Below are 70,789 nucleotides of genomic sequence, written 5' to 3' on the forward strand. Positions count from 1 at the left end.
AGTTCTGTGTAACTGTCATTGTGTCTGTCCCTTTCTCTGCACTGCTGCCTCTGACTCCTGATACAACTTCCCAATATCCATTCATTCCTCATTCTCACTGGGTTTATAGTTCTGTGTAACTGTCATTGTGTCTGTCCCTTTCTCTGCACTGCTGCTTCTGACTCCTGATACAACTTCCCAATATCCATTCATTCCTCATTCTCACTGGGTTTATAGTTCTGTGTAACTGTCATTGTGTCTGTCCCTTTCTCTTCTCTGCACTGCTGGTCCTGACTCCTGATACAATTTCCCAATATCCATTCATTCCTCATTCTCACTGGGTTTATAGTTCTGTGTAACTGTCATTGTGTCTGTCCCTTTCTCTTCTATTTCTCTTACTGACTTTGATACAATTTATCATTTACAGTAGGGGGTACATTATGCCTTATAATACATGAGTGATACTCAGAGTTCCCTGTATAACTCAGCCTGCAGCCTTGTGCCTTTATATGGTCACAGAACAACCCCTCAGTGACTTCTAATATCCTTATCATTTACAGTAGGGGGTACATTATCCCTTATAATACATGAGTGATACTCAGAGTTCCCTGTATAACTCAGCCTGCAGCCTTGTGCCTTTATATGGTCACAGAACAACCCCTCAGTGACTTCTAATATCCTTATCATTTACAGTAGGGGGTACATTATCCCTTATAATACATGAGTGATACTCAGAGTTCCCTGTATAACTCAGCCTGTAGCCTTGTGCCTTTATATGGTCACAGAACAACCCCTCAGTGACTTCTAATATCCTTATCATTTACAGTAGGGGGTACATTATCCCATGATAATACATGAGTGATACTCAGAGTTCCCTGTATAACTCAGCCTGCAGCCTTGTGCCTTTATATGGTCACAGAACAAGCCCTCAGTGACTTCTAATATCCTTATCATTTACAGTAGGGGGTACATTATCCCTTATAATACATGAGTGATACTCAGAGTTGCCTTTATAACTCAGCCTGCAGCCTTGTGCCTTTATATGGTCACAGAACAACCCCTCAGTGACTTCTAATATCCTTATCATTTACAGTAGGGGGTACATTATCCCTTATAATACATGAGTGATACTCAGAGTTCCCTGTATAACTCAGCCTGCAGCCTTGTGCCTTTATATGGTCACAGAACAACCCCTCAGTGACTTCTAATATCCTTATCATTTACAGTAGGGGGTACATTATCCCTTATAATACATGAGTGATACTCAGAGTTCCCTGTATTACTCAGCCTGTTTTTTTTGGTGGTAGGGAGAACTCAATGTGTGACACAATTGTGCATAATGTGCACAGATGGGGGTATCAGGGGGTAATGGAATATGTATTTATTTAGGAAAGTCGCACGGTTGAACTGCAAGTTGATACTTTGTAGCAGATGAAATTATTTGTGGATATGAAACAGATTTTTGCTCTTATTGGCTCAGCAACACAAAGAGATTTCAGGTATTTCTCTACCTGACCTTCCCGTTTATTGCTAATTTAATATTCTCTTAGTTACAGCCCCTCAAGGTACAGTATAAAAGCCCCGGGACTGATACTGCCCCAACCCTTTAGTGTCCCAGTCACCCAATGACCCCCCGGTGTTTATGTCTTGGGAAGATACAAGTGGAAAGTCATTGAGCCTTTGTGGGACGGGGGGGGCACTCAGAAACCTCGAGAGCACAAACCTTATCTCCCCCTTCTTTATATTCGAGGGGAACGTGATCCCCTCATTCACAGACAGGTATGAAACAATCAATTGGATCTGGAAATGCAACATTGGAGCAGAGAGGTTCAGTTTCAGAGCAGCCCGGTCTATAGATGTCGGATCTGCATAATAAAAGCTGGAGAAGAGAAAAGCTCTTAGTCACACGGGCTCCGCACAAACGCAGGAATGGGGCCCTTTCATGGGACAATCAGACTCATTAGATAAGAAGATGATTATGTAACATGAGGGGGCGGGGCTGAGACTCCAGCCAACTGGTTTCTCCGATTCTGAACACAATTGAAATCTTTCTCCCCTCACTTACACTCAAAATGTACCCCAAAATATTCCTGGTCTTTTAACTGCACATTGCAGGGCCCTATAGAGCATGGGATCATGTGTTCTCCCCACTTACCTGCATCTCACTCCACTTACCTGCAGCATAGGTATTCCCCTGTACTAAGCACAATTCAGCAGGAACAGTCCCCTAAGTTTGCTCATAGTCTGTACAGAGAGATCCCATAAAACTATGGCACATAGGTATTCCCTGTACTAAGCACAATTCAGCAGGAACAGTCCCTAAGTTTGCTCATAGTCTGTACAGAGAGATCCCATAAAACTATGGCAGCATAGGTATTCCCTGTACTAAGCACAATTCAGCAGGAACAGCCCCTAAGTTTGCTCATAGTCTGTACAGAGAGATCCCATAAAACTATGGCAGCATAGGTATTCCCTGTACTAAGCACAATTCAGCAGGAGCAGTCCCTAAGTTTGCTCATAGTCTGTACAGAGATATAGCAATAGTTCTTTTGCTGTGGGTTTAGAGTAGATATTTGTACATGAATAAATATTAAGATTAGAATGAGATTAAGCAGTTTTCATTTTATTAAAGGCAGAAATAGAGAATAAGATGGGTCGATCTTTATGAGGAATGAATAAGAGATAAACAACTAACATTGAATGGGTCGGTACCTCAGTATATTTAACCTCCCTGTTCCCCCATCTGTTTTGCTCTGAGGTTCATTTCGCTTAAATCTCAGCCTTGTCAGTTGCTCCTTTTGTGATCCGACAGCAGCCGGTTATAGTCCAGTTTCCCAGCCAGATCCTTATCATAGTGAGACATAATGCGGAAAATCTCATCTTCATCCAGGACAATGTTGCACAGTCTGAGCACAGACCGGAAGTCTCGCAAGTGCAGGAGTCCAGTCCCGTTTCTGTCCAGCTTCTGACAGGCCTGATGAAGGTTCCTCCAATGAACGGACGAGAGCTGGAAAGGCAGCAGGGAGTTTTATTGGACAAAAATGACTGATGATCCACTACACCTTGAATGGGCCGAACAGAATGGGTTTGTTGAGTTGGGAAGAACCTGACCTTGACCCTAATGAACCCCTGTGAGATGAACTGGACCCCAACAGTGAGTCTGATCCCCAATATCACTGCCCAACCTCACTAATGCTCTTGTGGCTGAATGGAAGCAACTCCCAGTAACAACTCCCAGCAACAATTTTCAACACCAATGTTCAACATCTAGTGGAACCTTCTCAGAAGCACCGGGGCAGTTGTAGAAGCAAAGGGAGGAGCAACCAAACTGAACCCCTGTGAGATGAATTGGAACCCCGACTGTGAGTCTGATCCCCAACATCACTGCCCAACCTCACTAATGCTCTTGTGGCTGAATGGAAGCAACTCCCAGTAACAACTCCCAGCAACAATGTTCAACATCTAGTGGAACCTTCCCAGAAGCACCGGGGCAGTTATAGAAGCAAATAGAGGGGCAACCCAACTGAACCCCTGTGAGATGAATTGGAACCCCGACTGTGAGCCTGATCCCCAATATCACTGCCCAACCTCACTAATGCTCTTGTGACTGAATGGAAGCAACTCCCCGCAACAACTCCCAGCACCAATGTTCAGCATCTAGTGGGAACCTTCCCAGAAGCACCGGGGCAGTTATAGAAGCAAATAGAGGGGCAACCCAACTGAACCCCAGTGGGATGAATTACAACCCCCACTGTGAGTCTGATCCCCAACATCACTGCCCAACCTCACTAATGGTCTTGTGGCTGAATGGAAGCAACTCCCAGCAACAACATCTAGTTGGAACCTTCCCAGAAGAATAGGGGCAGTTATAGTGGCAAAGAGAGGGGCAACTACATATTTATAGTTTGATAAAAACAGTTGAGATATTTGGGCATGTTGTATAAATGCCACTGATATATAGCGGTGCCCCCAGCACAGGTGAGAAATTGTCCAAAAACACTTTTGCATTGAAGTAAATCTGAATCAGTTCTCACCACCCCTACAAGTATGTTTGCCTCAGAGAGGTGCAGAGGCCTTATCTGTGCCCCCCCCATTGCTGATTTACACTAGAGAACTAAGTTTAATTAAGTGGGATTTGCCCCCCGCCATAAGGCCAGTGCCAAGGAAAAGACCAACCTTTTGCCGTAACACGGATGTGAGTGACATGAGGCCTTGCTGAACTGTCTCATCCTTCGACTTGCCCTTTTCCTCCCGTTTGGGAACCTCGCTCTGATTTTGTTTAAAGCTCGACCTTCCAGATTGATACGGCTGGAGAAATTGTACATAGGAGACCCTGCAAGCATAGTATTGATTATCAGCTCTTTGGGTCAGGAATCTCTGTCTTTGTGTCCTTGGTCAGTACTGTATATACACTGGGGCGGCTCTAACATACACAAGATGCAGTTACAGTGGTGTTAGTGCACATTCACCCCTATGCCAAGCACTTGGCTCTAACACCCGCCAACAGCCGCATATTGGCCCAGAAATACCTGTTCTGCCCAGTCGAGAATTTATCAGCAAATGTATCACATTGGTACTGGGTCAGATCTGGGTTGAGATCTTGCAGAAAGTCCACAAATTCTTCTCTAGTGACACATCCGGTACTAAGGGGGTCCAGTTCCTTGAACTTAGCCCGAACGTCATCAAGAAGAAACTCCACCTGAAACCAATGAGACAATGTCAGTGATCCGGTCATATTTATTCTACCCAGTAGGAAACTTGCGTATCTAACCGAGCATTCTCATTGGACACAAGGAGGTGGGAACATGATATTATAGATTATTTACTGCTATTATATAGCCATATAACAGAAGCAGCTTTGCTACATTGTATCATGAGTCAGAACCAGTAATACAGAAAATATTAACAGCCAGACTGACAATGAAAGACAGACAGACACAATGACATAACTATAAACCCAGTGAGAATTAATGAATATTTATCGACACAGCTGCCCTCGAGTGCATTTACTGCATCTGCAGGGAGTTGTCCAACTGTCAGACCCCTGTCCCCTTCTCATATTTCCCTGTATAATGAGGGCTGCCCCGCAAGGGCATAGAATGGCATTTAATGATTAGGATCGAGGCTCGGCATTCAGAGTCAGCCGATTATTTCTCAATGCCCCTCTGTGAGTACAAAGCAGCCATTGTCCCTCCGATATCCCCTTTATTGGATCTGTCGCTCAGAACAGACTAATTGTGATGTGAATGAGACGTTTCTTCATAGCGAGTCTCCCAATCCTGCAGCAAATAGCAGAGAAAATATGGAAAGAGATTTCTCTAACTCTACTGTACATTGGTCTCGGCCTCTATAGGGAACGTACAGGGAGATTATATATATATATATATATATATATATATATATATATATTTACTTTTGGCTCCCTATATTCTGTATTCTAAATATTCTAATTTCATCCCATTCTAGGGACAGAAAAAACAATAGGTACATAAGCAATGTAACATTGGAATTAATTAATATTAACAGGTTGTTTCAGGAGTCACAGGCAGCAGTGCAGAGAAAGGGACAGACACAATGACAGTTACACAGAACTATAAACCCAGTGAGAATGAGGAATGAATGGATATTAGGAAGTTGTATCAGGAGTCAGAGGCAGCAGTGCAGAGAAGAGAAAGGGACAGACACAATGACAGTTACACAGAACTATAAACCCAGTGAGAATGAGGAATGAATGGATATTGGGAAGTTGTATCAGGAGTCAGAGGCAGCAGTGCAGAGAAAGGGACAGACACAATGACAGTTACACAGAACTATAAACCCAGTGAGAATGAGGAATGAATGGATATTGGGAAGTTGTATCAGGAGTCAGAAGCAGCAGTGCAGAGAAGAGAAAGGGACAGACACAATGACAGTTACACAGAACTATAAACCCAGTGAGAATGAGGAATGAATGGATATTGGGAAGTTGTTTCAGGAGTCAGAAGCAGCAGTGCAGAGAAAGGGACAGACACAATGACAGTTACACAGAACTATAAACCCAGTGAGAATGAGGAATGAATGGATATTGGGAAGTTGTATCAGGAGTCAGAAGCAGCAGTGCAGAGAAGAGAAAGGGACAGACACAATGACAGTTACACAGAACTATAAACCCAGTGAGAATGAGGAATGAATGGATATTGGGAAGTTGTATCAGGAGTCAGAACCAGCAGTGCAGAGAAGAGAAAGGGACAGACACAGTGACAGTTACACAGAACTATAAACCCAGTGAGAATGAGGAATGAATGGATATTGGGAAGTTGTATCAGGAGTCAGAAGCAGCAGTGCAGAGAAGAGAAAGGGACAGACACAATGACAGTTACACAGAACTATAAACCCAGTGAGAATGAGGAATGAATGGATATTGGGAAGTTGTATCAGGAGTCAGAAGCAGCAGTGCAGAGAAGAGAAAGGGACAGACACAATGACAGTTACACAGAACTATAAACCCAGTGAGAATGAGGAATGAATGGATATTGGGAAGTTGTATCAGGATTCAGAAGCAGCAGTGCAGAGAAGAGAAAGGGACAGACACAATGACAGTTACACAGAACTATAAACCCAGTGAGAATGAGGAATGAATGGATATTGGGAAGTTGTATCAGGAGTCAGAAGCAGCAGTGCAGAGAAAGGGACAGACACAATGACAGTTACACAGAACTATAAACCCAGTGAGAATGAGGAATGAATGGATATTGGGAAGTTGTATCAGGAGTCAGAAGCAGCAGTGCAGAGAAAGGGACAGACACAATGACAGTTACACAGAACTATAAACCCAGTGAGAATGAGGAATGAATGGATATTGGGAAGTTGTATCAGGAGTCAGAGGCAGCAGTGCAGAGAAGAGAAAGGGACAGACACAATGACAGTTACACAGAACTATAAACCCAGTGAGAATGAGGAATGAATGGATATTGGGAAGTTGTATCAGGAGTCAGAAGCAGCAGTGCAGAGAAAGGGACAGACACAATGACAGTTACACAGAACTATAAACCCAGTGAGAATGAGGAATGAATGGATATTGGGAAGTTGTATCAGGAGTCAGAAGCAGCAGTGCAGAGAAGAGAAAGGGACAGACACAATGACAGTTACACAGAACTATAAACCCAGTGAGAATGAGGAATGAATGGATATTGGGAAGTTGTATCAGGAGTCAGAAGCAGCAGTGCAGAGAAGAGAAAGGGACAGACACAATGACAGTTACACAGAACTATAAACCCAGTGAGAATGAGGAATGAATGGATATTGGGAAGTTGTATCAGGAGTCAGAAGCAGCAGTGCAGAGAAAGGGACAGACACAATGACAGTTACACAGAACTATAAACCCAGTGAGAATGAGGAATGAATGGATATTGGGAAGTTGTATCAGGAGTCAGAAGCAGCAGTGCAGAGAAGAGAAAGGGACAGACACAATGACAGTTACACAGAACTATAAACCCAGTGAGAATGAGGAATGAATATTTGGAAGTAGTATCGGGAGTCAGAACCAGCAGTGCGAGACCTTTGACTGGAGGATGTTGGCGATGATCTTGGTGTCGGAATTCAGTTTCCTGGAGCGAATCCAAAAGTCGCCATCTCCCGCCACCGGGGGGCAGATTTTGGCGTTGGGGAAGCAGGAGGATTTGATGGAGAATCCAAAGTGGCGGATAAATTGGTAGAAATCCAACGTTTGATCCTGATTGAGAATCAGAGTTTTCAAGAGTTTTCCGGCTTCTTCCCTGGAGATTTGGGGGCGGATGTCGCAACTGTGACACAAACTGGAAATGTCAGTGCTGCCCCCAATATACACAGTTTGGGGGGGAGAGGAGTAAATAGGGGGAATTAGTGCAAAATTATTTTTGTTATGGGGCAGAAAATCAATTGTCCCCCCTCCATAGGAACCAATGAAGCAAAGTAACAGCACAGTCTCCCCATGTGACATTTATACCTTTTCAGTAGTTGGTACATTCCCTCTGCGCTCAGCCGCCTGCTGTTCATTCCGTCCATCTGACTAAATGCCGCCTCTATGGATCCGTAATTGGTTCTGACCTGCTGCTTTATCAGCTCCGCTAACTGCAAAGGCAAAGACCCCGTGTATGTGAGGGAAGTGCAATCTCTGTGGGTCAGTTCGAATGTGTTAATATTGGGCAGAACCAGAATCAGTGGCACCAAACTCCCTGGCATTTTCCTGGGCTTTGTACGTGCAACTCATTCCTCTGTCCAGTAGAGGGAGCTGCTGTGCATGTACATACAGAATACACATATACTGTATATATATAATACACATATACTGAATATATATAATACACATATACTGTATATATATAATACACATTTACTGTATATATATAATACACATATACTGTATATATATAATACACATATACTGAATATACTGTATATATATATAATACACATATACTGTATATATATAATACACATATACTGAATATATACACATATACTGTATATATATAATACACATATACTGTATATATATAATACACATATACTGTATATATATAATACACATATACTGTATATATATAGTGATGGGCGAATTTATTCGCCAGGCGTGAATTCGCTGCAAATTTGCGCGATAAATTCGCGAAACACCCGTGAAAAAATTCGCTGTTTCGTGAATTTTTCACCATTTTGCGGGAAATTCGCAAATTTTTCGGCGAAGCGAAACGTCGCTAATTCGCCCATCACTAAATATATATATCTAATACACATATACTGATTATATATATATATGTAATACACATATACTGAATATATATATATATATATATATAATACACATATAATATATATAATATACAAGAGCCATGAATATCCTGTAAATTATATCCTTACAAACGGCGCTTAGTGATGTCATCGGTTACAATCGGAGCTTAGCGATGTCATTTCTGTCACATGACTCACTGAAACTTGTTTATTATAATAAATAAAGTACCCCCAGTTGCACAATATGAGGATATATGAGGATCTTTTATATGGTCCTGGAACTCCTCAGTAACTTATAATATCCTTATATTTTGAATAGGGGGCACTTTATTCACTAGACATTTGGAACATCCATGGCCAGTTACCCCTTCCAGTAACCCTTCTCACTTTTAACCCATCCTCTAAGCCTCTGCCTATGAATCATATCCCCCAATCAGGGGTTAACTAGTAGTTATTATATCTATATATGAATAGCATTTCTCAACCATGTGCTGTATTTATTTAACATAACTGCAACTCCCAGCATGTTCCAACAGCACATAGATAGGGGGACATCTTTATTAAATAACATTATTGAGGGCAGAGACACAATCACACATGAATGAACCTGGCACTAAAGGGATCTAAACTTTGCTTTATTTTACTACAGTTGCCAGCATATTAAGCTGTTACAGAGCATGCTGGGAGTTGTAGTGCAGCAACATCAAGGTGGTATATTTAAAGCAATATTGCTCAATGGTTCTTTTCTCAGCTTTCTTTGGCCAGTGGCTAATTAATATGCAAAATAATCCTCCAATGAGAATCCCATCTGATCTGTATCAATCTGACTCCATGTTCTTTGTTCCTGCAACTGGAGTTGGAAGCTTTAAGGCCAGTTTCCCAGCACTGAACAAGTCTGTCCTGTATCCCCCTCTCTGATTCCAGTGTCATATAATGAAATAAAAATATAACATCATTGACTCTGTATGTAAAATAACGGCTGGACAGCATTCTCATTGGTCAATTAATTTCAATGCACAAGTATTTCATGAACATCTACAGGGAACTTGGGGTGCAGTGAGACGGCTTTACAGTTGGGTTTAGTGACCCTTTAAACTGTATTGCTTTATAAAACCTTTCCCCAGGCTCTCCAGGGTCATTAAAATGCAAAGAAATCCTCCAATGAGAATCCCAGCTGCCGTGTGTCATTGTGGCTCCATGTTCTTTGTTCCTGGAGCTGAGAGAGTAAAATCCAGTTTCTCTTACAATGAACCACTAAACCGCAGTCTGTCCTCCCTCCTGATGTTTCATTCCAATTCTTATATCCTGGGGCCACAATAATCTCCCTATGTAAAATAACAGCAACGTCGGTCTGGGAAGCTGCTTTCTCATTGGTCGGCTTTCTTGCATCTGTAATTAATTCTTAGTTTAGAGAGTTTTAAGGAGGGTTTAGATCTCATTTAAATAATAAATCCTTAAAGCAATACTGAGCCCCACACTCTCCGGGGCCAGGGGGAACCATAAATGCAACTCTCCCTATGTAGAATAACATCACAATGTTGCACATTGGAGAACAGAATTGCATTGCTATAGTAAATATTCGAAGCCAACTCTCTTTGAAAAACTAGAAGGGACACTGTGAATATTCTATGGAGGGTTTATATCCCCTTTAGTAAGATTCCTCCCAAGCCATTTATTAATCACAGCCCATAGCTGCTCCCAGGGGATGTGGTTCAGCCCACAAGCAGGGAATATATAACTGTTTATTTCACAGCTTGCACAGTCTGTGGGTAACACTAAGGACAGACAGAAACTACAGGTGATTCACCTGCTCGACGCTCCGCTCCTTGTGATCCCCCGTCTGTTTCGTGGCTTTGGGTTTCCTGCTGGTTTCCGTCACCACTGTCTTGGCCTCGTCACAAAGGCTCAGGCTTCTGCTGCTAATTATAATGGTAATTACGGTAATGATCAGGAAATGGAAAGCGACATTCATTGATTGATTCAGGCAAATACACAAATAAATAAGGGAAAGTGCAAGTAATACCTTAAAATTTGTTTTCACTTTGTATCATGTGAATATGGGAGTGTAGAGATCATTGTTCACCACTAGAGGTCACTATAGCACAATAGGTCCTGCAGGTCTAGTCAGTCTATTAAACCCCCCCAGTATTAATTTGAGGGTGCATTTTGACCATGGCTGTTGCACCCCAGAAAAGATCACTCCATCCCCAGATCAGGTTTAGTTGAGAGGGTTTATAGGTCATTCAATGGCAGAATTAGGTGATTGGGAGAGGGGGAAGCAGGTAATAGATCTGTGTATGTAACAGCCAATAGCAATTCCTATTTCCTACAAAAAAATCATCATTTTTGATTCCATAAATCTGCACCCCGCACTTTTTTCTTTACCTGCAATCAAATGTATCCATAAAATCCAAGTATTTGATCCCTCCGTGCGGATCGACTGGTAATTTCTCCAACAAACATTTAAAGTCTTCATCTGTGATTTGTATGGAGAACCTTTAGGGTGCAGAGAAATATTTAATAATGCACGGCAACGCCTGCGTCACTGCCCCTAGCAACCAGGGGCTGATCTGAATGAAGGATGAATAGAAAGATAAAACAATAAAAGGGTAACTAGCTTGCATTCTGGTTGCTGGGGTCTCTGACTCTGGCAACAAGGAGGCTAGAAAAATTCAGAGAAACAAAAGGGCAAATTATTAAAAGAAAAAAGTAAAGCAGCTGGAGAAGAGTTGTGATTGTGAAGTTAATTCAATTCCTTTTGTAACATGTGTGCAGGACAACTTCCCCTTTAATATAAAACCCATTGTGACGTCACCTCTCCTGCAGGATGGCTCGAAAGTCCCGCTGACTGATGCTCTTTTGCTTTTTGGAATCGGCGCACCTGGAAGATACCATTGAATTATGGGGGGGGGGGGAGCTGGTGATAACATTGATACCAAATAAAGGGTTAACAGCAGGTTCAATAAATCTGAATATATAATTGGGAAATCCTGCCCCAGTGGGCTTCTTTCTAAAAGGACAATTGATGAACTACAGACTATGGACCGAAGTCTCCCTCAAGTCAACACGGGGGTCACTTACTGGAAGGAACTGAGCAGAACATTGAAATCCGAGTGGAAAATCTTCTCCAGTTTCTCTTCTAAAGCCACAAATGTCCCCTGTGATCTCAGTGAATTTGCCTTCCTGCCCCTGCGCATCACAAAGAGACCAACTGAATAGGAATATTCTATATGATAAATAGGCTGGAATATTCTATATCATCAATAGGAAGGAACATCATCGATAGGCTGGATTATTATATATCATCAATAGGCTGGAATATTCTATATCATCAATAGGCTGGAATATTATATATCATCAATAGGAAGGAATATTCTATATCATCAATAGGAAGGAATATTATATATCATCAATAGGAAGGAATATTCTATATCATCAATAGGCTGGAATATTCTATATCATCAATAGGCTGGAATATTATATATCATCAATAGGAAGGAATATTCTATATCATCAATAGGCTGGAATATTCTATATCATCAATAGAAAGGAATATTCCATATCGTCGATAGGCTGGAATATTCTATATCAATAAGATGGAATATTCTATATCATCAATAGAAAGGAATATTCTATATCATCAATAGGCTGGAATATTCTATATCATCAATAGAAAGGAATATTCCATATCGTCGATAGGCTGGAATATTCTATATCAATAAGATGGAATATTCTATATCATCAATAGGAAGGAATATTCTATATCATCAATAGGCTGGAATATTCTTCTAATGGGAATGATTTATTGACACCGCAGTATTGCATCAGATTAATACTGGTTTTATCTACAGTTAAATAATAACCAATGGGAATTCAGCCACTGGTATTGAAAAATTTTATTTGATAAATTTTGGGTGAAATAACATAAATAGACAAAATAAATGAAATAAGTGACTTTTCTTATTTCTCTCGCTGCCCCTGGGTTGGTGGTTTCTGTATATAAGTGATTCTTTACCATATTTATTCCATGTATTGTACCTGTGTAGCGCCGCCTGATTGGCTGTTCCATTCCTGTGTCGGGATTGGACAGTCTGGAGAAACTGCAGGTAATTCACGTCGGTCGGTGCCTCGTCCAGGCCACAGCGGGCAAGGAAATGGCCAAGTTGGTCACTTGAAAGTTGCAGCTGAAACTTCTCCAAAACAGCCAGAAATTCTTCTTTGTTCACCTAGAAACCCAATATATATATGTCCAGATGTCAGCTGACACTCTAATAGTCTAATACAGTCATACAGTCGCCCTGGAAATGGACTGAACCCAAATGATCTGCTCAACCCACTCGCTGCCAGTCCACTTACCTTGCCGGTCTTTTGTGGGTCATAGAGCAAGAACTGAGCCATCATTGCCCGAGCTCCTTCCCGGAACTTCTCCTTCAGCCACTTCTCTATATTCAGAGATAATTTCCTTTCCTTCCCGGCGTTGGACAGAGCCGCTCTGCTTGTTTCTATAGGAGGGAACAGAATATCTCAGGCAATATCCCCCCATACAGTTCTATCTGCAGCATTTTGCCCCAAATATCTTCATGTTTTATTCGCCCATAATGTGGCACTGGCTATTAAAGTCAAAGTAAAATTGTCATCTCAGCAGAATACGAATACACAGTGAGACGAGACGACGTGGCTCGTGTAAACCTTTAGGATTGTGCAAATAAAGGAATAAAAATGAAGTATTAAAGGAGTCTGGACATAGAGTTAAGATTTGTGAAACGTAAAAGTAAGAAGTAAGTGTCTCTGAGGTAGTCCATAAGTCCAGGCATGTAAAGTACAGAAGTGTAAAGGCCAACTAGATACTCATTCATTTAGACCTAAGCAATAAAAAGTAAAGAAAAGCATCATAGGCCCATCAGAGAACCTGAGTGAAAGACCCACTCTCAGTAGGTATCATATAGATCTATGGCACAAACAAGTAAAGACTGATGGGAGTTATCCTTAACAGGGGCTCACTAGGCTGGCGATCACTAGCCTAGTGAGCCCCAGCCAAGTGAGCCCCAGCCTAGTGAGCCCCAGCCAAGTGAGTCCCATCCTAGTGAGCCCCAGCCTAGTGAGCCTTAGCCAAGTGAGAGTGAGTCCCAGCCTAGTGAGCCTTAGCCAAGTGAGCCGTAGCCTAGTCAGCCCCAGCTAAGTGAGCCGTAGCCTAGTGAGCCCCAGACTAGTGAGCCTTAGCCAAGTGAGCCCCAGCCTAGTGAGCTTTAGCCAAGTGAGCCCCATCCAAGTGAGCCTTAGCCATGTGAGCCCCAGCCTAGTGAGCCTTAGCCAAGTCCCAGCCTCTCATGGCCTGAAAGCTTGATCAGCAGGCGCTCAGCAGAAAGATTCATTGAGGACTTTCCTTTCAGTGTTAAAGGAAAACTATACCCCCAAAATGAATACTTAAGCAACAGATAGTTTATATCAAATTGAATGACATATCAAAGAATCTTACCAAACTGGAATATATATTTACATAAATATTGCCCTTTTACATCTCTTGCCTTGAACCACCATTTCGTGACTCTATCTGTGCTGCCTCAGAGATCACCTGACCAGAAATACTACAACACTAACTGTAACAGGAAGAAGTGAGGAAGCAAAAGGCAGAACTCTGTCTGTTAATTGGCTCATGTGACCTAACATGTGGTTTGTATGTGTGCAAAGTGAATCGTATGATCCCAGGGGGCGGCCCTTATTTTTTAAAATGGCAATTTTCTATTTATGATTACCCAATGGCACATACTACTAGAAAAGTATATTATTAAGATAATGGTTCATTTACATGAAGCAGGGTTTTACACATGAGCTGTTTTACTCAGTATCTTTTAATAGAGACCTACATTGTTTGGGGGGTATAGTTTTCCTTTAAAGGGGTGGTTCACCTTTTAGTTAACTTTCAGTATGTTATAGAATGGCCAATTCTAAGCAACTTTTTGACTGGTCTTCATTATTTCTTTTTTATAGTTTTGAATTATTTGCTGTATTCTTCTGACTATTTCCAACTTTCAAATGGGGGTCACTGACCCCATCTAAAAACACAAATGCTGTGTAAAGCTACAAATGTATTGTTATTGTCTCAGAATATCCCTCTCTACATCATAGTAACAGTTCATTTAAAGGTGAACACCCCCTTTATGGTTAATGTCCCCTCACATACTTGGCGGTTGGGCCTTTTCGGTGCCAGAAACCTTCTCCAGTGCCGTTAGCAAAGGGCTCGGCTGCTTTTCCTGAAGCTTTAAGTCTTGGTCTCCCAAACGGCTCATCAGTTCTTCCATTCCTAGAGTCTGTGCTCCATCTCCCACATATCTGTAAATCACAGGAATTTGGGTCTGATGTTTGTTATTTCAATATATTCACCCAACGAACCTTGTCACTTTCATCAGTGCTGTAACTAGAGGTTACTGGGCCCACAGCAAATTCAATTTAGGGTCCCAAAATATTGATAAATTGGTCTATTCTACCAAGATTAAATAAAAATTGCTAATTTGTCAGGGCCACACTGTGCCCCCTACACCCCTGGGTCCCACTGCAACCGCAGGGTCTGTTACCCTGTACTTACACCCCTGGGTGCCGTGGGCTCTTCTGGAAATGGGATCAGGGTTCCCACAACCCTCTTCTTATGCACCCCTAATTCTCAGCTAGCTGAAGGTCTGGAATTTGAGGTCCAATAGGGTGTTGCTTTGGGGCCAGTGTGGAAGTAGTTAATAACAGAGCATGCTGGGATTTGTAGTGCAGGACCTGCTGGGCCTCGTGTTCTATAAACAAGCTGTGTATAAACATTTTATTTATAAGATTCTCTTGCCTGTTCCAGAGCTTTGGGAACTCCCTTTCTGTCATTTCCAGGCCCAGTTTGGACAGAACCGCACGGAATTCGGAAGCGTTCAAAGCGTCTTTAGAGAAATGGCGTGCCAGCTCAAAGTGCCTGTGGGGATCAGACAGATCAGAAGTCTTGAACCCCACATTATCCAGAAGTAATCACACCTGCACCGTGGGTTCTACCCTCCCAGCTAGCACTTTAATTGGTGCCACGTGTTCCCCGGCAGATGCAGAACAACTCAGATTTAGGAGGGTTAAATTATTAAGAGTTTAGGGTCACCCCAATAGAAACTGCGGGATAAAGGATGTTATAGTGCCAAATGTGAGACCCCAAAATGCTGAAATCTGACTTTAACTGGAGCAATTGTATCCCCAGAGCTGAGCGAGGGGCCCCAGTGATGAGAATATAAATATATAATATAAATCCCTTCCCTGGCACAGAGCCGGCCCTACAGAAGAATGAAGGGAAAGATGCCAGGGCCACTGAATGCCAACACCCGGCACATTCCCCTGTAATTTAGGTGTTATTAGTATTCTAATTAGGGATGTACTAAATCCAGGATTGGGCCATTTTCAGCAGGATTTGGATTTGGCCGAATCCTTAAAATCATGTGACTTTTCGTCACAAAACAAGGAAGAAAATTTGTTTTTCCCATTTACCCTCCCCCTCACTAATTTGCATATGCAAATTAGGGTTTGGGTTCAGTATTTGGCCGAATCTTTCACAAAGGATTCGGGGGTTCGGTTGAATCCAAAAAAGTGGATTCGGTGCATCCCTAATTCTAATCTCACCCTGGCTAATAGTTATTCTTGAAATGAATCCCTCACTGTGAGTGGCCCCTCATAATCCCTGTGCCCCCCCTGAATCTCCCATAGAAATGGCTGACTGGCTTGAACCCCCAGATGCTGAGAATCTCCCATGAATCTCATTTGGCTGGAGGGGGGGGGGGTGTACATACTGCAGGGGTGCCAGTTTTCATATGGATATACAGGAAGGAAAGTGCATATACTATATGGCAGCTCCTACTCATATGAACAAATAAAGAGGATCATTGTGCGCAGGCTCAGCAGGGGGTCGGCACCCCATTTCTATAATCTGGACCTGTTATTTGCCAAGTCCTTGAGCTCCAGATGAACATGATGCGCAGCCTTCACTGTCGCTTTGTGTTTCCTCCTGTGGGGGTCCAGCCATTCCGGGGGGTCCCTGTTCTCTTCCTTCTTGAACCGATCGTAGAAACCGTCAAAGGTTATTACTCGCTGCTCCCCCAGATGTAACCTGCACAGTAACAGAGACACTTACCTCTATTCCTTATATATACATTATTATATGTATATTATTATATGTATATTATTATATGTATATTATTGTAAGGATATTATTATATGTACATTATTGTATAAATATTATTATATGTATATTATTGTAAGGATATTATTATATGTACATTATGTATATTATTATATGTATATTATTATATGTATATTATTATATGTACATTATTATATGTATATTATTATTATTATTATTATATGTACAGAGACAGGGATGGTAGGAGAATCTCAGCTAAAGGAAAGGGGGTCCCCAAAACTGAGTTCGTTGAGATGACGTTATTAGCTTTAATGTGCAATAATATATAAACACTGGTCCTAATTACACTATAAGGGGCAATGAGGGGATTCTGGGGGGTTCTTACCGCTGCAGGAGATCCTGAAAGAGCCGCTCACTGATATATCGGCCCATAAAGGTGGTCAGTATCACCAGCAAGGCATCCCTTTAAGAATAAAATAGAAACTATAATGTATCATCTGCATTTGGTTTATGCTCCTCCCCCCCACAGTCCACGCCCACTAATGATATAACGATAAAGTCATATAATAATGACGCTTAAAGGGGTGGTTCCCCTTCATGTTAACTTTTAGCATGTTATAGTAATTCTAACTAATTCTAAGCAACTTTTCAAACGGTCTTCGTTATTTCTTTATAAAAGTTTTTTAATAGTTTGCCTTTTTCTTCTGACGCTTCCCAGCTTTTCAATGGGGGTCACTGACCCCATCTAAAAACAAATACTCTGCAAGACTACAAATTTATTGTTATTGTTACTTTTTATTCCTCATCTTTCTATTCAGGCTTCTCCTATTCATATTCCAGTCTCTTATTCAAATCAATGCATGGTTGCTAGGGGAATTTGGACCCTAGCAACCAGACGGCTGAAACTGGAGAGCTGCGGAATAAAAAGCCAAATAAGTCAAAAACCACAAATAAGAAAAAATGAAAACCAATTGCAAATTGTCTCAGTTACTTTAAATGCGAACAACCCCTTTAATGAGCTGAATTTCCCATTAATAAAACAGCCTGAGACTCTGAGTTGCAACTTCTTTGTGCAACGTTTAAACACATTGTATCAATTCAGTGATGGGAACAATTTGGCCCATTATAATCCCCCCCCCAATACCTTTTCACTCTCCCTCTGGCCTCGGGGTCGCTGCTCCAGAACAGAGACTTGAGCCTGTAGAACCCCCCGGAGTTTAACTTGTCAAACAGTTGATATTCCAACTAGGAAACAAAACAATTAATGGTCATTATTCCATTTAAGTGATTGGGTTACAGCTCGGGGTGTAACTATGTCAGAACCCCACTAATAATAATAGTAATGATAATTATAATAATAATCCTTCTTGCCATTTATTTGTCTCGGCACCACTAAGGGTTTTGCTGAATATGGGCACAAGCAATCCAAACTAAAGGGGAACTAAAGCCTAAAAAAGTCTGGAATCTTTGGGCCTGGAAATACTGTATTTTATATACTGTACTTACTGTACCTACTCAGGGGTACAGTACCCCATTACAGTAATGATCCAGCCCTTCACAGCAGCTCTCAATCTTGACTCTTGTTTGGTGAGTCAGCGGCACTGCACATGCTCAGTGGACTCTGGGCTGCTACTGAGAAGCTGAGCTTAGGGGTCAGGGGAAATCATCAAGCAGAAAATGGGGTCCATCTGTCATAGAAGCCAATGCTACAGGGCTGATTAGGAACAAATTATGATGCAGACTGCACTGATTCCTATGCTGCCATGTAATGTCACTCTGAATTAATCAGTACTCAGCCTTGTGTTGTGTCAATCTAACATGATTCTCCTGCAGCGAACAACCTGCCATGCTGTGTGTCTGTCATATATAAGAGAAGCCCCAACCTCTTCTGCCTGTAGGTGGATCTGAGCAGCGTCCGGATGGTAAACTTCACCTTCTTCTTCCTCCTTTCTTTCTCTCTCCCGACTGTTCTTTTCTGCAGGGAGAGAGCGTGGGATTTCCATTCAGTGTAGCGTCACAACAGGAAGCCACAGGGAAAGTAGCAATTCCATTGCATCGGGGCAGATTCTACCACTTTGTAGCCATTTCATTTGCATGAATATAGAGGGGATACGGGGGACACTGGGAATAAATTGGGTGCTCACTCAAAATTACTTATTATTACGAGAAGCACAAGCTGCCTGGGGTCCAAAATGGGGATCAACTGCCACAGGGGGCGCTGGAATGGGGATTGTGAGACACACGAGGCCTAAATAATGACAGTGGCCAACAAGGGGATGGACCTTACTGTCCTTTAATTCTGTCAACAGATTGGACCCAAGTAACTGAGGCTTTGGCAGCAAATAATAAATCAACACATTAATGCCAGACACATGTCTCCATTGTGGTGTCAGTTACACAGAACTATAAACCCAGTGAGAATGAGGAATGAATGGATATTGGGAAGTTGTATCAGGAGTCAGAAGCAGCAGTGCAGAGAAAGGGACAGACACAATGACAGTTACACAGAACTATAAACCCAGTGAGAATGAGGAATGAATGGATATTGGGAAGTTGTATCAGGAGTCAGAAGCAGCAGTGCAGAGAAAGGGACAGACACAATGACAGTTACACAGAACTATAAACCCAGTGAGAATGAGGAATGAATAGATATTGGGAAGTTGTATCAGGAGTCAGAAGCAGCAGTGCAGAGAAAGGGACAGACACAATGACAGTTACACAGAACTATAAACCCAGTGAGAATGAGGAATGAATGGATATTGGGAAGTTGTATCAGGAGTCAGAGGCAGCAGTGCAGAGAAGAGAAAGGGACAGACACAATGACAGTTACACAGAACTATAAACCCAGTGAGAATGAGGAATGAATGGATATTGGGAAGTTGTATCAGGAGTCAGAGGCAGCAGTGCAGAGAAAGGGACAGACACAATGACAGTTACACAGAACTATAAACCCAGTGAGAATGAGGAATGAATGGATATTGGGAAGTTGTATCAGGAGTCAGAAGCAGCAGTGCAGAGAAAGGGACAGACACAATGACAGTTACACAGAACTATAAACCCAGTGAGAATGAGGAATGAATGGATATTGGGAAGTTGTATCAGGAGTCAGAGGCAGCAGTGCAGAGAAGAGAAAGGGACAGACACAATGACAGTTACACAGAACTATAAACCCAGTGAGAATGAGGAATGAATGGATATTGGGAAGTTGTATCAGGAGTCAGAGGCAGCAGTGCAGAGAAAGGGACAGACACAATGACAGTTACACAGAACTATAAACCCAGTGAGAATGAGGAATGAATGGATATTGGGAAGTTGTATCAGGAGTCAGAAGCAGCAGTGCAGAGAAAGGGACAGACACAATGACAGTTACACAGAACTATAAACCCAGTGAGAATGAGGAATGAATGGATATTGGGAAGTTGTATCAGGAGTCAGAAGCAGCAGTGCAGAGAAAGGGACAGACACAATGACAGTTACACAGAACTATAAACCCAGTGAGAATGAGGAATGAATGGATATTGGGAAGTTGTATCAGGAGTCAGAAGCAGCAGTGCAGAGAAAGGGACAGACACAATGACAGTTACACAGAACTATAAACCCAGTGAGAATGAGGAATAAATGGATATTGGGAAGTTGTATCAGGAGTCAGAAGCAGCAGTGCAGAGAAAGGGACAGACACAATGACAGTTACACAGAACTATAAACCCAGTGAGAATGAGGAATGAATGGATATTGGGAAGTTGTATCAGGAGTCAGAAGCAGCAGTGCAGAGAAAGGGACAGACACAATGACAGTTACACAGAACTATAAACCCAGTGAGAATGAGGAATGAATGGATATTGGGAAGTTGTATCAGGAGTCAGAGGCAGCAGTGCAGAGAAGAGAAAGGGACAGACACAATGACAGTTACACAGAACTATAAACCCAGTGAGAATGAGGAATGAATGGATATTGGGAAGTTGTATCAGGAGTCAGAGGCAGCAGTGCAGAGAAAGGGACAGACACAATGACAGTTACACAGAACTATAAACCCAGTGAGAATGAGGAATGAATGGATATTGGGAAGTTGTATCAGGAGTCAGAAGCAGCAGTGCAGAGAAAGGGACAGACACAATGACAGTTACACAGAACTATAAACCCAGTGAGAATGAGGAATGAATGGATATTGGGAAGTTGTATCAGGAGTCAGAGGCAGCAGTGCAGAGAAAGGGACAGACACAATGACAATTACACAGAACTATAAACCCAGTGAGAATGAGGAATGAATGGATATTGGGAAGTTGTATCAGGAGTCAGAAGCAGCAGTGCAGAGAAAGGGACAGACACAATGACAGTTACACAGAACTATAAACCCAGTGAGAATGAGGAATGAATGGATATTGGGAAGTTGTATCAGGAGTCAGAAGCAGCAGTGCAGAGAAAGGGACAGACACAATGACAGTTACACAGAACTATAAACCCAGTGAGAATGAGGAATGAATGGATATTGGGAAGTTGTATCAGGAGTCAGAAGCAGCAGTGCAGAGAAAGGGACAGACACAATGACAGTTACACAGAACTATAAACCCAGTGAGAATGAGGAATAAATGGACAGTTCTATGTAAGTATAATTGTGTCTGTTATTTCTTTGTGAGTCTACAAACAATGTTGCAGATGTGAGGTCAGTAAATTGTCCGGCTGCTGCTACATTGTTTCAGAAGTCAAAACCTGTAGTGCATGTAGAAGGTACCTTACACAGTGCAGTATATGGGGTAGACCTTATTTATAACACAGAACTATAAACCCAGTGTTACAGGTGAGACCTATAGAAGCAATTGCTTATTATGTGCCTTCTATATATTTATTGATACATATCATGTGGGCGGGGGTTGCCATACACTGAATTACAGGTACAGTTCACTGTGTCTCCGGCATCATTTCATTCTTTTCTCTGTCCCCCAGTGAGTAACACAATTACACCCCCACACCCAAAACCCAGTGATTTACCAGATTTTCCGAGATTCGCCCAGTGATCCAGCGTCTCCCAGTTATTGAGCTGTTGGGATGTGATGGGCCCCAGGCTCTTGTCCAGAATATTTTCCTTTCTGTTAAGGACTTTCAGTGAATGGGGGTCCCCTCCTCTAACCCCATTAGAGGTTCCGCACACAGACAGAGCCTTGGGACTGCCCAGTCGGGACACTGGGTGCAGCACCTTGGGGTGGGGGGCTGAAGGGCCCTTTGTATGTAATGCAGCCATGGGTGCTGTCCCTGCACTTCACTAGTTTGGCTGCTGAGATACAAATACTATTCAGTAGCTGCAACTTGTACTGACAACATGGAGTTGCTAAGGTAACATTAACCCCTCCTGTGCCAGAACTGACTGCCGCTCACAATGAACAATGGCACCTAGAGACACGGCACCGGCATAAACACAACTGCACCGAGCCCTGGGGAACTTACCTGCCCTTATTATACCCCCTTATTATACCCCTTTAATATACCCCCTTATTATACCCCCTTATTATACCCCCATATTATCCACCTGCCCTTCCTCTGTGTGAGTCTCACCTCAATCTCACTGTGATACAAAGTAACAACAACAAACTCCTAAGTGCTCAGTCTCAGTGGAAGGGGTTAATGTGCTTGTCACATAGTTACATTGGGTTGAAAAAGACCAAAGTCCGTTAAATTCAATATTCCATATACTCACACTGACCCCTCCCTACACTCACATACACTATATACTCATATACTAACTATAGAGTTTAGTATCACAATAGCCTTTGTATTATGTCTGTCCAAGAAATCCTCCAAGTCCCTCTTATAGTCATTAACTGAATCATCACCCGGCAGTGCATTCCCCAACCTCACTGTCCTCCTCACTGTGATGAACCCCCTACTCTGTTCCTTTAAATGAAACTTCTTTTCCTCTAGTCTGAAGGGGAGGCCTCTGGTACGTGATTCTCTTTATGGGTAAAAAGGTCCCCTGCTATTTGTCTATAATGTCCTCTAATGTACTTGTAAAGTCTAATCATGTCCCCTCACAAGCGCCTTTTTTCCCCCAGAGAAAACAACCCCAACCTTGTCAGTCTCCCCTCATAATTTAACTCTTCCCTCCCTCTAACCAGTTTAGTTGCACTTAGTCTCTGCACTCTCTCCAGCTCATTTATATCCCTCTTAAGGACTGGAGTCCAAAACTGCCCCCATACTCCAGATGAGGCCTCACCAGGGACCTATAAAGAGACACAATTATGTTTCATCCCTTGAGTTAATGCCCTTTTTTATACAAGAACTTTATTTGCTTTAGTAGCCACAGAATGACACTGCCCAGAATTAGACAACTTGTTATCTACAAAGACCCCAAGATCCTTCTCATTTAAGGAAACTCCCAACACACTGCCATTTAGTGTATAACTTGCATTTATATTATTTTTGCCAAAGTGCATAACCTGCATTTATCAACATTGAACCTCATTTTCCAGTTTGCTGCCCAGTTTTCCAGTTTAGACAAATCACTGTGCAAAGTGGCAGCATCCTGCATGGGACCTATAGTTCTGCACAATTTAGTCTCATTCCTTCCCACAAAACATGTGTAATAAATGCACCAAACACAAACAATTGCCCAATCTGCCCCCTAACTAAAGAGAATAAAGTGATTGCAGTGTGTAACCTCCAGCCATGAAAGAGTTAATGGATTAAGTCCAGTGGCCAATAAGAGACAAAGACTGTTTGTTACCAGCCATGGGGGGGACAAAACTTTTGAATTTGAGCTTTACTTGTTTCCTAGGCAACCGCATCCCATAGATCTGCAGGCAATGTCTCAATGGGGTAGAAATTTGGCTTTGGCGCTGACACTGCTCTGATATCAGAGACACATTTATTAGAAACAGTCGATTCCCTCAGTCTTCACTTGTACTGGGGGGTCTCTCCATAGACAGAGGAGGAGCAACCGGGGGTTTATAGGAAACATTATAAGAGGAGCCTGGGGGTACAATGGCAACTCTGAACTAACAGTGTAGGAAGGTTCTGATGATGCAGCTGAGATTCTAGCTATCTGTATAACAGAACATTCTGTCCCAGTGGCTGCACAGATCCTATCTGATCCCCATTGTAAGCAGCAGTCCTGTCCTGCTTTATGGCAGCTGAGATTCTAGCTATCTGTATAACAGAACATTCTGTCCCAGTGACTGCACAGATCCTATCTGATCCCCATTGTAAGCAGCAGTCCTGTCCTGCTTTATGGCAGCTGAGATTCTAGCTATCTGTATAACAGAACATTCTGTCCCAGTGGCTGCACAGATCCTATCTGATCCCCATTGTAAGCAGCAGTCCTGCCCTGCTTTATGGCAGCTGAGATTCTAGCTATCTGTATAACAGAACATTCTGTCCCAGTGGCTGCACAGATCCTATCTGATCCCCATTGTAAGCAGCAGTCCTGTCCTGCTTTATGGCAGCTGAGATTCTAGCTATCTGTATAACAGAACATTCTGTCCCAGTGGCTGCACAGATCCTATCTGATCCCCATTGTAAGCAGCAGTCCTGTCCTGCTTTATGGCAGCTGAGATTCTAGCTATCTGTATAACAGAACATTCTGTCCCAGTGGCTGCACAGATCCTATCTGATCCCCATTGTAAGCAGCAGTCCTGTCCTGCTTTATGGCAGCTGAGATTCTAGCTATCTGTATAACAGAACATTCTGTCCCAGTGGCTGCACAGATCCTATCTGATCCCCATTGTAAGCAGCAGTCCTGTCCTGCTTTATGGCAGCTGAGATTCTAGCTATCTGTATAACAGAAGATTCTGTCCCAGTGGCTGCACAGATCCTATCTGATCCCCATTGTAAGCAGCAGTCCTGTCCTGCTTTATGGCAATTGAAATTCTAGCTATCTGTTGATGATTTATAGCTCTGGGTCTGAAGGTTAAAATAAGTTCCATTTGCCCTTAGTGATTCATTAAAGGGTAAGTACACCCTGTGCTGCAGCAGAACAGACATTTTACCCAACAAACTCAGAACCTCTGCCAACTTTTATCATCATGATTTATTTATTATTACAGGAAAATTACAGAAAACTGAATATTTTAATGTAATGGAGTCAATAAAGCCAGGGACTCCCTGAAGCCTCTTATTTATTTATCCACAGCTGCAACTTTATAAACACGTCATCCTGATGCTTTTGTACTACAACTCCCAGCATCCCCTACAGCTGAAATGATTCAGTATCTCACAGGCAGCCCCCCAATCTGACTCACCGTGGCTCAGGCCCCCATTTTATTAAAGTGTTATAGAATGTCTGATCCCTAGAAAGTTTGCAATTGGTCTTCATTATTTATATTTTATAGTTGTTGAGCAATTTCCCTTCTTCTTCGGACTCTTTTCAGCTTTCAAATGGGGGTCACTGACCCCATCTAAAAAACAAATACTCTGTAAGACTACAAATGTATTGTTATTGTTACTTTTTATTCCTCATCTTTCTATTCAGCCCCTCTATACAATATCATACTAACAGTTAATTTAAAGGGGAACAAGCCCATTAAACACAGCAGCAGATAATTATTAGGGAAAGAGTAGCGTTTCCCCTTAAAGTGGAAAATATTTTTGGGAGCAGGAGCAGTAGGAGGCGCATGTAGAGCCATAGCTGCAAATAGTAAAGAATAATTGTTAAATCGCAGGGGAAGTAAAGTCATCACTTGTATAAAATGTATTTACTCAGTGTCCGCTCCCTGCAGCTTTATCAATGTATCATGCCTTCAACAAATATGGCCGCACCCTTCCTGTATGGAGTCACTGCAACCTCTGAGCGGCTTCTTGCCCTTACGCAAGACGGCCTCATTCCATTTCTAAGAACGGACAGTGCCATTACCCAACATGGCGGCCAGAGAGGAGCAGCTGGTGACGCAATGAGGGTGCGCGGCCATGAGGAGTCCGGGCAGAGAGCGGCGCGGGGCTGCAGGAGAGGTGAGAGACTCGGGCTGAGGACACTGGTGGGACTTTACTCTGAGTTACTGCACAAGCTCATGTGTCACAGCTCAATTGTATCTCCTATATCCGGACTTGTCTCTCTACCGGCTCCTCTTATACACGAGACAAGAGCTTCTGCAGCAGCTGCGCCTTCACATGACAGGCTCTATAGTCACGTGTCTGTGCTGCTCCCCATTCTCTAATGATCCCCCTGTACCCCCTGACTCCTCCTCTGTACCCCTGACTCCTCCTCTGTACCCCTGACTCCTCCTCTGTACCCCTTGACTCCTCCTCTGTACCCCTTCATTTCTCCTGTACCCCCTGACTCCTCCTCTGTACCCCTTGACTCCTCCTCTGTACCCCTTCATTTCTCCTGTACCCCCTGACACCTCCTCTGTACCCCCTGACTCCTCCTCTGTACCCCTTAATGTCTCCTGTACCCCCTGACTCCTCCTCTGTACCCCTTAATTTCTCATGTACCCCCTGACTTCTCCTCTGTACCCCTTAATTTCTCCTGTACCCCCTGACTCCTCCTCTGTACCCCTTAATGTCTCCTGTACCCCCTGACTCCTCCTCTGTACCCCTTAATTTCTCATGTACCCCCTGACTCCTCCTCTGTACCCCTTGACTCCTCCTCTGTACCCCTTCATTTCTCCTGTACCCCCTGACACCTCCTCTGTACCCCCTGACTCCTCCTCTGTACCCCTTAATTTCTCCTGTACCCCCTGACTCCTCCTCTGTACCCTTTAATTTCTCCTGTACCCCCTGACTCCTCCTCTGTACCCCTTCATTTCTCCTGTACCCCCTGACACCTCCTCTGTACCCCCTGACTCCTCCTCTGTACCCCTTAATTTCTCCAGTATCCCCAATCCCACACCCCCCCCCTAAACCTGACTTCCCCTCCGCTGAATGAGACACTGCTGAGATTATTTATATCCACGACCTTCACTTGTCCCCTCCCCCTAATATCAGCTGTCCCCTCCCCCTGTCTCTAGCAACTCCCTGCAACTCCCAGCTGCAACTTGTTTATTAATGACCTGGAGGCCGGGGCCATTGAAAGTTCTGTTTCTATTTCTGCAGATGAGACTAAATTGTGCAGAACTATAAGTCCCACGCAGGAGGCCGGGGGGAGGGGCTGTTCAGAGTCACTGACACTTTGGCCTCCCACTGATTCTCATTGTCTTTTATTTGCACTGCAGGGGGGGGGCAGATCACTGGTTTGTGAGGGTCACTGGGAGTTGGAGGATCGTGGGAGCTGAGAGCAATGGAGGATGGAGTCTACTCCCTGGGGGGGCCCGATGGCTACTACTTGCCCCTTCCTGGGGATCACACGGGGGGGAAGCTGAAGAACTGCCCCGAGGAGTTGGTAAGTACTGGGGCGGGTGGGAAAGGGAATTAGTCTTGGGGTGGGGGTAGGTGGGTAGTTAGGTGGGTCACTTGACTCTGTTGCTTTACAAGTTTATTGATATGTCGCCCACAGCTGCTGATTTATTGGGCACAATGGGAATCTGATTTACCCTGTCAAGCGCCTGTTCCCTGTATCCACTACCTTTGCAGTATAATGTTATTCTAATATTCTCCCTAAGGAATCGGAACTGTCCCTTCCCCCACACTTAGTCGTTCTCCCCCCCCCCGGGAATCAGACTTTCGACCTATTCACCAGACTCCCTTGATTCTATTAAAGGGGAAGGAAAAAAAAAGGGAAAATAGTCGTGGAAGGTCCAGTCCAATAAGAAACCCAAAGAACAGGAATTTCACCCAAAAAAGAATAAAAGAAACTGTAACTTTGAGCAACTTTCCTGTATCCGTCCTGTTTCTGCTACTGGCTCTTTATATTGTGTGCATTGCTGGTTCTGACTCTGACTTTATCTGTTGGCTTCTGTTACATTGTTTCAGAGTTCCCCTTTTAAAAGACAAATAAACCAACCCCTGGCCGCTCTCCTGAGAGTAAAGTGCAAATAGTTACTGGCTCATTTACTAACACATGCCAAATTTGCACCAGGGCGTTAACCCTTAGTAACCAGTCACTTATTAACTTTGCTCTGACAGCTGCATATTCTGACTGGTTGCCATGGGTTACTGCACTAGTGCAACATGTGTCCCAGTGTGATAAGAGCACATAGGAAGGAAAAGCATTTAATGACCCCCCTCCCAGGTGATGATATTTTTCCAAAATTGACATTTTTGATGTTAAAGCAGCTGAACTGCCTGGTCAGACTCATGAAAGAGTGTTTGGGAAGTCACATTTCTCCCATAGGGAAAGGTGACATTGGACCAGCCTGGGAAGCTCCAGGATTGGGCCAATAAGATCAGCTGCAACACTAATAAATTGGGTTATTTGGGGAACAAATATCTCCCCAGCAAGTTGGTACATCCCTAAGAAGGTGTCACTGTGCCTTTAAGATGATTCTAGCAGCCTGTGTAGAACCTCTTGGGCCCAGAGATTTAATGAGACTTGCGGTTCTGCCAATAAATCGAATCTCTCATGGGAAGAGCCAGTGATTGTCAGGTGGGGAGGGGCCTGCGAGAAGCTGATTGGTTCCTGTATAACGGTGCTGCCATACTGACTCTAATGTGGTGTCAGCGAGGGGTTTCCCTTATTGCCCTTGGGGTACCCATGGAGGGTGAGCGTTTGGGCAGGGTTAGTAACTGGACTGATTCAATTCCATCAGGGGGAGAGGATTCCCAGCCCGGCGGTGTTGCGGTTGGTCACTCAGAGGAAGGAGACGCTGCTGAGCAGGAAGAGACCGTTTGTAGGAAGATGTTGTCGCGTGTGCACCCCCCTCAGCCGGGTAAGTGGATTATTGGGTCAGTGGAGCGGAATTAACCCCTCGGATAATTGTGTGTCTCACTATAATCGCCTCTGAGGGACAACGTGTCCTTGGGCCACTCCCTTTAGCTTGTGACATGGGAGCTTCCGGCAGCCCAGGGGTTAAGGTTTATATAAGAGGTTAATGGGAAACGTTCCCATAGTAGCCTGTCTGTTAACCCTGCACCTCCAGCATCCCTCTGTATAGAGTCCCTCTGTATAGAGACCCTTTACATTAGCATAATGCGATTATCATTATAATATCCTTTATTTAAAGGGATAGTCACAGGACTTAGGGCGGGTGTATCTGCTGCACAGCTGTAGCGTCAAGATTCTGTGCTGCCGTGCGGGGGTTAAATACAGGATAATGATTATATGGAGCAGCACACGGGGGTTGGGTAGGAATATGAGGTCACACGCATAATAATGATGTCATAGTGACAGGAAGCCCCACCCCCATGTCCTGACATTCTTCTTAAATAAAGGGGAAATGTACCTCACAATGAGGGGTGTGGGGGGGCAGCTCTCACATTTATACACAGGGGTGGGAGCTGCCATATTGTTGCTAATCTCAGTCTGTAAAGCTGAGTTTTAACCCTCTCTTCCCCCTGTAGGAGACGTTCTTCAATCCCAGCATTCCCTCCTTGGGTCTCCGTAACGTCATCTACATCAATGAAACCCACACGAGGTACTTACCTGCCCCACATTTATATCAGCCGCATTTCATTCCTCTGTGTTTTACTTTCCCTTTAGCAGATTCTTAGAGACAGATTTGGAGGAATGGTACTGAGAACAAACCTTTCAGTTGGTCGTTTTGCAGTGACACCTTATCCAATGGCAGGGTTAGTTTTCCTTTAATAGCCCCCCCAGAGCCCCGCCTGCCCCCAGTTAATCATTATATGGAAATTATCAGCACAACCCAAATGTCTGACCCTCACTAGGTTCTTTTGGGGCAAAACAACAAAGATTCCAAATATTGATTTAACCCTTATTTACCTGCAGGAGCCGAACCAATAGGCAAATTACGTCCAACCCTCAAAGAATTCTCTAGAGGTTCAACAAGAGAAGCCAAAATAATTTCTTACTATTATTCCAAAATAATAACCTTGTCCTTACAGTAAAGAACCCCTTCCTATGCTGATGGTGAGATCTCCTTTCCTCCCCACCAATGAATCACTAATTCCCCCTCTCTTGGTAGGGAATCCCATAACCTGACTGCCCTTACAGTAAAGAACCCCTTCCTATGCTGATGGTGAGATCTCCTTTCCTCCCGACCAATGAATCACTCATTCCCCTCTCTTGGTAGGGAATCCCATAACCTGACTGTCCTTACAGTAAAGAACCCCTTCCTATGCTGATGGTGAGATCTCCTTTCCTCCCCACCAATGAATCACTAATTCCCCCTCTCTTGGTAGGGAATCCCATAACCTGACTGCCCTTACAGTAAAGAACCCCTTCCTATGCTGATGGTGAGATCTCCTTTCCTCCCGACCAATGAATCACTCATTCCCCTCTCTTGGTAGGGAATCCCATAACCTGACTGCCCTTATTGTAAAAAAACCCCTTCCTATGCTGATGGTGAGATCTCCTTTCCTCCCCACCAATGAATCACTCATTCCCCTCTCTTGGTAGGGAATCCCATAACCTGACTGCCCTTACAGTACAGAACCCCTTCCTATACTGATGGTGAGATCTCCTTTCCTCCCCACCAATGAATCACTCATTCCCCCTCTCTTGGTAGGGAATCCCATAACCTGACTGCCCTTACAGTAAAGAACCCCTTCCTATGCTGATGGTGAAATCCCCACCTTTCTTAGTAGGAAATTCCAGAACTTATAAACATTCCCTGAATTCTTCTTCCTGGAGCTCCTTTTGGCCGTATATAGATAGATATAATAGATATAGGAATTAGTCCAATATGCAGATAGGAGAGATGAGGGTGAGGGAATATCAGTTTGTGTTGCTGCTCATTTAACCCCTTGTTGTGACTTTCAGGCATCGGGGTTGGTTGGCTCGTCGGCTCTGTTACGTGTTGTTTGTGCAGGAGAGGGACGTGAGTAAGAGAATGTTCTGCAGTAACATGGAGGAGACTGTGCTGAGTAACCGCAGGTGAGTTGGGTATCTGGGGCGCTAGCCATGAGACCAGTTGGGGGGCTAAAGCTGTTTATGGAAGCCCATGAGACCGTATTTAAGGTAACCAGGCATAGGTTCTATATATTCTGGATCCCAGTTCTGCTGCTGCTCCTCTTCCCTTACCCCAGTTCTGAATATTGAGGCTGAAGGAACAGAACCAGGGAATATAGACAACCCCATGTATAGGCAGTTGTGTGACATTGTGTTCAGTGTTGTAAGTGCCCCTTCCTAGATATTTGGGCTGCTAGAGAAATAATATGAATTCTGCGCTGGCCAATAGAGTACAGGAGGCCATTGAGGATGTTGCTGCGGAGGAGAGTCCCATGGGAACGGCTGATCAGAAATCCACCAGCAAAGTGAAGAGGAAAGCCAAGAAGATCCTGCAGGAGATGGTGGCCTGTGTCTCCCCCGCAATGATAAGGTACGGGGAGTTGTCTGGGAGGCAGGGGCAATTATCCGAATGCTTCTCTATATAATTCTGTAGGGATCCATAATGCACCTCATCTGGGGCTGAGAACTTGTGGGTCCAACTGCCACGTTTATTGCCCCTTCTACAAGTAAGAAGAAAACACATTGTTGGGTTGGAGCTGCAGGTTCTAGTCTGTATGTTGCTCTGTTGTTGGGTCAGTTAGGGGGTGTTGATCCCCAGTTCTGGGATTACTGGGATTGGAAAGCTGAGTGTAATGGATCAGTCTCGTTTCCCTTACAATGGAGTTCTATGGGCATTGTATGAGTGACTCCTGCCCCCACCATAATACACCTAAATACACCTACCATACCCCCAATCCACAGTTCACATACAGAACCCAGTTCTGATGGATAATGACACTTACCTGACACCCAACTCACCCACTGATTCTCTTCCAGGCTGACTGGGTGGGTTCTGCTGAAGCTTTTCAATGGTTTCTTTTGGAACATTCAGATCCACAAGGGGCAACTGGAGATGGTTAAGAAAGCGTCCGTGGAGGTACTACACTGGGGTCCTTACGGCTTCTCATTAATCATAATTTAGGGGTGAGCTAACACCAGTGCGATCCATCGGGCAGCCAAGGGGATTTGTGACCAACTGCCTTGTTTAGGGTAACGTTATAGAGATCCTGTACTGGCTCATTCTGGGTGTTTATACTGTATTGGGTATCCACCCCTTGCACCTCACTCCATTCTTTGCACCATCTACATTCCCCCAACATGCAGTCTCCTAGCGATCTACCAGGTAACAAGAGAGATGAGAGTAGATAAGTACTGAGGTGGAGACATCAGGAGAGAGCTGAGATGGTGTAGAGGGATGGAACTCGTATGACCTCCAGTGGTATAGAGTGATGGAACTGAGATGACCTTCAGTGGTATAGAGGGATGGAGTTGAGATGAAACACCACCAGTTTGATAGAGGGATAAGCTGAGTTAATAAAATGGTTATGTCATGATCATTCCCAAATTCTAGTTTTCCAATAGTAGAATTCAGAACAGGTGGGATGGATAGACAGACGAAGGGGTAACTCCTTCTAGTGCCTCAACCTCCTCTTCTTGTCTCTGTTTCTAGAAATGCTCCCCCCTGGTGTTCCTGCCGGTGCACAAGTCTCACATCGATTACCTGCTGCTCACCTTCATCTTGTTCTGCCACAACATCAAAGCTCCTCACATTGCAGCAGGGAACAACCTCAATATTCCCATCTTCAGGTCAGTACCCCCAAAATTCCCACCTTCAGGTCTTTAGCCTCCAGAATTCCCATCTTCAGGACTTTAGCCATTAATATTCCCATCTTCAGGTCAGCACCCTCCAATATATCCATATTCGGTTCAGTACCCTCCAGTATCCAAATTTTAGGGTCAGTACCCCCCAATAACCTCATCTTCATGTCAGTACCCCCCAAGCACAAGCCATGGGTGTGGAGGGTGTAACCGTCTCATTCTCATTGGGCAGCACCTTAATTCATCTACTGGGTGGATTTTTTATTCGGCGTAAACTGGAAGAGACCCCGAATGGGAAGAAGGACATTCTGTACCGCTCTCTTCTGCAGGGGGTAAGTGTTCCCTTTTGGACCTCTGTCCCTGGTACCAGAACATGACAAGTACATGGGGAGGGTAAATAAGTGGGACTGGGTGGGTTCCACATGTAGTGTCTGTGTGACAGGAGATGTTTGGGTTTCAGTATGTGGAGGAGTTGCTTTGTCAGCACCAATTCCTCGAAATATTCCTGGAGGGGACGCGGTCGCGCAGTGGAAAGACTGGGTGCGGCCGGGCCGGGCTCCTGTCGGTGATTGTGGATACGGTGAGCAAATGCTCCGTCCCCGACGTCCTCATCGTGCCCGTGGGCATCTCCTACGACCGCATCATTGAGGGGCATTACAACAGCGAGCAGTTGGTGAGTGCAGAGGGGGGTCTGGCTGGGCTCCTCCCTATTTATTATGGCTGAGAGCGCAGGCAGCACAAAGGGAGCTAAACGATTATTGTGTAGATATTTATTGCACACACATTTGGAATTTTTTGAAACTTTGCGGAGAATAGTATTCCATTATCAGAGGGTTAAGTTCCCCTTTAAAGTAAGATGAACTGCTGATATTTATCCAGATATTGTCACAGTGATTGTTCCATCGAGGGCTGAAGTTTCGTAGAATTTATGTAGAATTTCTTTGTACAAATGTGTCTCTGTTGCTTTAAAGGGAAAACCCAAAAAGGACGAGAGTCTGTGGAGTGTGGCGCGGGGAGTTCTGCGGATGCTGCGCAAGAATTACGGGAGTGTGCGCGTGGATTTTGCACAACCGTTTTCCTTAAAGGTGAGTGCGCCCCTAAATGCTCCTGTGTCCCCCCCCCATCAGATGGTGGCGCTCTTCTGTGCAACCCTATTGGTAACATTGGTCTTGGCTGATAGTGGTGGGAAGTGGTACTGCACCCGGTCATCTATTAACCTGACTCACTGACTATCGGCTTTACATCAAATAAACCTGAGCTGTAACTTTAGCCACAGACGCTACTGTCTCTTTAAGGATTTCACAATATTTATTGTTTCTCCCAAACAGGAATATCTAGAAACTCAGGCACAGAAACCATCCCCCCTCCCACTGTGTCTCAAACAAGTGCTTCTACCCAGCATCCTCTCTGGCAGGTGAGCTTACTATCTAGTACCCAGCATCCTGTCTGGCAGTTGAGCTTACTATTTAGTACCCAGCATCCTCTCTGGCAGGTGAGTTTACAATCTAGCGCCCAGCCAGGTGTGAGGAGCTGAGGCAACATCTATGGCAGCTCCCTCCCATATGAACCAATCTGAGTAGAAACGTAATAAATGTACAATTTGTCTGTTTATGTCTCAGACCCCAAGACACTGAGTGTGAGGGGGAAGTGGCGCTGCACCCAGGACCCAGAAATTTGCTGCAGGAGCCTCTCAGGCGTCACATGATCACAAACTTGGCCAATCACGTGCTTTTCAGTAAGTGCCTGGGAACAAGCAGGGCCCAGTGGAGACATAAGGGCATCGCTCTGATAATACACGTGGGCATTAGACTGAAGGGCTCAGTCTGGGCTGGTTGCCATGGTATCGGGGCTAAGGGACAACTTCAGGGGCATTTTTCAAGACCACCGGAGATTTTATAGAAAACGAGGCACCGGAGTTGAGAGGAGGCACCAGTATCCCACCCATTTATCCTTCTGCCAGTTTGTTAGGGAGGCAGTGCCAGGTATGAATGGGGCACATTGTAGTGTAACTACTTCTCTCTGCCTTTAGCCGCTGACAAGTGCTGCGCCGTCATGTCCACCCACATCATCTCCTGTCTCCTCCTCTACAGGTACCGCCAGGTGAGTCTGACTGACACTTGCACCGACCAATGAGATTCAATGTCTGTTGTGTTTAAAGGAGAGGGGATGAGAGAGAGAAGGGAAAGGGGGTTAGGGAGTAGAGAGACAAATGGGGGAGAGGAGAAATATAGAAGGGGAGAGAAGAGGGAGGATGGGGGAGAGTAAGGCCAAACAGTTGGGGGAGAAAAGGAAAGGAGAGGGGATGAGAGACAGAAGGAGAGAAGGGAAAGGGGGTTAGGGAGTAGAGAGACAAATGGGGGAGAGGAGAAATATAGAAGGGGAGAGAAGAGGGAGGATGGGGGAGAGTAAGGCCAAACAGTTGGGAGAGAAAAGGAAAGGAGAGGGGATGAGAGACAGAAGGAGAGAAGGGAAAGGGGGTTAGGGAGTAGAGAGACAAATGGGGGAGAGGAGAAATATAGAAGGGGAGAGAAGAGGGAGGATGGGGGAGAGTAAGGCCAAACAGTTGGGGTAGAGGGGACATAAAGTTAGGGGTGCATTATCTCCTGGTTGGCCCCCAGCTCCCCACATCCTGACACTTTTGTTCCCCCCAACCACAGGGAGTTCACATGTCGGTGTTGGTGGAAGATTTCTTCTCTATGAAGGAGGAGGTTCTGGCTCGGGATTTTGACTTGGGATTTTCGGGGAATTCGGAGGATGTGGTGACGCACGGGATTCACCTGTTGGGAGACTCAGTGAATATCACTCACACCAGCAACGAGTTCTTCATCGCCCCCAACACCAAAATCCCGGCCGTGTTTGAGTTGAACTATTACAGCAATGGGCTCCTCCATGTTTACTTCACAGAGGCGGTTGTAGGTAAGGGATTGGCTGCTGATGGGTGGGGGTGGGCCATTGGGTGCATATATGGGTGCTGCCGAGGGACAATTCCAGAATATACAGTGAGCCAATCTGTTTAAATTCCTGTTTCTGGGCCCCCAAATAAAAATAATGCGCTTGGGGAAGACACTTTTCGGGTGCTGCTCCCCAGTATTTACCCCACTGCTTATCGGCAGAACTTCTGTCTGGTTCCGGGGCCCCTGGGAGAAATGAAGGTGTAATTAATAGAAAACTCACCGGCTCCCCCTGCTGGTCAATTTATGTCTCTCCTCATTCCCAGGAAGCCATATTGGGAGCAAGGACACGGGGATGGGGGGCAAATCCTAAAAAACTTAGTTACTGAGGTTGAAAAAAGAGTCGGATCCATTTGCTGTTTTCATGGTGTTGTGTTGTGTGTTTGTGTTGCAGTTTGTGCTCTTTACTCACAAGTGAGAAGCAAAAGCACAAAAGGATCTTCCGACGTCTCCATCACTCAGGAGTCCCTGATCCGCAGCTCCACCTCCTTGTGTTGCCTCCTGTCCAACGAGGGGGTCATTGCTTTGGTAAGGTGACAATTAATTGTGGGTTGGGAGGGGGCGGGGATTCTCCTAGTTGTATAAAGTGCAAGCAGTGTGGCGCCTCCCACTATGATGTAAAGGGGGCCGGTGCCTTTAAAGGGGTGGTTCACATTTGAGGTATGTTAGTATGTTATAGAATGTCCAATTCCTATCTACTTTGCAATTGGTCTTCGTTATTTATATGTTGTACTTTGTGAGTTATTTGCCCTTTTCTTCTGATCCCTTCCAGCTTTGAAATGGGGTCACTGACCCCATCTGTAAACAAATACTCTGTAAGGCTACAAATGTATTGTTATTGTTACTTTGTATTACTCTTCATTCTATTCAGGCCTCTCCTATTCATATTCCAGTCACTTATTCAAATCAATGCATGGTTGCTAGGGGAATTTGGACCCTAGCAACCAGACTGCTGGATTTAAAAACTGGAGAGCTGCTGAATAAAAAGCTAAAAAAAAAAAAAAATGAAAACCAATTGCAAATTGTCTCAGAATATCACTCTCTACATCATACTAACAGTTAATTTAAAGGTGAACAACCCCTTTAAATGGCTTCAGAGTTGCAATTGCCCTTTATTTTTTAATGTTATTTATTAGTTAATTTGCCCCAGAGGCGCTGCATTTAGTCACATGTAATTAATCAGATCTCCAGCAGGGGGCAGTGCGGCTCTGTCACTAATTCCTCTCGTTATTTACAGACACATATTAGGATTTGGTTCCCCTCATTAATGTGATTATATGATGAGGGAGGGGCAGTTCTTGGTCCAGAATCACTGGATTTTCATGTGTCTCTAGGGCCCCCCTGAATGTGGCAGCAGGTTATGGGATATGGGGGCAATTATGGGCCCAATGAATGAGCTGACAGTTGGCTCCCGGCTCAATCTCCCACCCAATGCTGCCCCCTACTGACCAGACTATATAATAAAACTCTCTATAATAAAACTCTCTATAATAAAACTCTCTATAATAAATCTCTAAATAATAAAACTCTCTATAATAAAACTCTCTATAATAAAACTCTCTATAATAAAACTCTCTATAATAAAACTCTATATAATAAAACTCTCTATAACAACTATATAATAAAAATCTATATAATAAAACTGTGTATAATAAAACTTTATATTATAATTCAGTAGGACCAGTAGCTTTGGGCACTAAAGTACTTGGATCTAAGGCCAATTCTGACACTGGAGATGGTTCTGGGGTCACAAGTTGCAGCACAGGAATAAACCTCAGATTTCTTATTAGTGTGTGGCCCTATGGGCCCCGTCTTCTGTCTGTCTTCTGAGTCATGTGACCACTTATTGCAGAGTCTCTTGTCTTCCAGCCGTGTCACATGTTCTACCAGGTCTGTAATGAAGCCGTGCAGAGACTCCTCGCCTACGGAATTCTCCTTATAGCAGAGGTACGGGGGCACGGGCAGTGTATTGTAAATATAATAGCCTCCTATTCCTTTACTGTATTAGTCCTACCACCCCTGCTGGGAGTCTGTTCCCTGTATCTATCCCCCTTTCTCTAAAGTATCACTTCCTTATGTTCCCTTTCACTCTCCTCTTATTCCTTTACTGTATTAGTCCCACCACCCCTGCTGGGAGTCTGTTCCCTGTATCTATCCCCCTTTCGGTTAAGTATCACTTCCTTATGTTCCCTTTCACTGTCCCTCGTAAAACTGCCACATATTTTCCCGAGCAGGAGGAGCAGGAAGATGCCAGTCCCAGTGTGACGGATGAGCCGTGGGATAAGAAACTGGCAGAACAGTTGGCGTGGAGAAGTGATGAGGAGGATGAGGACAGTGACTTTGGGGAAGAGCAGAGGGAGCGTTATATAAAGGTATGAGGAGTATGTGAGTAATAGACTTGTACCTGTAGGAAGCAATGCCAGGCGGCAGCTGGAAGTGGCAGTTTGCTATTATCCTCTATCAATATCCAGGGTTCAGTAAAGAGGGGGAACACAGATGTGCATATATAATGACCCCCTCGTGTTCCATAGATGAGCCCATGTGAGGAGCACCAGCAGTTCTTGGCCTTCCTGCGGCGATTACTCGGCCCCGTCCTAGAGGCTTACAGTTCAGCCGCCACCTTCACCCTCAGTTTCAGCAGCCCCGTCCCAGAGAAGGAGTTCACCCAAAATCTCCTCAAGTTCCTGATCTGTAGAACTGAAAGATCTCTCGCTGTCTATGGTAAGTTCTCTCTGCGGGACCCCTGCCTGCTGGGAAACGCTATGATTGTCACAAAAGGGTTAATGTTTAACCCTTTATGGTGCACAACAATGAGGTTTAACTTCTTTTTATTCTTGATTTTTGGGAGCAGTTGTGGGAGGTAGAACCCCCCCCCGGCAAAATAAACAACTCCTTACCTGTAAACCCGAGACACAGCAGACAGCAAAGAATTGAACATACACAGCATAGATCCTCCGCAGGGCTGTGTGGGTTAAGAACGAAAGCTTGAGCCCATTGGTCAGTTCATGCTGACCGGACCGGAAACAAATAACGTCTAAGGGGGATTTAAAGGGGAAGTGTAATTAAATTGGGATGCCACAAACTTGATGGTGACGGAATTTGTCTTTCTTTAGCGGAAAGCGCCACCTTGTGTCTCGCCCGGAATGCAGTGAAGACCTTTGTGGATCTGGGGGTAAATATGTTTTTATTTCATTTATTTGTTTATTTGTGTTCTTGTTTGTACCCCTAGGGGCAGATTTATTAAGGGTCAAATAGATTTTTTTTTTTATGGTCAAACTGTCAAATTCTAATTGTGATTAGAGTTTTAATTCGAATTTCGAGATTTATTATACTGGGGCTCTTAAAGAATTTAAATTTGACTATTCGCCACCGAAACCTGCCGAATTCATGGAGTCAGTGGGAGGGGACCAATTTGGACATGTTAGTAGCCTTCCTGACATTTGTGTTTTTTGCGGAGAAAAAACTCGAATCGTGTTCAGTGGAATTTGATTCAAGTTTTCTAGTCTGTAAAATTGTCTGAGTTTTAGATATTTTTTTTTTTTTATAATTGACCCCCCAGTCGAATTTCGAGTATATTCCGAGGTGCTGAGAATTATATTAAAGGGCAACTTTGCCTTTATCACAAGACAATTTCTATTGGAAGCCAGTTGCAGAGCTTTCTGTTCATTAGGTTCTGACTCCTGAAACAATGTAGCAGTTGGGAATCTGTTGGCTTCAGCAGCAGTGCAGGACAGACAGACACTCCCGTCAGTAGCAATTAGTCAAGTTTCCATTGAATGTTGTGTGTATTGTTGTGTGTAATGTTCAGTAGGGGGCAGCAGCTGAGATTATACAGGGAAATTCCGCTTTGAGAATGGCATTTAAATGGTCTGTATCTGTCCTTCTACTCTGGGTATTAACTGCCCCCCGATATTTCTCTACCGACCCCCCACTGCCCCTTTCTGCCATGTCTGTGTGACCCCATGAATAGTCTCATGTCCCCGGGCCCCTCACTGCCGGCGCTCTCTTTATCTGACACTTTATATTGGACAAATCTGCTTGGATTTTACCCAAATGTAGTGAAACTAATCATCTCCGTCAGGAGCTCTGAGTCCCGATGGGTGGGAAGCGACGGGGTCAGCGACACGGGGATTTGTCAGAAGCAAAACCAGACTTGTCCTCAAATGAACCCGAAATACAGACGCTCCATTACTAACTGCCCTGCGGGGACCGACTCTCTCTGTGATTTGTCTGCTGCTTCTCTGCAACTGTCATTGGAAACAATCACATTCATTAGAGAAATTGTCTTTTGTCATTAATTAGCTCTGCCTTCTGCTGCACCGATTCTGTTCCAACGTTTCCCAAGTCATTCAGTGATTTATACACTCTCTTCCCTGGATACATAGGATCTGTGCAACCCCTGGGACAGAATGCTCTGTTAAACAGATAGCTAGAATCTCAGCTGCCATAAAGCAGGACAGGATTGCTGCTTACAATGGGGATCAGATAGGATCTGTGCAGCCACTGGGACAGAATGTTCTGTTATACAGATAGAATCTCAGCTGCCATAAAGCAGGACAGGATTGCTGCTTACAATGGGGATCAGATAGGATCTGTGCAGCCACTGGGACAGAATGTTCTGTTATACAGATAGCTAGAATCTCAGCTGCCATAAAGCAGGACAGGACTGTTGCTTACAATGGGGATCAGATAGGATCTGTGCAGTCACTGGGACAGAATGTTCTGTTAAACAGATAGCTAGAATCTCAGCTGCCATAAAGCAGGACAGGACTGTTGCTTACAATGGGGATCAGATAGGATCTGTGCAGTCACTGGGACAGAATGTTCTGTTAAACAGATAGCTAGAATCTCAGCTGCCATAAAGCAGGACAGGACTGCTGCTTACAATGGGGATCAGATAGGATCTGTGCAGCCACTGGGACAGAATGTTCTGTTATACAGATAGCTAGAATCTCAGCTGCCATAAAGCAGGACAGGACTGTTGCTTACAATGGGGATCAGATAGGATCTGTGCAGTCACTGGGACAGAATGTTCTGTTAAACAGATAGCTAGAATCTCAGCTGCCATAAAGCAGGACAGGACTGTTGCTTACAATGGGGATCAGATAGGATCTGTGCAGCCACTGGGACAGAATGTTCTGTTATACAGATAGCTAGAATCTCAGCTGCCATAAAGCAGGACAGGACTGCTGCTTACAATGGGGATCAGATAGGATCTGTGCAGCCACTGGGACAGAATGCTCTGTTATACAGATAGCTAGAATCTCAGCTGCCATAAAGCAGGACAGGACTGCTGCTTACAATGGGGATCGGATAGGATCTGTGCAGCCACTGTCCTCCCACTGAGTGAGCAGAAAGTAAATAAAGGGGTAGTAGGGTTCATACTGTATTTCAGTATTCTGGCTCCTCATGGGAGGAGTTCTAGCCTCATGGGATCCTCTGTATGGAATTTAATTTGACATCTCAATTCAATGTAATCTCAGTCCCCGGGGGAGCAGAGAAAACCACTTACAATACTAAGTGGTAGGGTTTGTACATCTCTACTTCAGTGTCCTGGCTCCTCATGGGGGAGGAGTTATAGCATCCTGCTATCCTGTGTCCCCCAGCTGATAACTCTATTATGGAATTGCATTCAGCCATCCCAGTTTGATGTAATCTCAATACCTGAGGGACCAGAGAGAATATAGTGGATGTGGTAGGGTTTGTACTTCTGTATTTCACTGTCCTAGCTCCTCATGGGAGGAGTTACAGCCTTGTATTCCTATGTGGCTCCTCATGGGGGGAGTTATAGCCTCATTGTAGTCTATGTCCTCCACTGATTGAAAAAGATTTAACGTTCAAATAGATTCATCCCTATTTCTCATTTCTATGATGAATACGAAATACTAGGCAGGCCCAGAGACTTCCCCTGAACAAGGTTGGGAGTGGGAGGAGTCAGTTCTTTGCAGAATTAGCACCTGTAAAACCTTGAGCTGAAACCTGTGTGGGCAGAGGACTATATAGCTGCATTGCTTTATAAAGATCTAGTTACATTGGTCTTCTTGAAAGGGATGTAGGTGTGTGAAAACAAGAGAAGACTTTCTGATATGGGGCCCTCAGGGTAACAAGGTTCAAGCTGTAGAAGTGGCAGAGCATAATGAGTTTTCCTGTAGGATGCCAGTGGCCAATTGGAATGGTTTTAGTTGAGGTAAGATCAATGCCCTCAACAAGAGATTTTGACCAGGCCTCTATGACCCTGGTGACCCACACAGTGTCCATAATAGGTCTGAAGGCCAAGCCTATAAAGGAGAAGGTGGTCTTCCAGGAGGTCACAATGGACACCCACCATAAGTGGAGAAAGATACACAAACATATCCCCCTTTTTAGCCTCTAGATGTGATTTATGGAGTGTCTGCATCCAGCTCCGCTCATTAGAAATTTTGATGGAAATCAGTAAATTCTCTTATTTTCCATTGTTTTGCAGGTTTTTCAGGTGTATAAGGACAAGAGGGGCTCCATTCTGGAACTGAGCTCCACTTTCCTACCTCAGAGCAGCCGCCAGGAACTTCTCGACTTCATCCTGGGCTTCATGTGAGGCCCAAGAGCGGCTGAAATTGAAGGTGCTGGGAGTTGGCCTACGGAGACTCCGTGTTGGGGGAAATACCACTCAGTGACTGACAAGTGCCTTCTCGCAACGTGAAATCCTGCACCGCTCTCTACTGTGAACAAGAACACCCCCCCCAGAGATCCCTCAGGAAGTTGTGGGGTGCAGGGAGACATGCAAGAAGCACAACCCACTAACACACCCATTACACATACTCTTATTTATAGACAATTTGCTGCTTTCTCATCACTAATGCACTAAGATTTGCTCCACTAGCGCCACTGACTGGTCCATTTGTACATTGCCTGGTGGTACCAGAACCCCATCATGGTGGCTCTTACGTCCGTCAGCCCGTAGGTCTTCACTCTCATCGCCATTGGCTGGTGAGATAAGTTGAGTCAGCATCAGAGAACTAACACTAGACTTGGGCTTCAGAATGTTCTGACCCGTATAATGGTGACTAACTAACCCCTGGACTTTACCCGGTACATCTGTATTGCTTGTGGCGAGAAGCTATAGCTCACATGTCCAGGGCCCCACATGTTGGCTCCTCTTGTTTTGTAGGGGCCATAGATTGGACTCCGTAGGTCCTTCCCACCTTGTAGATTGGTACAATCTCCTCTAGCCTCAGGGTTTCCATAGTTTTTACTCCCGGCACCTGACCTACCCCATAGATGCACTTCCAGTCTGAAACAGCGAGAAGCCGCTATCAATCCCATGGGGGCGTCATATAAAGGGCTACAAAGGAGCCGGTGCTGTATAATTACCCATGATTCCTTCCAGGCAGAACCGCACCACTGTACTTCCATTGGGCTCTGGGTCAGTCCATCTGCTGCAGACACTTCCCATGTAATGAGAGACTCTAGGGGCGGCATGTATCTCCCCTGTAACTGCTGCAGTTTTATACTCGCTACAACTGTTACCTGCTTTTTGGTTTTTTAAAGGTGTCTGAAATACATATCTTTGTGTGTTGATCCAAATTAAGTACAAGACCAAGAGTTTCAGTTGGACCCAGAAGTACCAAAGACTCACTAAGGGGGTGGGAGGGGCGGGACATGAATGGGGCTGATTAGACATTAGTTGCCCTTCCATTTGAACTTGGTCAAGCTCCCATGGGTTATACATATGTATTAGATGTTATAGACCCCTTCTTTGGCATACACTGGGGGCAGGTAGACATGATCCTTGTACAGCCCCCTCTATAAGACAACAGGAATGTAAATGTTGCTTCTACTTAGCATGAAATGACTTCAATAAGGTTGGGCATCAGCAGCAGGTTTGGGGGTCTCCTGTCAGAATCACCTGTGTTCTTTCTTGAGGCAATGGGCCAGCCAGAGATTTAGAAGTAACCATCATTACATGATACTGTTAGGTATATAAAGGGATCTGGTTGGGGAAAGTCTAAAGATGACACCATGAGATGTGACCATCTGGTTGGGCAAAGTCCAAAGATGGCACAATGAGAGCTGATGGTCTTGTTGGGGAATGTCTAAAGATGATGCAATGAGATCTGACCATCTAGTTGGGGAATGTCTATAGATGCCACAATGAGATCTGACCATCCTGTTGGGGGAAGTCTATAGATGACGCAATGTGAGATGATCATCTGGTTGGACCACAATGAGATCTGACCATCTAGTTGGGGAATGTCCATATATTACGCAATGAGAGCTGATCATCTGGTTGGGGAATGTCTATAGATGCTGCAATAAGATCTGACCATCTGGAAGGAGAATGTCTATAGATGATGCAATAAGAGCTGATCATCTAGTTGGGGAATGTCTATAGATATCGCAATGCGATCTGACCATCTGGTTGGGGAATGTCTATAGATGACGCAATGAGAGCTGATCATCTGGTTGGGGAATGTCTATAGATGCTGCAATAAGATCTGACCATCTGGATGGAGAATGTCTATAGATGACGCAATAAGAGCTGATCATCTAGTTGGGGAATGTCTATAGATACCGCAATGAGATCTGACCATCTAGTTGGGGAATGTCCATAGATGTTGCAGTGAGATCAGACCAGCTGTCTGGGGAAAGTCTATAGATGCCGCAATGAGATCTGACCATCTGGTTGGGGAATGTTTATAGATGACGCATTGAGAACTGATCATCTAGATGGAGATGGTCAATAGATGCCGCAATGATATCTGACCACCTGGTTGGGGAATGTCTATAGATGACGCAATGAGCCAAGAAAAATATCAGGATTATACAGTCAGTCTTAGTTAAAGAATCAAAAACATTTTTTATTATTAAACACTTACATAATAGCAGGTCGCTCTACGCGTTTCGACCACCGAGGTGGTTTTCATCAGGGGCCAAATACTTTACAAGTACAAAAAAAGAGATAAAAAGGCAGGATGCTGATCATCTAGATGGGGAAAGTCCATAGATGCCGCAATGAGATCTGAACATCTGGTTGGGGAAAGTCTATAGATGTTGCAATGAGATCTAACCGTCTGGTTGGGGAATGTCTATAGATGCCACAATGAGAGCTGATCATCTAGTTGGGGAATGTCTATAGATGACGCAATGTAAGCTGATCATCTGGTTGGGAAATGTCTATAGATGACGCAATGTGAGCTGATTATCTGGTTGGGGAATGTCTATAGATACTACAATGAGATCTCACCGTCTAGTTGGGGAATGTCCATAGATGCTGCAATGAGATCAGACCATCTGGCTGGGGAAAGTCTATAGATGACACAACGAGAGCTGATCTGGTTGGGGAATGTCTATAGATGACACGATAAGAGCTGATCATCTGGTTGGGGAATGTCTATAGATGACGCAATGTGAGCTGATCATCTGGTTGGGGAATGTCTATAGATGACGCAATGAGAGATGATCATTTCATATGGGAAAGTATATAGATGACGTAATGAGATCTAACCGGCTGGTTGGGGAATGTCTATAGATGCCACAATGAGCTCTGACCATCTAGTTGGGCAATGTCTATAGATGATGCAATGAGAGCTGATCATCTGGTTGGGGAAAGTCTATAGATGAAGCAATGAGATCTAACCATCTGGTTGGGGAATGTCTAAAGATGACACAATGAGAGCAGATCATCTGGTTGGGCAAAGTCTATAGATCCCGCAATGAGATCTGACCATCTGGTTTGGGAAAGTCTATAGGTGACGCAATGAGTTCTGTTGCTCCTTGAGGGGATGTGGGAGAGCAGAGATTTGCCTCTCATGTCTGATAACCGGGAAGCTTTAATTGAATGATGGAGGAAATGTAATGTGTCCTTAATTTGGGCCCAGAGTGAGTCAGTGCAGGGGCCACAGGAAGACCTCGGAGCACTGAGGCTGCAGAACAGATTGTGGAAGGAAGTGACATCATTCCGTTACATCGTTGATTCCCAAAATGTAGGTTTGGGGCCCAGATTAGGGTGATATTGGCTTCTTTAGACTAGTTCCAATAACAATGCAAGAGCTGTTATAGTTTCACCTAATATAAGTAGTGGGGGACAAACATATTGAACCCAAACTCACGTCTTTGAAATGACAGTTCTGCTGCTGCATATAAGCTGTGAGTTGGGTTCAACCCAAAAAGGAACACGGATTTTGGTACCAAAATGGAATCCATTAAATAAAAGTGTGTGAGTGAGTCTGTCTGTGAGTGTGTGTAATTGTGTGTGTGAGTGTGTTATTGTGTAATTGTGTAAGTGTGTCCGTGAGTGTGTAATTGTGTAAGAGTGTCCGTGAGTGTGTAATTGTGTAAGAGTGTCGGTAAGGGAATTAGGTGGAAGATCAATGAATCTGAGGCTGTTGCTAAATGGAGAGGTAGAACCCCCACCTTTGTCTCTTGGACCCCAATTGAATTAAGATTTTCTAATCATTTTGTTGTGTTTTCTTGTGGGGGATTTATTGAAAGACCAAACCCAGAGATCTGCACCTTTACATTCACTGTTACTTTAGATATAAAGTGGGACACATTGTCTGTCTGTCTATAGAGTTACAGTGGGACACATCGGCCACAGGGAGTTGCACTGACAAACATTGTCTCTAGAGAGTTCCCGTGGGATACAGTGTAAATATCTACAGTTTAAGTTTCAGTAGCCGCTCAGTATAAGCCATTGGCTGGAAAGGGAATGAGACAGAGGAGATGAATGTGACCCTTATGTACTGGTGCCAGTCAGGACCAAACTGCTAAAATAGTGAAGAACATCATTTCACATCACTTGAGTAGATTGAGCTCCTGACTATGCACAGTTTGGTCACTAGGGGGCAGCACAGTTACACTGTTGGTTTGTTCCATTACATTCCCCTCATTGGGTTTATAGTTCTGTTTTATCATGAGTCAGAGGCAGCAGTGCAGAGAAAGGGACAGACACAATGACAGTTACACAGAACTATAAACCCAGTGAGAATGAGGAATGAATGGATATTGGGAAGTTGTATCAGGAGTCAGAAGCAGCAGTGCAGAGAAAGGGACAGACACAATGACAGTTACACAGAACTATAAACCCAGTGAGAATGAGGAATGAATGGATATTGGGAAGTTGTATCAGGAGTCAGAAGCAGCAGTGCAGAGAAGAGAAAGGGACAGACACAATGACAGTTACACAGAACTATAAACCCAGTGAGAATGAGGAATGAATGGATATTGGGAAGTTGTATCAGGAGTCAGAAGCAGCAGTGCAGAGAAGAGAAAGGGACAGACACAATGACAGTTACACAGAACTATAAACCCAGTGAGAATGAGGAATGAATGGATATTGGGAAGTTGTATCAGGAGTCAGAGGCAGCAGTGCAGAGAAAGGGACAGACACAATGACAGTTACACAGAACTATAAACCCAGTGAGAATGAGGAATGAATGCATATTGGGAAGTTGTATCAGGAGTCAGAAGCAGCAGTGCAGAGAAAGGGACAGACACAATGACAGTTACACAGAACTATAAACCCAGTGAGAATGAGGAATGAATGGATATTGGGAAGTTGTATCAGGAGTCAGAAGCAGCAGTGCAGAGAAAGGGACAGACACAATGACAGTTACACAGAACTATAAACCCAGTGAGAATGAGGAATGAATGCATATTGGGAAGTTGTATCAGGAGTCAGAAGCAGCAGTGCAGAGAAAGGGACAGACACAATGACAGTTACACAGAACTATAAACCCAGTGAGAATGAGGAATGAATGGATATTGGGAAGTTGTATCAGGAGTCAGAAGCAGCAGTGCAGAGAAAGGGACAGACACAATGACAGTTACACAGAACTATAAACCCAGTGAGAATGAGGAATGAATGGATATTGGGAAGTTGTATCAGGAGTCAGAAGCAGCAGTGCAGAGAAGAGAAGGGACAGACACAATGACAGTTACACAGAACTATAAACCCAGTGAGAATGAGGAATGAATGGATATTGGGAAGTTGTATCAGGAGTCAGAAGCAGCAGTGCAGAGAAGAGAAAGGGACAGACACAATGACAGTTACACAGAACTATAAACCCAGTGAGAATGAGGAATGAATGGATATTGGGAAGTTGTATCAGGAGTCAGAAGCAGCAGTGCAGAGAAAGGGACAGACACAATGACAGTTACACAGAACTATAAACCCAGTGAGAATGAGGAATGAATGGATATTGGGAAGTTGTATCAGGAGTCAGAAGCAGCAGTGCAGAGAAAGGGACAGACACAATGACAGTTACAACAGAACTATAAACCCAGTGAGAATGAGGAATGAATGCATATTGGGAAGTTGTATCAGGAGTCAGAAGCAGCAGTGCAGAGGAAAGGGACAGACACAATGACAGTTACACAGAACTATAAAACCCAGTGAGAATGAGGAATGAATGGATATTGGGAAGTTGTATCAGGAGTCAGAAGCAAGCAGTGCAGAGAAGAGAAAGGGACAGACACAATGACAGTTACACAGAACTATAAACCCAGTGAGAATGAGGAATGAATGGATATTGGGAAGTTGTATCAGGAGTCAGAGGCAGCAGTGCAGAGAAAGGGACAGACACAATGACAGTTACACAGAAACTATAAACCCAGTGAGAATGAGGAATGAATGGATATTGGGAAGTTGTATCAGGAGTCAGAGGCAGCAGTGCAGAGAAAGGGACAGACACAATGACAGTTACACAGAACTATAAACCCAGTGAGAATGAGGAATGAATGGATATTGGGAAGTTGTATCAGGAGTCAGAAGCAGCAGTGCAGAGAAGACTACAAATGTCAGTCTCTGAAGACCCAGTGAGAAACCTAAATTATATTCCTCTTTCCCCTCCTGACACAGAGTTTTTCTCTCTCCAGACAGCAGATCTGTGGCCCCTGAGGTTCAGAGGAACAAACACACTGTCCGGGCCCCGGGCTCTAAAGATTTATTATAACTTTACAAGAATGAAAAAGAAAAATCCAGCCACTTTTATTAGACATTTGTCTGGGTGATGTGATTCTCCTTTATAATAACTCTGCTCCCCGGGTATTAAATTCGGGTATTAAATTCGAGGTGGCGTTTCCAGGTGCTGCTTCTCCCGAGGCGACTGCGCTCTGTATTGTTAATAACAAAGAACGTGTTGCACTAAATGGATTCGAGAAAGACCGCGGGATTACAAAATATTAACCCTCTCCCATCCACTCTCCTCCCAGTATCTGGGACTCAATTCTATTCCTACGTTTGTCTTCCAACACTTTTCTCTATGTCAGTGTGAATTATGTTCATATTTTGTTGTAAAGTTTTCAATATAAATCCCGATATATGAGGTGCCTATGTAGTGCTACGCCGCTGTATATAAGCAGAGCGACGGCGCGTTTATTGCTGATACAGACGCCTCTCAGAGCTCAGTAATTTCCCTAGCGGAGTCTTTTGTTGAAGTGATTGTCTATAATGGGGCCCATCAATCATTCCGGGGCCACACGATTCATTAGTGACATATTTAAGAGCTGGGGGCGGATTGAGTGCAGGAGGATAATACCGGGCGCAGTATCGACGTTGGTATCACTGGCAGCTGATTATTGGATTAAGATGTTAAAGTTAAAACGGAACCTTCCCCCAATCACTGGAAACCCTTAGGAAACCAGACTTGTTATTTAAAGGGGAAATCCTCCTTGGAAATGACTTTTAGGGTTTTATTTATTAAATATAAAACAATACAATTTAGTCTGAGGCCAAAGTCTAGTTGTTAAGCCAAGCAAAGAATACTAAGGTTATTTTATAAACTAACCACCAGAGGGCACTGTGCTGTTACAGTCAGTGGCTGAAGCTGATCAGAATCATTATGGCAGTTCCCGTGGATATAATTAAGTACAGATACTGAGGATGATTGGGCAGAGCAAGATGTGCTCACACATGTTATAGGAAAACAAGGAAATATAAAACCTGCTTATAAACAGTATAGATTTTTGGTTGGGGGAATTGTGCCCCTTAGTAGGGATGTAGCGAACGTCGGAAAAAATGTTCGCGAACATATTCGCGAACTTGCGTCAAAAATGCAAACGGTTCGCGAACGTCGCAAACCCCATAGACTTCAATGGGAAGGCGAATTTTAAAATCTAGAAAAGACATTTCTGGCCAGAAAAATGATTTTAAAGTTGTTTAAAGGGTGCAACGAGCTGGACAGTGGCATGCCAGAGGGGGATCAAGGGCAAAAATGTATCTGAAAAATCCATTGTTGACACAGCGCTGCGTTTTGTGCTGTAAAGGGCAGAAATCACACTACGTCACTCAGGTGATGTTTCTGGACACGGAATGTGAAAAAGCTCACACAGCTAGGTGGCACTTGGTTAAAGACTGGGCAAACAATGCCTGCAAGGGCAACGTATACAGTAGTGGGTACGGAATATATTATTGCTGCTGTAAAAACATCACTCAGGTGATGTTTATGGACACGGAATTATTATTGTTATTTAGACAGAATGTGAAAAAGCTCACACAGCTAGGTGGCACTTGCATACCTCCCAACTGTCCCTCTTTTGACCACTCAACCCCCTGTCCCTCTTTTGTACTGGAAAGTCCCTCTTTTCTCTGAACTGAACAGCCAGAAAAAAAACAGTTTCTAACTTAATTAGCTTTTGGCAGAGAGCTCAGAACAGCTAACAGGTGCAAATAAGATACTTTGTAACAATTTTGACTCTGGTTGGTGCTGGTAGTGGTGAACTACTAGGAGCAGCAGATTAGCACACCAGTCCCACTCCCCAACACAGCTAGACTAATAGCACTGGGCTCTTATAGTAGCAAAGTAAAAAAACAAAAAAGAAAATAAAAGCAGTCCTTACAAGGACTATTGGGTTATTACAGCAGTCAGCAGATGAGATCAGAAGAGATCAGTGCCCACAGCAGCTACATACAGAGCACTGCAGTAGAAGGTAGATTACTAGTCAGCAAAGCTAACTAACCTAAACTCACTGTCCCTCAAATCCCTGCAGAGTTCTGTCCCTACAATACAGAGCAGTATCAAGTAGATTACTAGCCAGCAAACTTACTATCAACTGTCCCTCAAATCACTAACAGGTCTCTCCCTACACTAGCTCTTCCAAGCACACACAGGCAGAATGAAAAAACGCTGCAGGGCTTCAGTTTATATATGGAAGGGGAGTGGTCCAGGGGGTGTGGGGGTGGTCCAGGAGGGAGAGCTTCCTGATTGGCTGCCATGTATCTGCTGGTCTGGGGTGAGAGGTCAAAAATAAGCGCCAGCTAAGGCGAACCCAAATTGGCGAACGTCTCGCGACGTTCGCGAACATTCGGCGGACGCGAACGGTCGATGTTCGCGCGAATTAGTTCGCGGGTGAACAGTCCGCGACATCCCTACCCCTTAGGCCCATGTGTTTACCCAGGCCTGTCTATCCCTTGCTCTGAATCCCCTGCAATGTTGCCTGTTAGTGGCACTGGAGGTTCACCGGGTACTTGAGTCAAGGCACTTATAGGGAATAAATTCAGCAGAACCTACAATGTCTAAAAGCATTTCCCTCGCAGGGAAGAAGTGAAGAGCTTTATGTCACACTATCAGTCAGATCCAAGTGGCGGCTGCAGGGAATATCAATCATCTGGGTGAGCTCTCCCTAATGCACTCACTCAATGTTCTGTTCCTTCCAGAGCTTTGCACTATCAAGCAGGAACGACACAAAAAACATCGACGTAACAATGGGTCAAAAGGGGAAACACTCACCCCATGAAAAGAGAACTCAGGAACTTTCCCTGGACTTGAAAGTCACTCACATGGTCGGCTCAAACCTGAAGGTAAATCTCTGTGCTGCGCTGATTTGATCAGGCGATAAATTCTCTGAAATATATAGTTCCCCTTTCAGCAGGAAAAAGGGTAAAATAGAGACAGAAGAACAAGGTAGAGACAGTAGGTGAATATGGAGACTAAAGGGCAAATTGGAGACAGCAGAATAAATGGTGAAATGTAGACAAGATGGCAAAAGCAATGCAAGATGGAGTCATTAGGACAAGATGGAGACAGTAGGACAAGATGGAGTTATTAGGACAAGATGGAGACAGTAGGACAAGATGGAGACAGTAGGGCAAGATGGAGACAGTAGAACAAGATGGAGATAGTAGGACAAGGTGGAGAGAGAAGGACAAGATAGAGACAGTAGAACAAGATGGAGACAGTTGAACAAGGTGGAGACATAAGGACAAGATGGTGACAGTAGGACAAGATGGAGACAGTAGGACAAGATGGAGGAGTAGAATAAGAGGGAAAAAGTAAGGCAAGATGCAGACAGTAGAGCAAGATGGTGACAGTAGGGCAAGATGGAGACAGTAGGGCAAGATGGAGACAGTAGGACACGATGGAAACAGTAGGACAAGATGGAGGAGTAGAATAAGAGGGAAAAAGTAAGGCAAGATGCAGACAGTAGAGCAAGATGGTGACAGTAGGGCAAGATGGAGACAGTAGGACACGATGGAGACAGTAGGGCAAAATGGAGACTGTAGGACATGATGGAGACAGTAGGACAAGATGGAGACAGTAGGAAAAGATGAAGACAGTAGGACAAGATGGAGACAGTAGGACATGATGGAGAAAGTAGGACACGATGGAGACAGTAGGACACGATGGAGACAGTAGGGCAAGATGGAGACAGTAGAACAAGATGGAGACAGTAGGGAAAGATGGACAGTAGGATACAATGAAAATTTGAGGGGAGAACAGTTAAGACAATAATGTTTTCAATTAGTGTGGCTCCTTTGTTGACTTAGAACTCCAAGAGCCTTACAGGGTTTATTGGGCAGACAAAAACTTTTGAACCATGGGCCCCACCATCCGTCAAGGTGAAACCTCAATCTCAGCACCATTAAAGCCCAGACAATGAGCAGAGACTGATGCATTTCTAATGATTTTTGAATGAAGTCCTTTCTTATCTCTGGCTGTACCCAACTGCCCCTCGGTATATTTATTTATCAGGAATGTTCATTATGAGCCTCCCATAAAAATAATCTGAATCATAGAAATGAGCTGGAAGTGCAGAAATATAGTCACACAAGGGGTTTTAGGGAGAAAGCAGGATTATTTGCTTCCATAGAAACCGATCATTTATCCTGCTGCCTCTAATGGCACTGAAAGAAATGATAAAATATGACCAGCATAATAAAAATGAGATTTACTAAGCATGGCCAGGTCCTCCCAGTGAAAAGTTCAAATGTGGGATGGTGCCATTTGGATCCATGTGGTTCCCGACAAACATCTCTACCCAAGTTCTAAGGGAAGCATCAAAGACCAGTGGGAAACTGAAAAAAGAAAAGGGATCTGTCATTGGGTTCTGGGAGTTGTGCCTCAAGAACATCTGATGGACCATAGATTGGGAAACACTTGAAAAAAAACAGTCCCCATCTTGTCCTACTCTGACATTCTGGAACACCAGTCAAAATCTCTGTCTGTAGTCTCCCCTTCCCCCTCCTGTTGCCATCTTGTCCTACTGTCTCCATCTTTCTCTACTGCCTCTGTCTTGCCCTACTGTCTCCATCTTGCCTTTCTGTCTTCATTTTTATCTTCTTTCTCCATCTTGCCCTACTGCCTCTATCTTGCCTTACTTTTGCCATTTTGGCCCAATGTCATCTTGTTCTACTGTCTCCATCTTGTGCTACTATCTCCATCTTGCTCTACAGTCTCCATCTTGCTCTACTGTCTACATCTTGCTCTACTGTCTCCATCTTGTCCTACTGTCTCCATCTTGCCCTACTGTCTCCATCTTGCTCTACTTTCTCCATCTTGTCCTACTGTCCTTATCTTGCTCTACTGTCTCCATCTTGCTCTTCAGTCTCTATCTTGGTCTACTGCCTCTAACTTCTCCTACTTTCTCCATCTTGCTATTCAGTCTCTATCTTGGTCTACTGCCTCTATCTTCTCCTACTTTCTCCATCTTGCCCTACTGTCTCCATCTTGCCCTACTGTTTCTATCTTGTCCTACTGTCTCTATCTTGCCCTACTGTCTTCATATTGCTCTTCAGTCTCTATCTTGGTCTACTGCCTCTATCTTCTCCTACTTTCTCCATCTTGCCCTACTGTCTCCATCTTGCCCTACTGTTTCTATCTTGTCCTGCTGTCTCCATCTTGCCCTACTGTCTTCATATTGCTCTTCAGTCTCTATCTTGCCCTACTGCCTCTATCTTCTCCTACTGTCTCCATCTTGTCCTACTGTCTCCATCTTGCCCTACTGTTTCTATCTTGTCCTACTGTCTACATCTTGTCCTACTGTTTCTATCTTGTCCTACTGTCTCTATCTTGCCCTACTGTCTTCATATTGCTCTTCAGTCTCTATCTTGGTCTACTGCCTCTATCTTCTCCTACTTTCTCCATCTTGCCCTACTGTCTCCATCTTGCCCTACTGTTTCTATCTTGTCCTGCTGTCTCCATCTTGCCCTACTGTCTTCATATTGCTCTTCAGTCTCTATCTTGCCCTACTGCCTCTATCTTCTCCTACTGTCTCCATCTTGTCCTACTGTCTCCATCTTGCCCTACTGTTTCTATCTTGTCCTACTGTTTCTATCTTGTCCTACTGTCTCCATCTTGCTCTTGCGTCTCTATCTTGGTCTACTGCCTCTATCTTTTCCGACTGTCTCCATCTTGCCCTAAGGTCTCAATCTTGTTTTACTGTCTCCATCTTGTCCTACTGTCTCCATCTTGTCCTACTGTCTATTCTTGTCCTACTGTCTATTCTTGTCGTATTGTTTGCATTATTTCCTACTGGAGCAAGATGGAGACAGTAGGACAAGAAAGAGACAGTAGTGGAGTTTAAAATGATTATTCGTATGATGTTATTAGTATGATTGGGGAAAATTAAGGTTCTTTAACCATTTCTTTCCTATCACATATACACCTTAAAATGTAGTTTCCCTTTCTTTTCTAAATATTTGTTTTCACACATTGTCTTTACCCCCTGGTTGTACATCGATGGCTCGTTCTTCTCTCAGATGGGGAGACGCGTTCCTTGCAGAACATCCTTAATCCGATTTAAACATTCACTTCATGTTGTGCAACGGCCCAATCACATTAATGTGTCAAGAGAAGCCTCTCCTTTGTCCCCTCAGGGCCACCATCAGATACAGAACTAATTGGGGGTGACGGGGATATTTGTCTGTCTCACATTGAATGTACGAGGGAGAGGGAAGATACAGAAGCAGCTGGGAGATATTAACCCAATGTCGCTGCACAACTGATTCACTTCATGACTTAGACTGTAAGCTCTGCAGGGCAGGGGTCTCATTCCTACTGTCTCTTTCCATGTATTTATTTATTGTATTTATTATAATACTTCTCCTCCCTGTTACATCATAGGATTGTACTGCTCTGCATATTCTTGTCGAATTTTAGAAATAAAGTTTATTTATACGTCACATGATCTTCATCGCCACAAAATATTCCAGCCAATCAGGGGACATGAACACTGTCTCTCAACCACTTTACTTGATTGTTGCTGAATATTAAATCAAGGGTTAAGGTAGGAATGGCTGGAGTTAATTGGGGCAATTATACATATAATTAATTAAAAATAAATAAAAGCAGAAATCCAACTGCCCCCCCCCACATCCCAGGGGCATTTACACCCCCCCCCCAGTATAAATAGAAATAAATGTCTCCCCTCAGCCCCAAACACAGAATTGAATTGATTCTGAAGCACCGGAGATTGTTTCCTTTTATGTCGGACGCACAGAACTGAACCCTGAGGGGGGGTTTTATTTTAAGGGAAAATAATTTCCTGCCCCCACTGTTACTGGAATTGCCCCTCTCAGAGACCATTACCCCCGGGGGCTCATTCCTTCCTGAGCTTTTGTCTGGTCTCTGCGTATTTAACACTCTCCGTATTTATCAAACAGAAATTGCTGCAATTCTGTCCTGTAATAATCGCTGCACTTTTATCTGCCCAACATTTATCTCTATAGAGAGAATCCACCCCCCCCTGATAATCCTCATCCTCCTCTTTATCTTCTGTATAAGAGAATAGTGACGATACATTTCTTTATATCTCCCCCTAACTGACCTTCAGACTGGGCCCCCTTAGCTCATAACAAGGTTACAGATATATAGAAACATTGGGGTGTCACCCTGCTATAGTTCCAGGGGTACCCAGGGTACAAATAAGCACTCACCCCAAATCTCTCCCTAACTGACCTTCAGACTGGGCCCCCTTAGCTCATAACAAGGTTACAGATATATAGAAACATTGGGGTGTCACCCTGCTATAGTTCCAGGGGTACCCAGGGCACAAATAAGCACTCACCCCAAATCTCCCCCTAACTGACCTTCAGACTGGGCCCCCTTAGCTCATAACAAGGTTACAGATATATAGAAACATTGGGGTGTCACCCTGCTATAGTTCCAGGGGTACCCAGGGTACAAATAAATACTCACCCCAAATCTCCCCCTAACTGAACTTCAGACTGAGCCCCCTTAGCTCATAACAAGGTTACAGATATATAGAAACATTGGGGTGTCACCCTGCTATAGTTCCAGGGGTACCCAGGGTACAAATAAACACTCACCCCAAATCTCCCCCTAACTGACCTTCAGACTGGGCCCCCTTAGCTCATAACAAGGTCACAGATATATAGAAACATTGGGGTGTCACCCTGCTATAGCTCATTATTTATTTCTGGGGTGCAACAAAGTGGCTGATGCTGATGTAAGGGACAAACAACATGAGTCAGTAAAAGCTGATGTAGGAGCCAATTAATTCTCGTTAGTCTGATTCGTTAGTGGCACAGCCCAAGCATGAAATGGGGGAGATGGAAGTGAAACGTATCAGTCAGTTTATGATCTAATCCAGTCATTTCCCATCTCTGCTTCTCACTGAACCTCTGATCCTTTGTTCCTAAAAGAGGAGAATGTTCTGATCCGATGCTGCAGGATAATCGCCGCTCGTTGCTTTAATGCAGCTTCGCACTTTATATACTAACAAATGGGGCCCCTGAGATATTGTATTTTCAGGTTCTGCTCCACTAGCCCCTCGCTGACACTCCATAGTCCATATTGACTCTCATTAACTCCATATTGACTCTAATTAACTCCATATTGACTCTGATTAACTCTATATTGACTCTCATTAACTCAGTACTGACTCTGATTAACTCTATATTGACTCTGATTAACTCCATATTGACTCTGATTAACTCCATATTGACTCTGATTAACTCCGTACTGACTCTGATTAACTCTATATTGACTCTGATTAACTCCATATTGACTCTGATTAACTCCATATTGACTCTGATTATCTCCATATTGACTCTAATTAACTCCATATTGACTCTGATTAACTCCATATTGACTCTCATTAACTCCTTATTGACTCTGATTAACTTTATATTGACTCTGATTAACTCCATATTGACTCTGATTATCTCCATATTGACTCTGATTAACTCCATATTGACTCTGATTAACTCCATAATGACTCTGATTAACTCCATATTGACTCTGATTAACTCTATATTTACTCTAATTAACTCCATACTGACTCTGAGCCTGCTCTGAGCCCCACTCCATGTAATGTCCCTCTCGGACTTGTTGATATTTTGGGCAGACTGGAAGCTGCACATGATCCGATTGATTGTGATTCTATTACCAGACTTGGAGGATTTCCTACAGAAAGAGCCCCGGGCCTGAGTGTCTGTTTGTCTGGGTGTCTGAGCCCTAAACATATGAACAATATTCTAATTAGATTTCTTCCTTTGCAGACAATTCTGTTACAATTATTCCTTTTTATTAAAAGACACATATTTGAGGTCAGGGAGAGAAGTAGCAGGTCATTGTTTCTATTGAGACAAGAGGAGGGAAGTATTACAAGTACCGGGGGGATCACTTACCCCTCAGAGACTGGACTGGTAATTTAGTGCTGATCTTCCTCCCACAGCCACCAGGAGGCGCCACGTTCCTTGTCCTTCACTCAGTAGCCTCCTGTTTCCTTCATTAGCCACTAGGCCCTGATATAATAGTCACTGACCTGGAGAAAATCCAATTGGGTCCACTTTGGTTCCCAGACACTTAACTTAACCCTGTAAATGCTGAGTGTCAAATCCCCTACAGGCTAATTGGCACTTAAAGAGTTAAGTTCCCATGAGTCAAAACCAAGACAGATGGACCAACTGCACATGGGGGGGATATAGTATTGGGGGTCCAGGACTCACTGGGGCTACTGCTTCAGGGGCCTCAAACCCCCCCAATCCCCCACCTCAGCTACAAGCCCTCCCTTGTTCAACTGCCCCCACCAGCATTTACCTTATTTCATTTTCAGGGGTGGGTCAGGGGGGAGTTTGTCTGACACTGAACTTGATATTGGGTGTTTCACCAGTCCCCAGTTTATCTCTGTACCTGCTGTACAATACCCGCCCACTCTTTTATAATAAGACTGTAAGCTCTTCAGGATAGAGACTCACTGCCCTCCATTGCTTTATAATATATCCTATTATTGTTATTATTGATATCCAGGACGGGGCAATAGGGGCAATTAGGAGCTGATCAAGATGGAGCATTAAATACCAGTCAATTAATTTCCCTCATGTCCAACTAATTACTCACCGGCCAATTGGATGGCACAAGGTCGGAGCAACTCGCAGAGTTTTGGCTAAATGTTCCCTATTCTGCAGTCAGTGACAGTCTGGGGGGATCTGGGGTTCGTGGGAGACGAGACAGACAACGTGGGGTCAATCACATTTCATTATCATGAAATCTCTTCTCTCTGAGAGGAAATGAAGGAACATAATGGGCTGAATTCCCCAGTAATTTGTTCATTAATGGAGGAGTCTCTTCTGCCCAATTAACCTGAAATTGTTTTATGGGATCTCTCTGTACAGACTATGAGCAAACTTAGGGACTGTTCCTGCTGAATTGTGCTTAGTACACGGAATACCTATGTACCATAGTTTTATGGGATCTCTCTGTACAGACTATGAGCAAACTTAGGGACTGTTCCTGCTGAATTGTGCTTAGTACAGGGGATACCTATGCTGCCATAGTTTTATGGGATCTCTCTGTACAGACTATGAGCAAACTTAGGGACTGTTCCTGCTGAATTGTGCTTAGCACAGAGGAATACCTATGTACCATAGTTTTATGGGATCTCTCTGTACAGACTATGAGCAAACTTAGGGACTGTTCCTGCTGAATTGTGCTTAGTACAGGGAATACCTACGCTGTTATAGTTTGCAGGGGATCTGTCTGTACAGGCTGTTCCTGCTGAATTGTGCTTATATACTTCTATGCAATATCTCGGTACCATTTATATAATCACAAAGACCTGCTCATTATCCCAGTGACCCTTTACATGTAGATAATTATCTGTTCGGAGGGATATTACTGCACAACACACAAAGCCGTGGATACAATAGAAAGGTCCCAGTGCGACACAATTGTTGGGGAAGGAGCGACACTTGTGCGTTGGGATGACAGTTGCGTCACACACATGATTATTAAACATTGATTTTAACCCTTCAGATAATTCATTCCCAAATAACAGCCATTGTTCCGGAGTCACGTTTTTTCGATGAATAAACAGTGGACTTGTGAGAGTTGCTCATACGAGTCACAGAGAATTAATGGGGCTGAATACGGTGACGCAAATGAGGGAGAAAGGATTTTGGCGCTTGTGTCTAATTAATCGAATAATAATTTGGGCCTCGTTTCTCACAAACAATAACTCGCCCAACAAATCTCCGTAACATTGCGCGGCGCTGAAACAAAGGCTCAAATTTACGTTATTCGCTTTCAATACGAAGCAGAGGCGGCGAGAGAGAGCGGGGGATTCTAGGGGCGTCGGGAGAGACCCCTGACATTCAGGAGTTTGTGTAACAATTCAATTCTAAAAGTTTCACGGGAAACAAATTCATTAATTTCTTAATTTTAGCGAATTGTGCGATGAATGGAAACGCTGATTAAACGGGTCACAAGGGCAGCGGCGTGCGGGGCGAGCGCCAGACTTAATGATAATTCCACAATGTTTGTCAGTTAATAAAACCCGCGGGCGGCACTTACTGTATTTCTCACTTACTCGTAATTCTGGCACCGAAGCCTAAGTCTTTCTCTTTCTCTGTTGCAGGAAAAAGTTTCACATTGTTAAAGTGGATCTTGGCAAAACCTCAATCAACTGCTCAGGGACAGAATCTCTACCATTAGGCTTCCTATTCCTCCCAAAATCTTTCCCACACAGCAGAGTCTTAAAGGGAAACATAAAGGAATCCTTATATAATTAATGTTGCTTAATATTTTGACAATGACAAAATGCTGTTAATAATGGTGAGAGTCTGTTAATCAGACTTAAACTGAGTTTTTGTATTTTGTTCTCCATCTTGTCCTACTGTCTCCATCTTTTCCTACTGTCTTCATCTTGTCCTACTGTCTCCATCTTGCCCTACTGTCTCCATCTTGTCCTACTGTCTCCATCTTGTCCTACTGTCTCCATCTTTCCCAACTGTCTCCATCTTCCCCTACTGTCTCCATCTTCTACCTACTGTCTCCATCTTGTCCTACTGTCTCCATCTTGCCCTGCTGTCTCCATCTTGTTCTACTGTCTCCATCTTGTCCTACTGTCTCCATTTTGTCCTACTGTCCCCTCATATTTTCATTCTATCCATCTTGTCCTACCATCTTCATCTTGTCCTACTGTCTCCATCTTGCCCTACTGTCTCCATCTTGCCCTACTGTCTCTGTCTTGTCCTACTGTCTCCATCTTGCCCTACTGTCTTCATCTTGCCCTACTGTCTCCATCTTGCCCTACTGTCTCCATCTTGTCCTACCATCTTCATCTTGTCCTACTGTCTCCATCTTGCCCTACTGTCTCCATCTTGTCCTACTGTCTCCATTTTGTCCTACTGTCCCCTCATATTTTCATTCTATCCATCTTGTCCTACCATCTTCATCTTGTCCTACTGTCTCCATCTTGCCCTACTGTCTCCATCTTGCCCTACTGTCTCTGTCTTGTCCTACTGTCTCCATCTTGCCCTACTGTCTTCATCTTGCCCTACTGTCTCCATCTTGCCCTACTGTCTCCATCTTGTCCTACCATCTTCATCTTGTCCTACTGTCTCCATCTTGCCCTACTGTCTCCATCTTGTCCTACTGTCTCCATCTTGCCCTACTGTTTCCATCTTTTGCCCTACTGTCTCTGTCTTGTCCTACTGTCTCCATCTTGCCCTACTGTCTTCATCTTGTCCTACTGTCTCCATCTTGTCCTACTGTCTCCATCTTGCCCTACTGTCTCCATCTTGCCCTACTGTCTCCATCTTGCCCTGCTGTCTCCATCTTATCCTACTGTCTCCATCTTGTCCTACTGTCTCCATCTTTCCCAACTGTCTCCATCTTCCCCTACTGTCTCCATCTTCTACCTACTGTCTCCATCTTGTCCTACTGTCTCCATCTTGCCCTGCTGTCTCCATCTTGTCCTACTGTCTCCATCTTGTCCTACTGTCTCCATTTTGTCCTACTGTCCCCTCATATTTTCATTCTATCCATCTTGTCCTACCATCTTCATCTTGTCCTACTGTCTCCATCTTGCCCTACTGTCTCCATCTTTTGCCCTACTGTCTCTGTCTTGTCCTACTGTCTCCATCTTGCCCTACTGTCTTCATCTTGTCCTACTGTCTCCATCTTGTCCTACTGTCTCCATCTTGCCCTACTGTCTCCATCTTGCCCTGCTGTCTCCATCTTATCCTACTGTCTCCATCTTGTCCTACTGTCCCCTCATATTTTCATTGTATCCTACTGTCCTATTGTCTCCATCTTTTGCCCTACTTTCTCCATCTTGTCCTACTGTCTCCAGTACTGTAGGCTGTCTCCAGGCTGTGCATCTGGCTGAAGGTTCCTATGCAATAGAGTATACTGAAATTCATCCAGATCAGTTTGCCCTAATGTATCTTTATGTGTCAAGTCCTTGTCCAATGTTATTATAAAAATTTCAATCAGATTTCAGCTCTTTGGATCGGGTTTCCCTGGTGCTGGCCATCAGCCAAATAAAGACATAAATCAGGCCAATCACTTAGAGGTCCGTGAGGAGCAGGAGAACATTTGGGAGACGCGTGATCTGGGCTCATATAAAGGGAAAGGTCTTTTACGTGAGTGAACGGCTCATTAAGTTTATTTTATACCCTTGTTGGGAGCAGAATTCCTGGCCCGGCTCCAGGAATAATATCTCCATTCACTTTATGATCCGTGTCCCATAAAAACTTCCTATAAATCTTTAATCACCTGAAGTGACTGATCCCAGGTCACCTCCACTCCATTCCCAGGTCGGGATTTACATGAGGAGCCGTGTGTTATAGTTCCCACTATGGGCCCAATCACTGGAGTCCAATACTGTGTCTTCTGATCTTGGGATTTAGAATTTAGATGTCTGGGGTCCCCCAATATAAATCACTAGGGGAATCCTGAGTCTGAATGTCAGTGAAATTTACTGATTTAGGCAGAGTTGTGTTTGGAAGTGTTGGGGGCAACTCCATGTGGAAGTAATTTTACACATTTTGTATTAGTGGCACCTTGGAAATTCTATTGCTTTGATTTGCTAGTCTCTAGCCCTGAGAATATTTGAATTCTCTGATTGGTCACAGGCCCATGTACCAATATAACATATAGAAATGACAATAGGCATTGTCTTAAATAGGCAAATATTGTTTTCCCTTCATGTTGATTTTCTAATGCCCCTGTCAGACTGGCCCCCCGTGTCCTCGGAATACTCCCCGTGGGCCCTCCTTCTCCTTCTAATCATTTCATGGTCATTTTCTAGTTCTGTATGGGAACAAGGAGGCTAAATAGATAACGTTAGTGATGTGTGGGTGGAGAGAAGCTCAACTTGCACCCGACCCGAACCTGCCCGACCCCAACCCGTCTGCACCCGGCTTGTCTCCTCCTTTTATAGACCTGCGACTCCTTGCCCCACCGATGATGTCACAAAAGGGGCGGGGCAGGCACGAGCCTATAAAACCGTACACTGGAAGTCAGGAGCCGTCAGTCTAAGGTCCGCGACCCACAAATGGCGCAGCAGAACCGGTCTGAACCCTCCTCACCCGTGGGTATCGGCCCGGCCCACATATTAAACATGAAATACGTCAATTTATGGAATAGTTAACAAGTGATATTTACATTTATTCTACATCCTAAACGCTGACAGTGAGAACTGCCACTTGCAATATGAGGCAAACTGAGTTTCCTTCCCCTTTAAGAAGAACTAATTAGACTCAAGCTCTTTCTTTCCATTTTTTACTCTTTCTTGTTTTTTTTTTGTTGCACTTTGCAGAAGGTGCAAATGAGATTTGTGGGTGTGAAGGAGAATCTGCTCAGAATAAATAAATACTGAGGGGAGGGGGGGAGAGAAATAGATTTTATTCTGCTGAGTCCCCCCCCCCTCCCAATCTGTCACCTCTGCACTGATTCAACCTCATAATGTTACTGTGGCTTTAAGTGAATGAATCTGCCCCCCAGCCGTCAGCCCTCCAGCCCTCCATTCCGCATCTGATCAGATCTGCACCCAGATGTACAATGGGATTGGGATTATGTTTCCCACGGCCTCAATTCCTCTCCCAAAAGTTATTTTTAACCAACGCTCAATATCCACTGATAAACTGACAGTGCCCCCCCCTGGTACAAGAAATGCATTTGTAGGGGGTCCCTACAATCTACACTTTATAGTGTTCTCTCCATGTGGAGCAAAGTAATAACAACTAGAAGCCTGTGACCTGAACCTTCCTGTAATGGAACAAGGGGACCGGGCTCAGCCCACAAGCAGGAAGCAGCGTCAGCAAGTGAGTTTCATATCAGTAATTTCTACACTTGGGTTTTCAATGACAACTGGACTTTCTGATATCACTAAACAAAACAGGTTCATGCCCAAACTTTAGTACATGTCACCCATAAAGTGGGTTTAAAAAGAATCCTTTCCCCTGGATACTCTATAGTCTGAAGTGTCTCAATAGGGAACAGCCCCTCCCCCATACAACTGCTCTCACTTTGTCTACTGGCACTACTAGAGTGGCCTATAATAATGCCCCCCCCCTATAATAATGCCCCCCCCCCATCACTAGCCAATAGCTTTAGTGCAAGTAGTTCAGTTCCCCAACTGCCACTGGGTATTACTTCGTCTGTGAGATTTGGGGTGAAATTAAATAATTTAATAAATTCTTTCTTATTTCTCTAATTTGCTTTATTGGTAACGGGGGTCCCTGACCTCAAAGTGGGGTTTGACTGCTGCACCAGGGCAGGGTGATCTCAGTCTCTGAGGGGTTAAGCTTCACCCCACTACTGACACTCAGTCTGCCCCAGTCTCGCGTCCTCAGATGCTCATAGGGACACATCCCTCTCACTTGATATCACAGTAAGGAAAGGTACTTACACCCCTGATGTTGCTGGACTACGACTCCCAGCATGCTTTGCTGTTGATAAAAGCTGGGAAAAGGCTGGGATAATTTGCTGTGAAAGGGTTACATCTTAGGATATCAGTAGTGGTATAAATAGTGTCACTGGGCCCCACAGCAAATTCATTTTAAGGTCCCCAACATATCCAGAGATTGTCCTGTATATATCAATATGTGTTGAAATTGCTCATTATTACTCATTACCTCCTGGCTCCTCTATAGTTATAGATATAGTTCATGGATATCAGGGAGTTGTGGGAGTTGCAGTTTTACAAGCAGTGGATGGTACGAGGCTGCACATCCCTAATACAGATGTTGTGAAGTGAGTGAATATCTCTGTACTGAAGCTGCATCTGCCTTAATGGGCTGCTCCTTCTGGATCGATTCCCCTGGAATTCCACTTCCGATGCCTTGGAAACGGATTACTGTGGTGGAATTATCATTCATTTCCTCTCGTTAGTGCCGGGAAATCGTTAATGTGTTCATTGACCAGTAAACCTAAGCCTTGAAAGGGGTAATTAGCGGGGACAGAGGTGTTTGTTTCTTCCTGCAAAACGACATTCCCCAACTGCCCCGACTGTAAGTGAATTTGTGCGAGAGAGACAGAGAGACAGAGAGAGAGAGAGAGAGAGAGAGACAGAGACAGAGGCAAAGAGAGACTAGAGAGAGAGAGAGAGAGAGAGAGAGACAGAGAGAGAGAGAGAGACAGAGACAGAGACAAAGAGAGACGAGAGAGAGAGAGAGAGAGAGAGAGAGAGAGAGAGACGAAGGTCATGGTTTTCCAAAAGAAGAATAAACAACACAAAAATCCCTCCTTCACACTAAACAACTTCCCACTGAATGGCACTGACAGCTATACCTACCTTGGCCTAGAAATCAGCCAATCAGGAAGCTTTAAACCAGCAATAGCTGCCCTAAAAGACAAGGCTTGCAGGACCCTCTATGCCATCAGAAGACCCCTGTACCACCTTAAACCACCAGTGAGAGTCTGGCTTAGAATCTTCCACAGTCTCATCACTCCAATCCTCCTCTATGGAAGCGAAGTGTGGGCTCCTGTCACTTACCCAGACCAATCCAAATGGGATTCTAGTCCAACAGAAATATTCCACCTGGAATTCTGTAAGTACCTTCTCCAGGTCCACAGGAGCACCTCAAACTCTGCCTGTCGACCTGAGCTGGGCACATTTGCCCTAATGTTTGTCATACACAAGAGGGCGCTCTCACATCTACACAACAGTAGCCCCATGAGCCACCACCATAAAGCCTGGCTGAACAACCAGACCCAGAGCAAACCATGCGCCCTGAAACAACTGATCAGCACCCTGAAATAACAACTCATCAGCACCCTGAAATAACAACTCATCGGCACCCTGAAATAACAACTCATCAGCACCCTGAAATAACAACTCATCAGCACCCTGAAATAACAACTCATCAGCACCCTGAAATAACAACTCATCAGCACCTTGAAATAACAACTCATCAGCACCCTGAAATAACAACTCATCAGCACCCTGAAACAACTGATCAGCACCCTGCCCACCCAACACTCCCACCAACTGACTAAAGGCCAAATAACACAAACAATAAACAAATACAAAGAGCAATACGTCTGTGACTGGAGGAAGGAAATATCAAATTGCCAGAAACTTTCTATCGACCAATCACTGGGGAGAGAGTACAGACTGGCCCCATATGTGGAAAGGCTACAGAAGCCCAAAGACAGACAGATGGTGAGTATGTACAGACTGAGTGGCCACAACTTGGAGACAGAACTGGGACAGACAGACCTACAGACCCACAGAGAACAGACTGTGCCAGCGATGTGACCAGGAGGCAGTGGAGGATGAGCCCCAAATACTCAGCACTGAGGGACCCCCACTTCCAGAGATTCCCCCCGTCACATCCCAGACTTCACATCCATAAAAGAAAAGAGGAAACTCCACTTCCTACTGGGAGAAGAGACACTGACAGTAACAATAGCTGCACAATATGTAAGAGACTGTCATAGACTGAGAGAGACCCCACTTTCCCCTATTCCCATAAACTGCCCCCCCTAACCCCACCCATTTCACCCCTCTACCTGCTTTGGCAATGCTTAATATGTATTTACTCCTGCCAATAAAGCTCATTTGATTTGATTTGATTTGAGTTGAGAGGGAGAGAGAGAGAGAGAGAGAGAGAGAGACAGAGATAAAGAGACAGAGAGAGAGAGAGAGAGAGAGAGAGAGAGAGAGAGAGAGAGAGAGGGGTCCTTTCTGCACTGCTGCTTCTGACTCTTGAATCAGTTCTCCTCCAGACATGTTAATCACCTACACTATTTTATGAGTCACAACCAGCAGTGCAGAGAATATGGGCAGCAGCCAGATAATGCTTTCAATAACACGTTGTAACCATTTAAGGACATGATATGTCTGTCAGCTTCTCACCCCTGGCTCACTTCTAGCTCCACAATCAGAATTGCTTTATGGCAGGAGGATCGAGACACTCCCAGAATCAGAAGAATAGTCACAACAAGCCACCGAGCTGGATCACTTGCCCTTTATCTCTATGGTGCATTTGCTGCACTGCTGGTGATGTGTCTGACTGAAGTAGGAGAGTGAGAATTAAAAGACTGGAAGCAACTAAATGGATCTATAACAAGAGGGGTGTAAGTAGCAGGGTAATTAGGGGTAATTAGGTGCATTATGGGTCTCATGGAATAATGGGATAAAGGAGCAGAATTGTGATCCCAGAGCTCAGTCCTGTTTATTGAGAGAGGCTCAGTCCTGTTTATTGAGAGGCTTTAGGAGAAAGTCCCTCGTTACTGGAACACGTTCCCTGAAGGAGTGAGTTTTCTCTCCTCTCGCAGTAATTAATATTTCATTCAATGTTATGGGTCTTTAACCAGCAGAGCCGGAATGACTGTTACTGGAATCATTACAAAGACTTGGCGCTGGCAGATTTAAGGGACAATAATAAATATTTCATTACAGTCTCTCCTCTTGTGGCCCTGGAATGGGGGGTTCAAAAGCTCAGGGGGTGCTTGACCTTTAAGTTAACTTTTAGTAGAATGTCTAATTCTAATTGGTCATTTTCTCTTTATTATAGTTTTGAATTATTTGCCTTCTGACTTCTTTCCAGCTTTCAAATAGGGGTCACTGACCCCATCTAAAAACAAATGCTCTGTAAGGCTACAAATGTATTGTTATTGCTACTTTTTATTCCTCATCTTACTATTCAGGCCTCTCCTATTCATATTCCAGTCTCTTATTCAAATCAGTGCATGGTTGCTAGGGGAATTTGGACCCTAGCAACAAGATTGCTGAAACTGGAGAATAAATAAATAAAAAGCTAAATAAGTCAATAACCACAAATAATAAAAAATGAAAACCAATTGCAAATTGTCTCAGAATATCCCTCTCTACATCATACTAACAGTTCATTTAAAGGTGAACAACTCCTTTAAGGACTGTTTAGCATTAAGTCAGGGTTATGTCGCTGCACTTCAGAGCCAGTGGCCTCATTAAAATGCGAATTAATCCTCCAATGAGAATCCCCCCTGACCTGTGTCCCTTGGCTACATGTGCTCTGTTCCTGCAACTGGAGCTGCTGTCCTCCCTGCTGATGTTTCATTCCAGTGTTATATCATGGGGCCACAATGTTGCAATAATCACACTATTCAGAAATACAGCAAGATGTCTGAGCTTTCTCATTGGTCAGTTCTCTTGCATCTGTAATGAATTTGATGACTATGTACAAAGCTACAGGCGCTGCTAACTGGGGTCCAGACCAAAGGAATCGAAGGGGAAATATTATCAGTAATCAGGTTCTACTGGATCAATAAAAACTGAAAAGAAAGAAATCTGCCCAATATTCCAACGCACCCCCCTGCACCATAAAGAGAGGGTTAACTTCTCCTTGAATAAGTGAAGCTGCAAATAAATCTGTGATTGTAACAAAGAACCAATGAATTGAATCCAGGAATCTGCTTGTGGCTTTGGATAAGGAAGCGGCACCGGCCCGTGTGTGAGGGAGAAACCATTCCTGGGCCTGACAATGAAATCTGATGTTGCCAGAATAACAATGAAACGGACCCCCCGCAGGTAATGAGAAACCTCTATAGACAGAAATGGGATTATTTTCCAATAGAGTCAATGTAACATTTCATCTCAATTCCCAAAATTCCCCCCAGTATTTGCCCCAATCAGTTCCTGTTTGTTCTATGGACTGAGCGGTTCTGATTGTACAGCGACTCCTCTGTGGCCCAAATCTCTCGGCTTTGCTTGTAGAGAGATAAAAATAATGAAATTGAGGCATTTTATATGATAAAGTAACACTGGATCTTACTCTGATTCCATGTGAGGGTTAAATCTCCTTTGCCAATGAAACCCAGCAGCACCCACAGGCCTCATAGAAACCAGAACCCTTGTTCCCTTATTGGACTCATTAAAGGGGAAGTAAAGTCTAAAATAGAATAAGGCTAGAAATGCTGTATTTTGTATACTAAACATAAACATGAACTTACTGCACCACAAGACTAATCAAACAAAAGATTTATGCTTTCAAAGGGGGTCATCATCTTGTAACTTTGTTATACATCTTTGCAAGACCAAGACTGTGCACATGCTCAGTGTGGTCTGGGCTGCTTAGGGATCGTCATAAATGATCAAAACAGCACAAGTCAAATAATATCTGCCAGAAGCCGATACACAAGACTGATTAATAATCAGAATATACAGACTGCACTGGGTCCTGTGTTGTCATGTAATCTAATGTGGATTTTATAGTTTTTGTATTGTTTAATATAAAACTTTCTCCAACTCTGCAGAACCAGTGGCTGCAGTATAATAATCCTCCAAATAGAATCCCAGTTTATCTGTTTAAATCTGGCTCCATGATCTGTGTCCCTGCAGCTGGAGTTGGAAACAGTAAAGGGGATGTAAAGGCAAAAATAAAATCCAATACAAATCTCTACACAGTCGCCGACTGCTCTACAGGGAAACAAACAAAGCTGCTTGAGTTCTGCATGGCTGGGAAGTAAGGCGGGGGCTCCCCCTGCTGTACATAAGTATGATTGTTTCCCTGCAGAGCAGTTAGGGACCGTCTGACAATTCCTATCCACAGCAGTAAATGAAGGGAGAATTTCACTGCATACAGTCAGGTTTCTTATAAAAACAGTACACATTTTTTAATTAAAGTATATTCTTTTTCATTATAGAAAGTAAAAATGGGATTTTATTTTTTTGCCTTTACATGCTCTTTAAGGTGTAGAGCTGATTTCCATCCACACTCCATTGTTACTAGATGTTGTGTCACACCAATGTCGGAAATGTGCATCTGACACAATGGAAAATTTGCCTCCGAGATCCAGAACGTAATGTGTTTTTAGCGTTGCCATGTGTGTTTACCTGAACCAACCTGCTACCTGTACCCACCTGCTCCCTGTACCCACCTATTGCCTGCACCCACATATTGCCTGTACCCACCTGCTGCCTATACCCACCTGCTGCCTGTACCCACATATTGCCTGTACCCACATATTGCCTGTACCCACATATTGCCTGTACCCACATATTGCCTGTACCCACCTATTGCCTGTACCCACCTGCTGCCTGTACCTAAATCTAATCTTAGTCCAAGGTTACTCTGTATAATAAAGATAATTTAGAAGCCCCCCCCAGCCCCACCAGACATTAGCTCTGCACCCCTGTAGTTTCAGCTCTGATAATACAAAGCCGAAAGGCAACTGGCACTGGTATTAACCCTTGGGCTGCTGGCCCAGCAGTGATAGTTCCCTGGAGACACGGATATGAGAAATAACAATTCTATAGATCGATGTTTCAGGTGAATAGAAAAAAAATGTGCCCATTTCAGACTATTTTATTTATTGTTTCCACAATTTCAGTTTTTCTGTTTCTTTTGTTTCCATCACTAAAATCCAATATTAGAAATAATATCTCGTCTCAGTGCGGCGGCCGCGAAAACTCGTGTCTATCTGTAAATGTTACTGAAAAATCCAATAAAGTATAAGCCCTGCGGGCTACACCGGAACATTAACCTGCGCCGCGCTGGTGTGTGTGTGGGGGGCTAAGGGTGGGAAGGTTATTACAGAGCAGGAGGGGGCGGAAGCACAAGCGGAGGGGACATATCATTGCCCTGGGCCAGGCACTCAGAGACCTTGTTAGTCCTGAAAAATGGCCGACGTTCAATGTAAATCATCGCTGGCAATTTCCTCGTGTTGCTGTAAATTAAAATGCAATTTTATTGATTTCTACCTCTTGTTCCTTTCCTGCGGGTGACAGACAAGTGGAAAAAATGATGAATATGGAATGAAAATGGATTTTTTTCTTTTACCTTTAACTGAACTGTACTTGGCCGAGGGTTTCCCTGTGTGGCCCCAGTTGTAGGTGATGTTGTGTCACATTGTGCCAGGGAAGGGCCACATAAAGCCCCAGAGGAGAGTCACGGAACTGTGTTTGGGGCGAAGGGGAGACATTGAACCCCTCAACACAGACAAGGAAATATTAGGGTGCCCCCACAGCAAAAACAGCACCAGTGGGCACTGACCCTAATACACAGGGATACAGACTGGTCCCAGGTACTTGTGGGGTGCAAGTCAGTTTGGGGGGCACCTGGTACATCTCACTCTTTGCTGTGACCCCGTTGAGTAATCATTGAGTAAAGCACAGAGCTGACTATTTAATTGTGATATAATTAAATCTCAGAAGTAACGGAGCTGCCAGACTGCTCTCCTGTCTGATATCCTGACCTGAGAGACATATAACTGCCATAACAATGAGTGGAAGCCCCATGGGGGATATTCAGCAACTCCAGTAATGATCCCACTATAAACTTGTGTCCACCCAGATATTGGCTACTCACTGATGATTAATTTAACTGGCCAATCAGGATCAGGATTTCTAATTAAAAAACAAAAGCAGACATTGGGAGAGACTTACTGTTGCATGAAAAAGAGGAGCCCAGATGATGTATAAAAAGTAGAAAATCTTTATTTAGGACATAATTAAGCCTGACGC

The 70,789-nt window shown here is 44.1% G+C and overlaps 2 protein-coding genes across 4 annotated transcripts; one reads left to right on the top strand and one right to left on the bottom strand.

Moving 5' to 3' along the window:
- Positions 1–2,581: 2,581 nt before the first annotated feature.
- On the bottom strand, positions 2,582–22,303 carry LOC108695694 (EF-hand calcium-binding domain-containing protein 6). Of its 2 annotated transcripts, none has more exons than XM_041570094.1 (18): positions 21,860–22,303; positions 18,757–18,848; positions 18,018–18,118; positions 17,259–17,336; positions 16,667–16,840; positions 15,551–15,670; positions 14,906–15,054; positions 13,081–13,226; positions 12,763–12,950; positions 11,806–11,913; positions 11,540–11,605; positions 11,110–11,220; positions 10,532–10,640; positions 7,943–8,067; positions 7,517–7,760; positions 4,509–4,678; positions 4,156–4,312; positions 2,582–2,986 (listed from the first exon to the last, which is right to left on the bottom strand). In XM_041570094.1, the coding sequence occupies exons 1-18, from the start codon at positions 22,107–22,109 to the stop codon at positions 2,765–2,767; spliced, it is 2,610 nt and encodes an 869-aa protein (XP_041426028.1). In that variant the 5' UTR covers positions 22,110–22,303; the 3' UTR covers positions 2,582–2,764. The 2 variants fall into 2 exon arrangements, with proteins under 2 accessions (XP_041426028.1, XP_041426027.1); XM_041570093.1 differs by having other exon boundaries at positions 10,532–10,643; positions 21,860–22,302.
- Positions 22,304–25,783: 3,480 nt separating this feature from the next.
- Positions 25,784–42,933, top strand: gpam.L (glycerol-3-phosphate acyltransferase, mitochondrial L homeolog). Of its 2 annotated transcripts, XM_041570097.1 has the most exons (21): positions 25,784–25,807; positions 27,011–27,176; positions 28,483–28,602; positions 29,234–29,307; positions 30,615–30,728; positions 31,033–31,173; positions 31,620–31,719; positions 32,293–32,429; positions 32,674–32,773; positions 32,902–33,114; positions 33,413–33,526; positions 33,770–33,855; positions 34,061–34,176; positions 34,471–34,541; positions 35,099–35,357; positions 35,787–35,920; positions 37,262–37,339; positions 37,627–37,764; positions 37,924–38,113; positions 38,506–38,564; positions 41,856–42,933. In XM_041570097.1, the coding sequence occupies exons 2-21, from the start codon at positions 27,075–27,077 to the stop codon at positions 41,964–41,966; spliced, it is 2,457 nt and encodes an 818-aa protein (XP_041426031.1). In that variant the 5' UTR covers positions 25,784–25,807; positions 27,011–27,074; the 3' UTR covers positions 41,967–42,933. The 2 variants fall into 2 exon arrangements, with proteins under 2 accessions (XP_041426031.1, XP_018080446.1); XM_018224957.2 differs by lacking the exon at positions 25,784–25,807 and having other exon boundaries at positions 26,820–27,176.
- The last annotated feature ends 27,856 nt before the right edge of the window (positions 42,934–70,789 follow it).

This window comes from Xenopus laevis, chromosome 7L, assembly GCF_017654675.1.
Source record: "Xenopus laevis strain J_2021 chromosome 7L, Xenopus_laevis_v10.1, whole genome shotgun sequence".
NCBI classification, from domain to species: Eukaryota; Metazoa; Chordata; class Amphibia; order Anura; family Pipidae; genus Xenopus; species Xenopus laevis.

What these genes read in the sequence shown, in the direction of transcription:
- LOC108695694 (XM_041570093.1), bottom strand. Translation starts at nt 22,109, where the DNA reads ATGGCTGCATTACATACAAAGGGCCCTTCAGCCCCCCACCCCAAGGTG. An exon ending in TTCCCAAAGCTCTGGAACAG is followed by an intron (nt 15,055 to 15,550) that starts GCAAGAGAATCT and finishes TGTGATTTACAG; the next exon opens with ATATGTGGGAGATGGAGCAC. An exon ending in CCAACATCCTCCAGTCAAAG is followed by an intron (nt 4,679 to 7,516) that starts GTCTCGCACTGC and finishes CATTGGTTTCAG; the next exon opens with GTGGAGTTTCTTCTTGATGA.
- gpam.L (XM_041570097.1), top strand. Translation starts at nt 27,075, where the DNA reads ATGGAGGATGGAGTCTACTCCCTGGGGGGGCCCGATGGCTACTACTTG. An exon ending in TTAAGAAAGCGTCCGTGGAG is followed by an intron (nt 31,720 to 32,292) that starts GTACTACACTGG and finishes CTCTGTTTCTAG; the next exon opens with AAATGCTCCCCCCTGGTGTT. An exon ending in CTCAATATTCCCATCTTCAG is followed by an intron (nt 32,430 to 32,673) that starts GTCAGTACCCCC and finishes CTCATTGGGCAG; the next exon opens with CACCTTAATTCATCTACTGG.